The sequence below is a fragment of the Natator depressus genome, chromosome 26 (genome assembly GCF_965152275.1).
Source record: "Natator depressus isolate rNatDep1 chromosome 26, rNatDep2.hap1, whole genome shotgun sequence".
Taxonomy (NCBI): domain Eukaryota; kingdom Metazoa; phylum Chordata; order Testudines; family Cheloniidae; genus Natator; species Natator depressus.
Window position 1 is genome coordinate 16,296,258 of NC_134259.1, and position 71,449 is coordinate 16,367,706.

Here is a 71,449-nt window from a genome sequence, read left to right on the forward strand (position 1 = left end):
AGGTGTGTGGGATGCAAATGGAGAAAAGGTTCATTTCCAAAGAAGGGGTGGTAAGAAGCAGGATTCCTGGGCGGGGGGCAGGAGGGTGTGGTTTGCACTGTTGTTGCCCAGGGTGGGAATGGGGAACTGGGCTCTGGCTTAAAGCGGTGTCGGGCTTCGAGGGGCTGGGTTCAGAGCTGGAGGTTGGGGTTGGGGTGAGGGTTGGGCTCCAGTTTTGGTTCAGGGGTTTCGAGTTGGGGGGCAGGTTATGGGGTCAGGGTTCCAGTTGGGTTCCGGGTAGGGGGTGGGGTTTAGATTTGGGGGGAGGGTTTGGCCAGCAGCAGCATAGAAGTGCGGGTGGCAATGGGGTGCCAGCCAATAGTGGTAAGTCGGGGGTCTTTTAGGTGGTTTTAGTGTCCGTAGCACCCTAGGGAGGGGGTAGGGTCGTGTTTACGACAGGGGGCTAAAGTGTTGGGGAAGGGGGTGGCAAGTTGAGCCATCCCACTTCGCACTTCCCACACGGACACGCACAATACGTCCAACGCGCGGACGCTCACACATCACACACACACGATGACACAAAATGGCACACAACACGACACACAAAAATAACACACGACACAGACGCACACACAACACAACACGGAAAGCATCACACACAAAACATCACACACACGACCCACAACATCTCTCACACACACACACTCAACACAAAATGACGCACATGTCACACTCAACACAACACGACCCACAACATGTCACACTCACACACTCAGCACGACCAACAACACGTCTCACACTCTACACGACCTTCAACACGTCTCACACACACTCAACGACACACAGCACATTGCACGTACGTCACACACACACAACGTCGCACACAGTTTGTCGCATGTTACACGTATTACATCACGCACATGTCACACTACGCACATGCACACGCACAACACGTTGCGCGCACGCACACACTACATGTCACAGACATACGACGCACACAACACGACACATGACACAAAATGGCACACGACACAAAATGGCACACGACATTGAGACACACACGACACTGAGACACACACAGACGACACTGACACGTTGCACTTGGAACACACAGCACGTCGCACACACAGCACGTCACACGTTACGCACAACACGTCGCACTTTACATGTCACACGCACAACACGTAGCACACAGCACGTCGAGCGTTGCTCGTGCATCGCACGTTGCAGGTTGTAGACCGCATGTTGCATGTTATACACACAACACATCGCACACAGCCTGCCGCATGTTGTAGACAGCACCTCACATGTCGCACACACAACACATTGCATGTCGCAGGCACGTTGCGCTTCGCGCGTCACACGTAAACAGCGCGTCAGGCGTACACTGCACGTCACACGCGCGCAGAACACGACACACAACCGGCCACACACACAAAAATCACACACAACACTGACACACAACACATCACGCACCAACAAAACACTCAAGACAACACACAACCATGTCTCACACATAGACGACACCACATGACAAACAACGTCTCACACACACAAACACGTCTCTCACACACGCCGACACACACGCACGCACACACACGACACATGATGGCTCTCACACACGCCGACACACACACGCATGCCAACACACAACGTCTCTCACATGCCGACACACAACGTCACTCACACGCCGACACACACACGCATGCCGACACACGACGTCTCTCACATGCCGACACACGACGTCTCTCACACGCCAACACACACACACGCCGACACACACACACAGGCCGACACATGACGTCTCTCACACATATGCCAACACATACAGACCACACACTCGCCGACACACGACGTCTCTCACACATGATGTCACACACACACACGCCGACACACAAAGACCACACACACACGCCAACACACAACACTAACACATACGACACCGACACACACAACACACACGACACTGACACACACGACACCGACTCACACACACGACGTCTCACACACGACACCAACTCACACGACACACGACACCGACACGCACGACACACTATGTCTCACACACATGACACTGACACACACGACATACTACATCTCACACACATGACACTGACACACACGACACCGTCACACACGACGTCTCACACACACACACAACACACGACGTCTCACACAGATGACACTGACACACGACATGGACACTCACCACACACGACGACTGAGACACACACACACACGACACACGACGTCTCACACACGACGTCTCTCACAGACGCCCAGACACCACATGCCCACACACGCTCACACACCACACATGCACAACACACGCCCACGCACAACACACGTACAACACACACCCACACACACGACACACGCACATGCCCACACACACACGACACACACACCACAAGCCCACACCCACACCCGCCGACACCCGCCGACACACACACCCGCTGACTCACGACGTCTCACACATGCCGGCACACGACGTCTCACACACAGAAAAACGACACACACACTGACACACACGATGTCTCTCACACACGACACTGACACACACGACGTCTCACACACCCACGACACCGACAGCGAGACACACAACGTCTCACATACACAAACACAACGTCTCACACGCCCACGACACAACATATGACACGTCACACGACACACAAGACGGCAGAGGACACGACACCGAAATCACAACCCTCGAGACGACCCCCAGCAGGTGCGAGAGCGGAGCGGGGACGGGCGGGGTGAACTCGGTCTCTGGGCGGCGCGTGGGGACGGGAGGGAAGAGGGCGGCAGGGCCGAGGGCGAGATTCCCAGCCACCGTCGAGCGCTGGGGAGCGAGGGCTCCGGCTCGGCTCTCGCAGCGGCTCTGGCGAGGGATGGTGCCGGAGCTCTCGCCGGAGGGGAACACGGCAGGAGGGGCCTGAGCCGCTTGGGCCTCTTTCCAAGGAGGCGGAACCAGGCCTCCACTCTCTGCCCTCTGCAGACCTGGCTGCGAGGTCAGTGCTTCCAGTTCCTCGTCCGCACTCGCTGTCTTCCTCCTCACCGGCCGTGGGCGTCCTCGCCGGGGACGGGGCTCGGAGGGGTTAAGCCTGGGGAGGGGCCAGAGTCTCCTGAGCAGAGTGACTCTGTGGGGTGCCGTTAGAAAAGGGGCTTTTTGGTTGTGATGCTCAAGGTGTAACGGGAGGAGAGTGGAGGGCGGATCCCCGCCGTGTGGGAGAGGCAAACAGAGGAGCCTCCGAGACGTTGCCGACTGAGATAGTAACTTACTTGTTTTTTCACCCTGTGCTGGGTTTAGTACCAAGGAAAAAGAAGTCAAGCCTCAGAGTCTACTGCCCTCATGTGACAGAAAGTGAGTGAGAGCAGCGAGCCTGTGACCGTTGGTGATGCCAGGCAAGAGGCCTCCATCTGGGAGCCGAGCAATCGCCAGTCTCGATGAGGTAAGTGTCTGGTTTGGTGAGGACTCTGCTCACGCCCCACCTAAGTCCGGGTAGGGAAGCCCCGTAAATTAGGGTTCGGTTTGTAAGAAAAGGTTCCTGATCAGCTGTGGTTATGAGGGAGAAAAGGTCCCCATTTTCAGAGGCTGCTCGTTTATCTGGTCAGGAATGGTGTCTCCTCCGCAGCAGAAGGTTGGATCCAAGAGGATGACTCCAGGTGGTGAGTGGCTTGCCCTGCTCTCATGTTTCTCTGTCTTCTCTCGTGTGTTCGCTAACTCTCTCTCTCCTCTCCTCTTCTCTCCTCGTGCCGTGTCCCTTCACAGGACACGGGTAGGTGTGCATTCCCACAGGTGAGGTCTCGGGAGCCATGGAGAAGTCGGAGTGGACGAAAATCTTGCAGGGCAGTAGAAAGGCTGCTGAAAGTACCTGAAGAGACAAAGGAAATGAGAAGAGGGAAGTCCAGACTAAGACAGGAGTCTAGTCTGTAAAGAGAAACAACGGGAAGTCTAAGCTACAGAAACTCTTCAAGATGCCGAAAGACATTTAGGATGGGAAATTACTTCTTGAATCCAGTCTCTTTAAGATCTTAGGCTTAGTATGCGTGTGTATTTGTATTTGCTTAGCAATCTGCCTTCTTCTGTTTGCTATCCCTTATAATCACTGAAAATCTACCTTTTCTAGTGAAACTATTTTTTGTTTATTATTATTATTAAACTCAGTTTGTGCAACTGGTGCTCCGTGAGGGAAATACTTTGTGTATTACTCCAAGGGGCCGCCCGGTTTCACTCTTGCTCCATGAGGGAAATGATTTGAGCATGACCTGAATTGGCCACCCGGTGTCACTGTTGGTCCAGGAGGGAAATGCTTTGTGAAATCCCTGGATTAGCCACCCAGTGTCACTGTTGCTCCATGAGGGAAATTGTTGGTGCATTACCCTGAGTGGTGGAAGGAAAAGTTAGCATATGTGACTCCATTTTGGTTTGAGGCCCACCATTGTCTGAAAGCAAGCACATCATGCACCAGGAGGAGTGTTTCTTAGATACTGAATTCCTGTGAAAATCCTCCGCCCCCCCGCCCTTGTCTCCAGCCTGTTTTATCTCCCGGTTTCTGTTCTTTGTCTGTTCCTAACTCCCTGCCTCCTGGCCTTGATGTGGGCCTCCCATCCTGATCAGAAAAGTTACTGGTGCATTGCTTTAGGACCATGCAATGTAGTTGAAGTCATGGTTTAGCGTGGGGAATGTATCTAGCAGGGATAGGTGGTAGATAAGGGAAGGGTTTGTCTATTGGCTAAGGTTTCCGATGCACGAGGGCAACGTGCTTTGCTAAAAGGTCTATAATCTTTGTATAACCTGCATGTGGGGTCCCCTCCTGATGAGCAGGGGGGCACCACACTCGAGCGTAATAAACTTAGTCTTTTTGGGAACCCTGCCGTTGTGGACTTCGTTCGTGTGCCTCAGCCTAGACTCGACCTGTGAGTGACCAATCGGGTATAATTCGCAGCAGCTTGTGTGCGTGACATGTCAGGTATAATTCGTAACAGTGGCCACCCACTCTCACTGTTGCTCTGTGAGGGAAATGGTTTGTGCATTATCTGGATTGGCCACCTGGTGTCACTGTTGCTCCGTGACGGAAGTGCTTTGTGCATTACCCTGTGTGGCCACCCAAGACAACACACACATCACACACAAAACATCACACACACAAAACAAGACAGACGACACTGACACACACACACCATGACACCGACACACACACACAGAACACGTCACACATACAGAAACACCTCTCTCACACACACACACAACACAGGACACCGACACACACAAATAAAATGACACACAAAACAGCACACAACACGACACACAAAAATCACACACAACACCGACACACACATATACAGACACACACACGAGACGAGGCACAAAACGGCAGACAACGTGACACAGAAATCACACACGACACCGACACACACACACACACGAAGACGCACAAAACAGAAGACAACGTGACACAGAAATCACACACAACACCGACACCCACACACAATATGACACACAACACCTCACATGACACACAAAATGGCACACAACGTGACACACACACACAACACGATGCACAAAACATCGCACACAAAATATCACACACACACAACACGACACACACACAGATAACACGACACACGACACCGACACACACACACAGACAACATGACACATGACACCGACACACAAAAAGGCACACGACACGAGACACAAAAATCTCACACAACACATGACACCGACGCACACAACATGCACACAAAACGGCACACAACACGGCACATGCACACAACATGGCATACAACATGGCACACACACACTCAACATGGACCACAACACGCACACATAAACACGTCTCACACACACAAAACGACACACAAGTCACACACACAACACGTCACACGACACATGCAACACGACACACACAACACGTCACACAGCAGAAGGTTTCATCTAGGAGGAGGATGTCCCGGGGTCCCCGGGCGATGCTCTGGAACTGCTCCCCTGGAAGCCAGGCAGGACTCTGGGGAAGTCTCCTCTCGGGGAGCAGCCTGTCTGCAGGACACACAGCTCCCCCGGCTCCACCTTCCTGGCTCTGACCTCGGAGCCTTCAGCCTCCTCTGCCCCTCCCTGCGCTTCCCACAGCCAGTCCGCCCAGGCGGGGTCCTGGGGGAGCCAGAGGGTCCTGCCCCCCAACCCCGCAGTCAGATGGGACTCTCAGCCAGCCAGGAAAACAGAGGTTTATTAGACGACAGGGACATGGTCTAACACAGAGCTTGTAGGTGCAGAGAACAGGACCCCTCAGCCGGGTCCATTTTGGGGGACAGTGAGCCAGACAACCCCGTCTGCCCTTCACTCCATGTCTCCAGCCAGCCCCCAACTGAAACTCCCCCCAGCCCCTCCTCCTCTGGGCTTTGTCCCTTTCCCCGGCCAGGAGGGCACCGGATTCCTTTGTTCTCCAACCCTTTAGCTCTCACCTTGCAGGGGGGAAGGGCCCAGGGCATCAGGTGCCAGGAAAGAGGGTGTCGGCCATTCTGTGTGTCCAGACCCCTGCACACACCTGCCCTCCAGAGCTCTGCAACGATCATACACCCTTACCCCACCACCTAGATCCTTAAGAACTGCATAGGGGAAACTGAGGCACCCCCACACGATTCAGAGGAAACATGAAGTCCCGCTTCATCACAGATGACTCCAGGAGATGAGTTGCTTGCTATCCTACCATGTTTTTCTCTGTCTTTCCTCTAGTATGTTGTCCATCACACACACTCTGTCTCTGTCTCTGTCTCTGTGTCTGTCTCTCTCTCTCTCTGTCCTTGCCTTTCCCTGTGCTGTCTCCCTTCACAGGACACGGGCAGGCACGCTATGTGTGCATCCCCGCAGGCTGTCTCGGAAGCCAAGAAGCAGTAGGAGGGGACGAAAATCATGCAGGGCAGTGGCTGCGAGAGTGGAGCGGTGACTGTCGGTGTTAACTCCGTCTCTGTTCCTCGAGTGGGGCCGATGTGGATGGGATGAAAGAGTGAGGCAGGGCTGAGGGCAAGATTTCCAGCACCCATCGAGCTTTGTGTAGTGATGGCTCATGCTTGGCTTTTGCAGCTGCTTTTGCAGAGGAATTGTCCAGGAGCCCTAGCCGGAGGAGAATATGGCAGGAGTGGACCTGAGCAGCTTGGACATCCTTCTAAGCAGACATGAAGAGTCGTCAGCTTTCTGCCTCCCGCATAACTGGCTGTGAGTAAGCGGTCAGTGCTTTCAATTCCTCATCTGTACTCCCTGTAGTACTCTTCACAGGCCGTGGGCTTCCTTGTTGAGTACGAGGCTCTGGGATTAAGGCTGAGGAAGGGACCAGAGTCTCCTGAGCAAAGTGACGATTTTGGGTGCCGTTACAATGGGCGCCTTCTAGTTGCAGTTGTAAAGTAGTAACGGGAGATGGGTTGAGGGCGGAGCCGTGGATACGGGAGATGTGAAATGAAGAAACTACACGACATTGCAGACGGAGATGGTAATTTTTTTTGTTTTTCCCCCACTCTGCTGGCTTTAGTACGAAGGAAAAAGAAGTCAAGCCTCAGAGTCTACTGCCCTCATGCGATGGAAAGTGAGTGAGAGCAGTGAGCCTGTGACCGTTGGTGATGCCAGGCAAGAGCCCTCCATCTGGGAGCCGAGCAAGCACCAGTCTTGGTGAGATAAGTGTCTGGTTTGGTGAGGGCTCTCTTCACGCCCCACCTGAGTCCAGGTAGAAAAGCCCTGTAAATTAGTGTTCGGTTTGTAAGAAAAGGTTCCTGATCAGTTGTGGTTACGAGGGAGAAAACATCCCCATTTTCAGAAGCTGCTCATTTCTCTGGTCAAGAACGGTGTCTCCTCCACAGCAGAAGGTTGGATCCAAGAGGATGACTCCAGGTGGTGAGTGGCTTGCCTTGCTCTCATGTTTCTCTGTCTTCTCTTGTGTGTTCGCCAACTCTCTCTCTCTCCTCTCCTCTCCTCTCCTCTCCTCTCCTCTCCTCTCCTCTCCTCTCCTCTCCTGGTGCCGACGATGGCCAGGCCCCGGTTGCCTGGGCCCCAGTGCCCTGCCTGTGCTCCATCGCTTCCTGTATCTGCCTCGCCCCTTCTCCCAGCCCACACTGCCCACCGCTGCCTGGATGAGTTCCCCCTCTCCTCCACTGCACCCCCCTCTATGGGGTCCCTGCCACTCACCGTCTGCCTCCTCTCCTCCACCCCCTCCCCCGCTTCCCCACGGGTCACTCCTGGGGCCGGTTTTCTTCACCATCTTCGTGCATGATCTGGCGGATGGGATGGATTGCACCCGCAGCAAGTTCGCAGATGACACTAAGCTGGGGGGAGAGGGAGATACGCTGGAGGGTTGGGATAGGGTTCAGAGTGACCCAGACAAATTAGAGGATTGGGCCAAAAGAAATCTGATGAGGTTCAGCAAGGACAAGTGCTGAGCCCTGCACTTAGGAGAGAAGAATCCCATGCACTGCCCCAAGTATGCCATGTCCCCGCCCCTAACCGACCCTCCCGGAGCATCCTCAATTCCATGAAACAGCTGTTCTGGGGTGGGCAGGAAGTGCTGGGAAGGAGAGTGGGGAGTTGCTCAGTGGGGCCGCAGGCGGGCGAGACGCACTGCGGGGAGGGCAGAGCTTGGCTGCCACTGGGTGCTAAGCACCCACTAATATTTCCTCCTGGGTGATCCAGGCCCGGAGCACCCATGCAGTCGGCTCCTATGATCCCCCTCCCCCAAATCAAAATGCCTAGAGATTTGGGGGAGTCTCTCAGTCTTGTTCACGTTACTAATTTTTCTGGGGGGGTGTCTCTCTGGGTGGGAGTCTGTGTGTGTTTATTCACAAGCTGATTGTGATGTCACGGATGCCAACAGCAAAGAGTGTTCGGCGTCAGCATTCTTGCCCTGCCCTCAGTCTGCCAACTGGCTTGGCTGACAACGGCTGGTGAGCCAAGGAGCTGCTGAGAGACGCGGACCATCCCTCTGTCAACAACTTCTTGAATCAGCTATTTTCACAGGTGTTTGAGGAACAAAAGGATGAGTTTTTACAGAAGGTAATTCCCAGATTCTTTCCCTGCTCATTAGATCGCACACGACAGGTCGGTGCCTCCTTCTCCTGGGGACGGGTGGGGGCTGGTGTGGCAACAGGCAGGTCTCAGCGTTCCGTTTTGATTTGAATGTGGCCATCTCTCAGGTCTCCTCCTGCTTCAGCCTGTCAGGTTCTTTGGAGGCAGATTTAGATGATTTTATCTTTCAGCAGACTAGTCGGGGGGAATTTCCATGGATAGAACCAAAAGGGAAGATAACAAAACTCGTGTAGAAGTTAGATTGATATCTCCATCAATAGTATTTCCCTTGGAGTTGCCCCTAATGCACTCCTTGCCTTCAAGTTGTGAATAGAAACCCTTTGTCTCCTGTCATGACTGCCAAAGAAATGTGTATTGAGAGAATATCGATCTCAGAATTTACATGATTGAAATGCACATAAATGAGCTCAAATAATGCAGAAGAAATGAATCTTAAGATATTGAAAGTGATACAGCTCCACTCCCATCCCCTGGCTGTCATCTTGGTAGTTCTCTCAGAAAGAATCTCATGGCGATAGATCTCAAAACTCTCTACAAATTCTACTCTACCCCCTTGGGCTATAGAAAAGAGATGTGTCGATTCCCCCCCCGCAATTCCTTTCCAGGAAAGGGGTTTCAATCAACTGTCGCCTACATTTGTCATGGGTCTCGCTGTGATTTCTTTGTCCTTGTTTTGGAGGCCTAACTTCTGACTGGATGTTGGAAATAATATGGGTCATTCTTCATTTCAAGTTGACTGATTCTTTCCCCCATGCTAATACATTCCAGATTTTCAAATAGTTGAGAAGAAGTCAACATATTTGCAGCTGCTAATTCATCCTCCCAGACCCTCAAACCCTCGAGATGACAATCTTTTCTTCCTTTTCCTGGCTTCTCTGGGAACAGAGCTTTCTTGGTTTTCAGCTTGGCCCGATCTGTTCCCAGAGTCCCAACATTCTGTGCACAAAGGAGTGGGGTTAAGAAGGAAGCATTTTTGCAACTAGGCCCAGGCAGTGACCAAAGAACATAGAAACTGACCTTTTGCTCTTTCTATCCCTAGCCTCTGTTTGCCAGGTGCCAGGAATGAGCAACAGGAATGGATCGCTTGATGATTCCCTGTTCATTCCTTCTGGGGCACTCAGCACTGGCTACTGTCAGAAGACAGAGTACTGGGCTAAATGGACCTTTGGTTTGACCCAGTCTGGGCGGTCTTGTGTTGCTTATCTTCTTGGTTGCAGCAACCAGTCCTGGCTATTAGAGGAGCAGATGGCTTCAAAAGACCACTCTCGTGGATCTGGGAATCCTGGGCAAACTAATTCCCTTCCTTTCGAGAAGGACAGAAAAACCCATTTCCTCCTTCTTTCTATTCCAGGCTTCGTTCCTTTTTCCAAAGACTCGCCTCTCGGGAGCACAGAGAGATCCATGTGCACAAAGTGCTTGTCCAACCTGCAGCCATTGAGGCATGCTCTGGCCTCAGCCCCCAAGAACAGGCCTTGCCAGAGAAGCCCCAGAGAAGAAAATGCTCATGGACCATCCTGTCAGGCATGAAAAGACTCTGTGTCTGTTGCCAATCCCACAACTCGATGGCAGAGAGCAGTGAGGAGAGAACAACTTCCTCTCCAAGAAGGTGGACGCCACACCCTGAGTACCCTTTGAAATCGGACAGGACTACGTGGTACATACTCAACAGATATTATAAATATTTGCAGCAGCTTGAAAATCTCATGTTGGGTTCTGCATTCGACTAGGGAACCGGGACCGACACCGAAGAGCTCTTTGTCCTGCTATGGTAAATACAACAGGCGCTTCTCAACTTTTTGGTGTCCCTAGACTCTGTTTGCCAGAAGCTGGTAATGGGGGACAGGGGACTGATCACTAGATGATTGCCTGTCCCTTCATTCCCTCTGGCATTGGCCACTGTCGGAAGACAGGATACTGGGCTAGATGGACCTTTGCTGTGGCCTTTCTTATGTCCTTATGTTTGGAACCGGGGCTGAACAACAAGTTGGATATCAGCAGATGACCCAAAATTATGTCGATTAGTCAGGCCTAGAGAAGACTTGGAAGAAGTTCAAAGGGATCTAAGAAAGCCATGTCACTGGGCAGCACCATGGCAGATGAAAACCAGCGCTGACCAAGGCAGGGCCATACACATGAAAGCAGTGAGGTGAACGACTCCTCCATATCGCTGGTGTCAGAAGCCAAAGCACGGCTGGTTGGGCCCAGTGGTTGGAGCAGTGGCGCTGGGGCCTCGTGCTCAGAGTGGTGGAGGCCTCCGGCCGTTGGGCCACACAGCATTGAGGGAGAGAGTAACCATATTGTCCGTTGCCATCGGGCCACACGGGCGTAAGAGACAGGATAGACATATGGACTCTGAGCGTTGAGCCACACAGCCCCGACGGAGAGGGCAGCCGCACGGACCCTGGTCGCTGGGCCACACAGCCCTGGACAGAGAGGGCAGCCGCACGGACTCTGGTCGCTGGGCCACACAGCCCCGACGGAGAGGACGGCCGCACGGACTCTGGTCGCTGGGCCACACAGCCCTGGACAGAGAGGGCAGCCGCACGGACCCTGGTCGCTGGGCCACACAGCCCCAACGGAGAGGGCGGCCGCACGGACTCTGGTCGCTGGGCCACACAGCCCCAACGGAAAGGGCGGCCGCACGGACTCTGGTCGCTGGGCCACACAGGCCCGACGGAGAGAGCATTTTACACACCGGGTAATGAACCCCTCCTCCCTGCTGTTGTTTTGCCTCTCGGCACTGGGTGCCGGCAACACTGTCCAACATTAAACAGGTGAAACAAGGCTGGCAGTTTGGGCTGCTGGACAGAACAAGCCTTCAGGCCGAAAAGCCAACAACCTTTCTCTCCATTTCAGCAAAAAACAACATTCAACAAACCCCCACAAAAACAGGCACCTGAAAATGGCCTGCCCCCGACTTCACCTTTCCAAGGTCTTCTCCGCACTCTCTCCCGCCCCGAGTGAGAATCCCACACCTTGACCAACACACCACAGTCAGACCCGAATGCAGCTCTCCCTCTGCAGGCAGGATGGTGGAGAAAAACACAGGTGAAAAAACCCTCCAGGCTCAGCTGCGCACGGAGCCTTGGCAAGGACGTGGTGGAAAAGTGACGCCGGGATCTCTCGCACGGTAAAGGAGACTCGTGCCCGAGTCCAACAAACCCTTTGGGAACTCGAAGGAAGCCGCATCCCACAGGAGTTTCCACAGACCAGCCACCAGCCACACACCCAGGCCGGAGGGGCCGGGACACGGGAAGGGGCAGCAGCAAACGCCCCCGGGGGGAGGGCTGGGGCGGGAGCTGCAGCCAGGCCCCTGGACCCGCAGGGAGACGCAGACCCTGACAGCAACCAGCCACGTTTGCCCACGTGTGTGTGTGAGACACGTTTGTGTGTGTGATGTCTTGTGTGTGTGCTGTGTGTCGTGCAGAGTCTTGTGTTCAGTGTGTGTGTGCTGTGTTGTGTTTCGTGTTGTGTGTGTGTGTGTGGTGTGGTGTGTGTGTGTAGTGTTGTGTGACATGTGTTGTGTTCTGTGTTTTGAGTTGTGTGCCGTTTTGTGTGTCATGTTGAGTGTGTGTTGTGTGGTTGTGGTGTCGTGAGACGTGTTGTGTGTGATGTGGTGTGTGTCGCACGCACAGACACAACACATTGTACGCCGCACGCTCAACATGTCACGTGCAGCACGTCACACACACGTCACACATCACACGCACAGCATGCTGCGTGTAGCACGCACACACACAAAACATTGCACGTCGCACGCACACACACAACACATCACCTGTTGCACGATGCACATCGCACATAGCACGGACACACACAACACGTTGCGTGTCGCAAGCACAGCACCTCGCACCTCACACTCACAAACACGTCTCACACACACACAACACGACACACACCACATCACACAGACAGAAAAAACTACACACATGTCACACATACAGAAACACACACAACACGACACACAACACGTCACATACACAGCACAACACACAAAACGGCACACAACATAACACAGGCACACAACCTGACAGACAACACATCACAGACACACACGCACAACACGACACATAACACGTCACACACACTCAACACAACACTCTAGACGAGACACAACACACACAGAATGCGACACACAACACGTCACACACACACAACACGTCACACAACGCGTCTCACACACACACAACACGTCACACAAGACGTCACACACACACAAACACACAAGACGACACACAACATGACACACGCTTCACACAAAACACGTAACATGACACCACACACAGAACACCATACACACAGTGTACACGACACAAAATGGCCCACAATACAACACAAACACAAATCACACACAACACATCACACACACACCACACCACAAAGACACACACACAGTACATCACACACACACAACACTACACAAAACACGTCTCACACAGCCACACCCACACACCACGTCACATGTCACCACAACACACAACCACACACAATCCATACAACACTCTAGACCACACAACACACACACACAACACACTACCCGTCACACACGCACACACATAACACGACACACACAACATGAGACAAATACACACAAAAACATTTCCCACACACAACACGACACACAACCCCGTCTCACACACACACACAACACAACATGACACACACAACACAACACACACAGAAACAAATTGCATGTCCCACACAACACGTCGCACGTTGCACGGATACACAGAACACATCGCATGCACACATGTATGCAAGTCGCACGACACACACACAGAAACGCGTCACAGACAAACACACAACATGACACACAACATGACACACAACACATCACCCACACAAACACCTCTCTCACACACACACAAGACGACACAGAACCCGTCTCACACAGACACACACAACACAACATGTAACACACAACATGACACACAACACGTCATACATACAACACATTGCACGTCGCACATCGTACGGACACAACACAACACATCGCACGTCACATGTTGCACGTCACACCTGCACACACAACACATCGCGCATCGCACATCACACACACAACACGTCGAATGTAGGACACACAACACGTCGCGTGTCGCACGTTACACACAAAAACGTTGCATGTCGCACACACATGTTGCACGTCGCACATCGCACACACAACACGTCGCACATCGCACAAACACACAATGCGTCACAAACACAACACATCACACTCACACAAACAGGTCTCTCACATACGCACAACATGAAACACAACACATCACACACACACAACACGTCACACAGACACAAACGCACACAACATGACATACATGTCACACACACACCCCCAAATGCCACAGGACACCACAAACACACCACACACACACAACACATCACACACACACAAACACACAACACGACACACAACACATCACACAGATAGGCACAAACACATACAACATGACACACAACACGACACACCCAAGACTACGCAAAACACATCTCACACACACACACACTATGTCACATGACACCACAAACACAACATCACACACACACTCAACACGGCAAACAAGAAGACATGCACATGTGATGTGTGAGGTGCGATGTCTTCTGTTTGCATGTGCGACGTGCAACATGCAACGTGCAACGTGAGGCGTGTTGTGTGTGTGCGACGTGCAATGTTTTGTGTGTGTGATGTGCGACGCAGGACGTGTTGTGTGAGTGACGTGCGATGTGCTCTGGGTGGGGTCTGTGTGTGTTTCTGCACAAGCTGATTGCGATGTCCCGGAGGCCAACAGCAAAGAGGGTTCGGCGTCAGCTTTCTTGCCCTGCTGTCAGTCTGCCACCTGGATGGGGTGACAGCGGCTGGGGACCCCAGGAGCTGCTGAGAGACGCGGAGGATCCCTCGGAAGGGAGAAGACGACGTGAGAATCAGACTCTTCCAGCAACGAGCCACATTTGCCCAGTGCTGACGCTGTCAGGCCTCTGAATTTTGGGCCAGAAACCAACAGCCAAATCGAGCTGGAAAATTGAACCACTTGCAAATGGCCCTTCTAGCGTGTCACCAGACCGTAAGCGACCGTCTGGGGGTGAGCTGTGGGCTCCCGAGAGGTAGAATCCAGGGCCTGCCTCTTCGCTTCCCACGGCCAGGTATTTTCAGCCCCCAACAATTAGGGGAAGAACAGGGAGATGAAAAGCCAAAGAAAGTTTCAAGAGTTCTCCTTCCTGGCTGAGCTGGCTGCGCTGCCCAGGTCACGGATGGTCATTCTGGGGAGGGATGTGGGTCTGGTCCACTTTGAAGGGGCTTGATCTGGGGAAGGATGTGGGTCTCAGATATCTGGAGGATTGGCCCAGAGCCCAGTCTTGTGGGGGCACAGCTGGTGGTCCTCATCCTCCTCTGTCTGCCTCTCTTCTGCCAGAGAAGGCAAGCCAGGCGAGTACCAATAATGATGCTGTCAATAAAATGGAATCAAGTTGTGGATGTTTTTTCTTTTCAAAAATATTTTCACACTTTTCAATCTGCCCCAATTTCATCAGGCCCTGGTAGTTCCTAGGAGAAATGTGAAGGAGGAGATATTGTAACTCTTCCCTCTTCGTGGGAGCAACAGTTGGCTGGGGTTTGGCTGCTCAGGCTTTTGTTCCTGGTTTTACCCACTGGGGTTTCTTTTGCATGGATTTCATGTACCTGTGTGTAAGTTTTTGCCCAAAGGCACACAGCTGTACAGGTTTTATCTACAATCTTTACAAGTTGAAGTTGCAGATGGAGGGGGCTCCCAGCAATGGCAGCCTTAAGGGGGTGGGCGGCTAGAAGCTGGGGACTGGATCGGGACCCCCCAACACTTACTGGTCTCTCTGCCCTGCAGTTTTAGTCCCCCTGGATTAGCCTGATTATCACAACAAAAGTTTTGTTTCTCCTGCTGCTAACAGCCCACCTTCATCGATTGGTCTCGTTAAGAGTTGCTATGGCAACCCCCATTTTCTCGTCTTCTCTGTATTGATATATCTATATCTATATCTTCCTGCTGTATTTTCCCCTGCATGCATCTGATGAAGTGGGCTTTAGCCCATGAAAGCTTATGCTCAGATAAATTGGTTCGTCTCTAAGGTGCCACAAGTCCTCCTCATTCGCTTTTCCTGACTGATTGTGCTGGGCGCTCTGCTTGGCTCCAGCGCTTCGGTCTCTCAGCTACCAAGGCCACCTGGAACACTGATCGATTCCAGCTTCAAGGAGTGCTGAGATCCATCTGTCTCTTTCTGTGCCTCTGTCTCTCCCTAGGAATAGCCTCCTGACCCTGCCTCCTGTGATCAGTTATAGTTTGCTAGCCCCCCACCCCACCTCCATGGGTGTTTTTGGCTTCTTTATGCACTCTGCAGCAACGCTCCTTGTACCCAAGCTAAAGATCCCTGCAGCCCCAAAAATCCTCAGGGGTTTGCTCAGCAAGTGGGTTACGAGCAGAATGATTGTGGGGTGAAGGTGGGGATAGGGAGGTGCTGAACCTGGGGGTAGAGGAGGGTGGCAGATTAAGGTGTTGCTCAGCCCAGCCCGCTGAGTCCAAGGACATATGAGGGGACCAGCATTAAATTGCTGTTCGATCCAGCCCACTGAGTCCCGGGACACATCAGGGGTCAGCTTGCGAGTGCTGATGACCCAGTCCTCTCTGACATGCTATGTTCATGTGTGTGTGCCTGTGTGTCTGTTCATGCTCATCACATTTGGGGGCTGGAAGACCCCAGCCCTGGGGAACCGAGGTCCTGCAGGGTAGCTCCATTGGGAGGGAACTTGCAGAAGGAAGGAGTAGCGCTCCATAGGAAAACACAAGTGACAAAAGCAGCACATTGAAAGAATTGCAGAATCTCCCCCCACCAGAAGAGTAATCCTAACAAATGGGCGTACCCCAAGGTAAAGGGCTATTCTGGTAACAGCTCATTTGGGGCTTGTTTGGAAGGGGGATGGACGTCATTCTTGCGACAAGGCACCTGCTATGGCCAAAAACAATTTAGCCCTGTGCGCCCTTCCAGACAAGTCTTATGTCCCAAATACTTTGGGTCTTCCGAGATAAGTCCCCGAATAATCAAGGATCTTGACCAAAAAGGTCGTCACGTCTAAAAAGGAAGAAAGATTGTCGTTGTGGAGACCATGAAACAAGCCCTGCAACTTTTGGACACGTATCCCGACAGTCCACAGGGTGCACATCAAGGAATGTTCAAAGCGAGAAGGGCGTTCTTTTTGGGGAGACTAACCCCCATTGCGCTGACCAGGAGAAGGGGGAAGTGGGAGCCTGCAGCGCCATCTAGTGGCCAAAGGAGAAATCACCGGCTTCAGGACCTGTGTACGCCCTTGTTTCGGTTCACATGCAAAGCTGTGTCACGCCAGGTTGGGAAAAGGGGTTCTGCTGCACGACATCATCCTCTGGAATGACTCAACCCGATAGGACACCTCCTACGATACACTGCTACGAGTGACACTCTCAAACAGGTCCCCACAGCTCCCCAGCCTCCCCGCACCGAGAGGCAGGTGTGAGAGGATTGTTCTCCCCAACTGACAGAGGGAGAAACGAAGGCTGAGAAAGGCGAAGGGTCTTGTCTTCCATCACACAACCTGTCGGGATAGAGTTGGGAACAGGACCCGGGTGTCCTGACTTTCAAACGAACCATCAGTCTGGAGTTTCACACACTGAATGATCAGAATAAAGGGACCTGCAATGAGCTACAGACCAACAACCATTCACACTGATTCTTCAGCAAGTGTTTTAGAAGCACGAGAAGACCAGCGAGAACCAGGAACGGCTCAGAGACAATCATAAGCGAGAAGGAGAACAACTCACCAAGCAGATGATTGGTTCTGGCTTATTTGCTGGGCCTTAAACGAGAACAACAAAGTCCTGAGTCTCCTCCCTGCCACGAGATCCCCTGCTCAGCCAATCAGCGTGGAGACTCTGGCGGTGGGCTGAGGGTTCCCCAGATGGCCCAGGGATGGCTCAGGTCACCGGTGAGGATCACTCTCAGAGCACGCTTCCTGTCCCATCTCTTTGGGAGGCCTCTCACCATGAGGGCTACAGAGCAGCCCCTCCTCGCCAGTGGAGGGAGGGAAGCAGGAAAAGGGAAACCAAAAAAGTCAAACCCCAAAGACTCGAAGGGACAAAGGCCTAGCTGGGGGAAAATTGTCCCACCTTAACCTCCTGTTTTCCGTGCCGAGAGTTTGGCCAGCACCGGGCGGATCAGGCTGCCTCGGTACCAAACCTCTCTGGGGCTCTTACCTTCTCCACAGGGACGTCTTTCTTCTCGCTCAATGAGCAGTGGGAAAGGAGAAAACTCCAGAGAGGCTCCACCTCGCGCTCACATACGAGACCCTGAATTCTCTCTGCGTCCTCAAGGAGACACCTCAAGAAGGAGACTCCCTGCAGCAAAGCCCCGGGGGTCTCTGACATCCCCCTGCTCTGCAGCCTGTCCTCCCTGGCCGTTGTCTTGGACTCTCTGTGAGGTCATCGCCTCCCAACCTCCTTTCACCAATCAGATGAGTGCTGCAAAAGGCCCTTGTGATGTCACTGCCAGCCCCACCCCTGCCCTGCAGGGCTCATGTCCTGCCCCGAGCCGGCTCCTCTGAATGTTTGAGCTGCTCCCCCGGGTCACCCCCACACACTCAGTGGTCGTGCAAGGGTACACGCAGGCCACACGTGGAACCATCAGAGGATGCTCAATGTGCCGCACTCGGTTTTGCAGAGATTTGGAGACTTGAAGGCCAGAAGAGACTGTTAGATCATCTCATCTGGCCCCCCTACACATCACAGGCCTCCTGTATGGCGAGTAGCGAGTTTTGGACCAAAGCAGACTCGAGAAAGGCATCTCATCAAGGGATGGAGGAAGCACCACTTCCCTTGGTAGCCTGGAGGAAATTGATGCTGTGGGGGGCAGAGAATTGACCCCAAGGCCAGAGTCTGTATCATAACACACATGCATAACAGCACTGCGCGAAGTATGTACACGTCACCTTAACTCTGATGTTTCCTAACATTTAAAGGCCTGGTCTCTAGGGTGTTCTTTGTGCTTCTAGATCTATTGTAGGGAGAGATGCAATCATTTAGTTCAGAGTGGGAGCCGTGTTAGTCTGTATCAGCAAAAAACAAAAACAAAACGAGGAGTAGTTCTGGCACCTTAGAGACTAACAAATGTATTTGGGTACATTTGATGGTGTGGCTGATGTGATTAGGTCCTAGGATGGTGTCCCTAGACTAGATATGTGGACAGAGTTGGCAATGGGTTTGTTGCAAGGATAGGTTCCTGGGTTAGTGTTTTTTGTTGTGTGGTTGCTGGTGAGTATTTGCTTCAGGTTGGGGGGCTGTCTGTAAGCGAGGACTGGCCTGTCTCCCAAGATCTGTGAGAGTGCGGGATCATCCTTCAGAATAGATTGTAGATCCTTGATCCTGCCCTGGAGATCTTTTAGTTGGGGACCGAAGCTGATGGCTGGTGGCGTTCTGTTCCTTTCTTTGTTGGGCCTGTCCTGGAGTAGGTGACTTCTGGGTATTCTTCCTTTCAGCAGGTGGGGATTGTAGTTTGAAGAATGCTTGATAGAGATCCTGGAGATCTTTGTCACTGTCTGAGGGATTGGAGCAAATGCGGTTGTATCTTAGAGCTTGGCTGTAGACAACGGATCATGTGATGTGGTCTGGATGAAAGCCGGAGGCATGTAGGTAAGTATAGCGGTCCAGGATAGGGTGGTGTTTATGTGACCATCGGTTATTAACACTGTAGTGTCCAGGAAGTGGGTGTCTTGTGTGGCCTCTCCTTCTGCCCCTCCACCCCCGCCAACATGATACAGTTCTGCGGTGACCTGGAATGCAACTTTCCATGTCTCCGACGGAAGGAATATTTCCAACACACCTCTGAACAACACACTAATCCACAGAGACCTTCCTACCAACACGACAAAAAGAAGGATTCTGCCTGAAGGTCGAAACAGCAGACTGGACTTCAACTCGAGTGCTTCAGCCGACAAGCACGGGCTGAAGTGGTCGAAAAGCAGCATCACTTGGCCCATAACCTCAGCCGTGCAGAACACAACACCGTCCACAGCCTCAGGAACAACTCTGACATCCGAATCAAAAAGGCTGACAAAGGAGGTGCTGTCGTCATCCTGAATAGGTTGGAATATGAACAAGAGACTGCTCGGCAGCTCTCCAGCTCCACATCCTCCAGCCCATTCCCCTCTGATCCCACTCAGGGTTGCCAAGAGAAACTGCACCATCTGCTCAAGAAACTCCCTGAAAAAGCACAAGAACAAACCTGCACAGACATGCCCCTGGAACTCCGAACATGGGTCTTCTATCTGCTACTCAAGATCCATAAACCTGGAAATCCTGGACGCCCCGTCATCTCAGGCATCTCTGGCTAGGGGTGCTGGTCGTGTAGGGCCTGAGGAGAGAGTCGACACAGCCAGATACTCCTGCTGTCTGGATGCCAATGCCTGAGATGATTTCATCGCTGTCTCTGACGAGGGGGTTCAGGCTCCAGAACTCTGCTCTGTTTTCCCAGCCCTGTGCAGGGGGTTGTTTCCAGTTTCAGAAATGGGGCAATGTTGACACACTCTCAATGGGTCTTTGCATAAATCAGGCCCTAAGCCAGGGGCAGGCAAACTTTGGCCTGATGCCGGATCGGGTTTCAGAAATTGTATGGAGGGACAGTTAGGGGAGGCTGTGCCTCCTCAAACAGCAAGGCATGGCCCGGCCCCCGCCCCCATCCGACCCCCGCTTCTCGCCCCCTGACGGCCGCCCCGGGCCTCCGGCCCTATCTAACCCCTCTGTTCCCTGAGGGGCCCCCCAGGACCCTTGCCCCATCAACCCCCCCGCTCTCTGTCCCCTGACTGCCCCCAGATCCCCCCGCCCCTATCAGACCCCCACCGCCCCATCCAACCCCCCTCTCCTTTCTGCCTGCCGCCCGGACCCTCTGCCCCATCTAACCACCCCTTCTCCCTGACCGCCCCGGGACCTCCTGCCCCCATTCAACCCCCTGTTCCCCGCCTCTCACCGCCCCGACCCCATCCGCCCCCCAGCCCCTGACCACCCCCCGAACTCCCCTGCCCTCTACCCCACCCCTCCCCTGCTCCCTGCCCCCTGCCTGCGTTGCCCGGAGCATGGGCCGGCAGCGCCGGGAGTGGAGGCTGTTGGGGGGGGACAGCAGGGGCGGGGCCGGGGGCTCTCCAGAGCTCGGGGCCGGGCGGAGCGGCTCAGAGCCCCCGGCCCCCCTTCTGCTTCCTCCCCCCGCTCCCCACGTGTCGCTGCCCCCCAAACCCGGGGAGCTGCCGCAGCTTCCCTCTGCCCAGGGCAGGGACTCGCAGCTCCCCGCTGGGAGCAGCCTGGGCCCCCCTGCCCCGCAAAGGCTGCCCCGGGAGCAGCTCCCTGGGGGCAGGTCTCCCCTTCTCTCCTCGGGGGCACTGCCAGACCCCCTGTCCCCTGCTGGGGCCCCCCACCTGAGATGCCCCAAGAGCGAACCACAGCCATGGCCGGCTGCCACCCCACTGCCCCTCCCCACAGCCCCGTGGGGCCGCCTCCCCACAAGTCCCCCGGCCCCAGTGTGGCCGAGCCCCTCCACAGTCCCCCCCCCGACTGTCCTCCTCGCCCCAAGCCAGGCTGCAGCCGCCCCACCCCACAGACCCCTCCCCTCCCTACAGCCCCCCACAGCCATGCTGTGTCCCCTGGGGGCGGCCATGGTGCTGCCCCTCCCAACCCAACCCAACAGCCACAGCCATGCCATTGACCCAAGTCCCCGATCCAAGTCCCCTATAGCCTCTCCCTCCCCCACATCCCTCCCAGACCCAGTCCCCATCCCTACAACCCAATCGCCCCCTGTCCACAACCCCCCTCTCCTCCTCCCACAGCACCAATCCATCCCCTACCCTCCCACAGCTCGCACCACACAGACCCCTCCACCTCCCAGCTGGGCCCCCTCCCCGCCCCCCGCCTCCCCACCCACCCCGTCAGACACCCGCCCCCGCTGGTGCACCAGGGTTTCCCCAAGACCCACCAACAGCTGTGAATGGTGCGGAGGAGAAGGTGTTGGTATTCGGTTGTGTATTGGTATTATGTGTATGTGTCGAGGCTTGTGGGGGCTTTGTGCTGGGGGAGAAGCTGAGCCCTGATTCGGGGCCGGGGCTTCTCTGACTCAGGGTCCTATGAAGGGAGCCAGCCTGTCAGGCCGTGGCACAGGAGCCAGCAATCAGGGCTGTAAACAGGGGGGTCTGAGGGGGAGTTTGTCTTGTGGTGCTTGTTGGGGGTTTGTTGTTGCTGTGGGGGGTGGGGTTTGGGTGTTTCCCAGATGAACAGGATTTAGGTGGGAAGGGGATGACAGACACAGAGGCAGCAGTGGGAGTTACTCAGGTCGTGGAAGACACCATGCAGATGACTGGCTGTGGAAGCTGCCGTATGTCCATGATCCTGGAGGGGGGACCTGGTAAGAGTTTTGTCTGCATGAAATGCCGTCTGCTCGAGCTGATGGAGGAGAAGGTCTGAGGTTTGGAGATGCAGGTGTAAAGTCTGGTTGAGTTTAGAAAGGGGTTTGAGCAGATGATGGAGCAAAGACATGAGGTATCTGAAGGGAAAAGCTCAGACTTGCAGATGGAAGCAGGACTGAGGAATTCTGAGGGGAGACTGCTGGGTGAGGGAAGTGGTCGGTGGAAGCATGTGACTACAAAAAACCAGGCAGAGGAAAAGACGGGCTAGTGAAGGAGAAATAGAGCTCAGGAATAGGTTTTGAGAGTTGGAAAATGAATAAGGGGCTCAGCAGGTAGTCACTGAAGGTGGAGGGGCAAGGAAGAAGAGAAGAGCAGCTAGTCCTATAAGAAAAGGGGAAGAGTCAATGGAGACTACACCAAATATGAGCCCCAGGAGGATACAGGATGGGTTGAAGAGGATTACAAGGGAGAATAGGAATGGAAAGAACTTGCAGCCAGAGGGAAGAGGGGATAGACTGGAGAATAGCATCGTCACCAGGGAAAGGCAGGGCTACGTGATCGGGGACTCTTTACTGAGAAGACTAGACAGGCCTGTAACCAGAGCTGATCCAGAGAATAGAAGGGTGTGCTGTATTCCAGGTGCTAAGATACGGGATATAGATGTGAGGTTGAAAAGGATCCTAAAGGGAGAGGGAAAGAACCCCCTAATTATCCTTCATGTGGGAACAAATGATACGGCTAGATTCTCGCTGGAAAGGATTAAGGGAGACAGTGCTAGGCTGGGGAAAACGCTTAAGGAAATCGAGGCTCAGGTGATCTGTAGTGGGATTTTGCCTGTTCCTGGAGAAGGGCAACAAAGGCGTGACAAGATTATGACTGTCAACAGATGGCTCAGGCAGTGGTGCTAGAAGGAGGGCTTTGGGATGTCTGGCCACTGGGAGGCATTTCTGGACAGAGGACAGTTCTCTCGGGATGGACTTCATCTGAGTAGGGAAAGAAATAGACTTCTAGGATACAGGCTGGCACAACTGATTAAGAGAGCTTTGAACTAGGAATCTGGGGGAGATAGTTGGTTGGGGGATGTCCAGGTAATGTCCACGCCGGATTTTAGCCTTGAGAGGGAAGAAAACAAAGTAAGGAAGGATACAGCCGTGGGTAGGAGAATGGCTATAAGGAGGAAGGGCAGTGTTGGCACCAGTCTAATATTTTCTACTGGCTGTAGAATGACCGTGCCTCATTGGGTAAAGAACGTGAGCGAGGCCAAACAGCAAAAAGGAAGATGTTTGTACCTTAGTGCACATCTATCCACTAATCCTTTCCACTAATGCGAGGAGCCTAGGTAACAAAATGGAGGAACTAGAGCTACTGGTGCAGGAAGTGAAACCAGATATTCTAGGGATAACAGAAACAGGGTGGAATAGTCGTCATGACTGGACTACAGGTATTGAAGGGTATGTGCTGTTTAGAAAAGACTGAAATAAAGGTAAAGGTGGTGGAGTAGCATTGTCTATCAATGAGGAGGTAGAATGTAAAGAAATCAGCGATGGAATGGATAAGACAGAGTCCGTCTGGGCAAAAATGACATTGGGGAAGAAAACTACTCGAGCCTCCCCTGGGATAGTGCTTGGAGTGTGCTAGAGACCGCCGGAATCTAATGTGGATATGGATCGAGCCCTCTTTAATGTTTTTAATGAAGTAAATACGAATGGAAACTGCGTGATCATGGGAGACGTTAACTTCCCAGATATAGACTGGAGGACGAGTGCTAGTAATAATAATCGGGCTCAGATGTTCCTAGATGCTGTTAGATGGATTCCTTCATCAAGTAGTTGCTGAACCGACAAGAGGGGGTTTTGGTGAGAAGTGAGGACCTCCTAGAAGAAATGGTTGTAGGGGACAATCTTGGTTCGAGCGATCATGAGCTAATTCAGTTCAAACTGAACAGAAGGATCAACAAAAAATAAATCTGCAACTAGGGTTTTTGATTTCAAAAGGGCTGACTTTGAAAAATGAAGGAAATGAGTTAGGCAAGTGGATTGGACTGAAGATCTTTAGGGATCTAAAGGCAGAGGAGGCCTGGGATTACTTTAAATCAAAGCTGCAGAAGCTATCAGAAGCGTGCATCCCAAGAAAGGGGGAAAAATTCATAGGCAGGAGTTGTAGACCAAGCTGGATGAGCAAGCATCTCGGAGAGGTGATTAAGAAAAAGGAGAAAGCATACAGGGAGTGGAAGATGGGAGGGATCAGCAAGGAAAGCTACCTTCTTGAGGTCAGAACATGAAGGGATAAAGTGAGAATGACCTTGCAAAGAGAATTAAAACCAATCGTAAAAGGTTCTATAGCCATGTCAATAAAAAGAAAACCAAGAAAAAAGAAGTGGGACCGGTAAGCACTGAGGATGGAGTGGAGGTCAAGGATAATCTAGTCATGGCCCAATATCAAAACAAATACTTTGCCTCAGTCTTTAATAAGGCTAATGAGGATCTTAGGGATAATGGTAGCATGACAAATGGGAAGGAGGAGATGGAGGTAGACATCACCATATCTGAGGTAGAAGCGAAACTCGAACAGCTTAATGGGACTAAATCGGGAGGCCCAGATAATCTTCATCCAAGAATATTAAAGGAACTGGCACATGACATTGCAAGCCCATTAGCAAGAATTTGTAATGAATCTGTCAACTCAGGAGTTGTACCGTTTGATAGGAGAATTGCAAACATAGTTGCTATTTTTAAGAAAGGGGGGAAAAAAAGTGATCCGGGTAACTACAGGCCTGTTAGTTCGACATCTGTAGTATGCAAGGTCTCGGAAAAAATTTTGAAGGAGAAAGTAGTTAAGGACATTGAGGTCAATGGTAAATGGGACAAAATACAAGATGGTTTTACAAAAGGTAGATCATGCCAAACCAACATGATCTCCTTCTTTGAGAATGTAACAGATTTTTTAGACAAAGGAAACGCAGTGGATCTAATTGACCAAGATTTCAGGAAGGCCTTTGATATGGTGCCACATGGGGAATTATTAGTTAAACTGGCAAAGATGGGGATCAATATGAAAATTGAAAGATGGATAGGGAAATGGTTAACAGGGAGATTATAGCGGGTCCTGCTGAAAGGTGAACTGTCAGGCTGGAGGGAGGTTACAAGTGGAGTTCCTCAGGGATCAGTCTTTGGGACCAATCTTATTTCATCTCCCTCCCTCAGCTCAGTGATGGCCTGAATTGCCCCTTCTCCCGGCAGAGCCAGAGGATTGGAAGCAGCAACATCAAACCCCTGTGTGGCTCGCAGGAATGAACACAAACACGCCCTTGTAGCTGGACAGATGGTTAGTTTTACCCCTGGGATACTACAAGGCTAAAGAGAAAGGTGGTGGCACCACATCTAAGGAATGAAACACAAAGTCATCATCGTTCTGCCCGTCCTTCCCCTTTATACTTCTACTGTCTCGCTCCCACCTCCCTCGCCCTCTGTTGGTTCAGTGAGAGTGCCACCCTCAGTGCTTCCTACACACACAGACTCACACAGTGAGGACAATTAGGGGTGGAGGAATCCAGGGGTGGTCAGGCACTCAGACCCAGACACTCCCCTTGGGCACTCTGCTCTGTCCTGCCACGAAGGCAAGCCTGCCTTTGGGCTCCATCTGTGGCTCAGGGAGGCATGAGCATGAGCTGGTGCTGCCAGCATCACCCCCCCACTGTCTGCAAGGGAGGAAGGATTGAACCAGGGTCCCCATGTTTCAGGTCAGTGTGTGAAGCACAGTGCTGTGGTGGGGCTCTCTCCCGCGCTCCTGTGGAAGTTGGTTCCCTGCGGCTAAATAATGAAAGAGCTCGGGCTGGGGGATTGGATCACCAGGGTTTCCTAATTCCGACCTCTCCGGTGGGTTACTGCTCCACTGGACAGTGTCATCCGAAGAACATTGTTAGGGAATCAATCATGAAAAGATGCGGACCGACAGCAAGCCAGGGGGCTTCAGGACAGGGAGACCAATTCAGGCAATCAGAACAGCAGATATGACACATTTGGAGCTCCTATGAGGCTCCAAGCAGACATGTTATAGGGACCGAAACTGGCCAGGAATTCTTGGAAACTGGGTTAACACTTATCAAAGTATCCATTTGCGTTATTCTGAGGGGCTTTGGGGGTGGGTGTAAACTATTTCCCTGAATCAAGATTCCACTGGCAGCTCAGTCCACCATGTCAGCAAGAGAAGAGCTGCGGTCCCTGGGCAATGGGCCCCCCCGGGGCCTTTAACACCACAGCCCTGGGGAGGGGATGCTGAGAGGGACCATCCAGTGAGGAACACAAGTCCTTCTACCATCCAGCACATCCTCTTTTGGAACGGCTGCTGATGGCTCACCCCATCTGTGGGAACTGTTATCCCCTCTAGCACCCTCTATCTGGGGGTTTTCTCTTCTGCGCCTATCTGGCAGGGCAGTCCCCCTGTGTGAACCCCTGATCTGCTCCCAGTTTTGTCCCTCTGCCCAGCCCTCCCCTCCAGTTTCCCCCCTTCAGGGGGATTTTCCCTGCCTTTGGTTGCAGGGAGCAGATGCTGGTGGTGAGTGAGGGCAGAACTTGCAGATGTCACTGAGCAGGTGATAAGAACAGAAGAGCAAAGAATGGCCAGACGGAGTCAGACCAAAGGTCCATCTAGCCCAGTGTCCGTCTACCGACAGTGGCCAGTGCCAGGTGCCCCAGAGGGAATGAACAGACAGGAATCATGCCGGGATCCATCCCTTGTCGCCCCATCCCCAGCTTCTGACAAACAGAGGTTAGGGACACCATCCCTGCCCATCCTGGCTAATCGCCATCGATGGACCGAGCCGCCAGGAATCTCTCTACTTCCCTGTCGAACCTTTGCATCCCAGGACCCTGCTCAGGAACGTAGAAAGTTGTAATAAAGAAGCAGCTTCTGATACCAGGGGACTCCTCTTCCTCCTCCCCTCCCATGGGGATGAGCAGCCCCCCCCAGCTGTCTCTCTGCCCCGGCCCCCTATATCTCATCACCCCTTCAGCCTCCCTCCAAATGTTCCCTTCCCCCCATCACCTCTTCAGCCCCCCCTTCAGCCTCCCTCAAGTGCCCCGGTCCCCTTCCCCTCATCGCCTCCCTCAACCTTCCCCCCCTCCTAGGCTCCTCCCCAGCTGCCCTTTCAGTCTTTCCCCCCTACAGCCAACTGCCCTCCTTCAGCCTTACCTCCAAAGCCCTCACCTAGCTGTCCCACATACCCCCTTTAGCCTCCCTCCCCCGCAATTGCCCCTTCACCTGATCGAGCTGTAAAATGATCTTCCCACCAGCTGGATGATTTGGTTTCATCACCAATTCTTTTTAACACCTTTCTGATTTGACCCACAGAATGATGCACCGTGAGGAAAGTGTGAGCTCCATGCTGTTGAAGCTGTTTTAGGTGGTCAACCATCTCCTTATGGTGCATTAAATGTTTCAGTGCTTGGAGGTCTGCTCCGATATGAAGAGGTGGAAGATGGTCATATGTAGTGTAAGATGCTATTATGCTCCTCACTTCCACCTCTGACAGATTCATGTCTGTAGCGCAGCCCCTCACAGAAAAAACTGCACGTAAACATCTCGTATCTCCTGCATCATGTTCAATATGATAAAAACCATTAATTAACACATTTACATAAAGTTCTTCTACACAAACAATGACTATCAATAACCACTATCGCTGAATTTTGAAAATGCATAGGATGGTGAAGCCGGTAGTTACATTTCCCTTCATGGGGATCTAAACAAAGGTGGGGCTCCTCCCATACCCCAGTGGTACAGGTGAATCCCACTTTCACTTCCTCCACACAAACTTGTAAATGTAAAGAATAATATTGCTCTTCTCTTACATGCACCCATTTGGTATTTTCCGTAGGCAGCATTAGGAAATTGTTTACAAACATTCCCAAAGGAATCAGGGGGGTGAATTGTTTCCTCTATGGCATCCCTTAAAGGAAGTATGGATGCCACAATAGTCTCATTAGCATGGTCATAGGTGAAATTCACCATTTTCCACCATTGCTGTTTTTCTTTCTCGAATTTGGTGGCATTAGACCAGAAAACGTGCTGAATTTCCTGCGGCACGTTCCCATTCTCACCAGCCCTGGTTCCAGCCTTTGCAATATCGAGAAGCAGCTGCTGCGCTTGCACCCATGCGAGTGCTTCTGTTCGACCAGGCTGCAGTGTCTCCCGTGCTCCTGTCACCTGCAGGTGATCCATTTCCTGCACTTCTAACCACGCTGGTCACGTGTTAGCAACACGAAAACCTAATTCACCCAAATCATTCAATGCTGCAGAGAGGGGATTGGCTAGTGAGGAGATATCATGTCCCACTTCACCTATACGTAATGCCAGGAACTGCTGATCCACCGTATTTAGCACTCCTAGTCCAGTCCCCACCCCTCCTAGGACCTTAGCAGCTAGATCTCTCTTAGTTCTGTGGGGAGATGGTTGTTGCAAGTCTTAAGGAAAAGTAAGCACATGTGACTCCATTTTGGTCTGGGACCCACCATTGTTTAAATGCCAGCACATCATACACCAGGAGGAGTAATCCTTAGATACTGAATCCATGTGAAAATCCTCCTCCTTGTCTTCAGCCTGCCTTGATTTGCAGTATCTGGTTTTTGTCAGTCTCTAACTCCCTGTCTCTTGGCCTTGATGTGAGGCCTCCCATCGTGATAATAAAAGTTACTGATGCATGGCTTTAGGACCATGCTGTGTAATTAACATACTGGTATAGCACGAGGAATGCACCAAGCAGGGATAGGTGGTAGATAAGACAAGGGTTTGTTTATTGGCTAAGGTTTCCGATGCACGAGGGCAACATGCTTTGCTAAAAAGTATATAACCTTTGTATAATTTGCATTCAGGGTCCCCTCCTGGCTAGCAGGGGGGCACCACGCTCGAGCGTAATAAACTTAGTGTCTTTTGGGAACTCTGCAGTTGTGCACTTTATTTCTGTGCCTCAGCCTAGATTCGAACTGTGCGTGTCCTACCAGGTGTAATTCGTAGCACTTGTGTGCGTGTCCTACCAGGTATAATTCGCAGCAGTTGTGTGCGTGTCCTACAAGGTGTAATTCGTAACACAAGTCATTACCTTGCACCCATGCCATCCACCCCATTAGCAAAGGGGTTACATACCGGGCACATTCTGCATGGGACCTCAGGAGGTCATCTAGTCCAACCCTCTGCTCAAAGCAGGACCAATCGCCAACTAAATCATCCCAGCCAGGGCTTTGTCAAGCCTGACCTTAAAAACTTCTATGGAAGGAGATTCCACCACCTCCCTAGGTAACGCATTCCAGTGTTTCACCACCCTCCTCGTGAAAAAGTTTTTTTCCTAATATCCAACCTAAACCGCCCCCACTGCAACTTGAGACCATTACTCCTTGTTCTGTCATCAGCTACCACTGAGAACAGTCTAGATCCATCCTCTTTGGAACCCCCTTTCAGGTAGTTGAAAGCAGCTATCAAATCCCCCCTCAGTCTTCTCTTCTGCAGACGAAACAATCCCAGTTCCCTCAGCCTCTCCTCATAAGTCATATGCAATCATTTTTGTTGCCATCCGCTGGACGTTTTCCAATTTTTCCACATCCTTCTTGTAGTGTGGGGCCCAAAACTGGACACAGTACTCCAGATGAGGCCTCACCAACGTCGAATAGCGGGGAATGAACACGTCCCTCGATCTGCTGGCAATGCCCCTACTTATACATCCCAAAATGCCATTGGCCTTCTTGGCAACAAGGGCACACTGTTGACTGATATCCAGCTTCTTGTCCACTGTAACCCCTAGGTCTTTTTCTGCAGAAATGCTGCCGAGCCATTCGGTCCCTAGTCTGTAGCGGTGCATGGGATTCTACCATCTTAAGTGCAGGAATCTGCACTTGTCCTTGTTGAGCCTCATCAGATTTATTTTGGCCCAATCCTCTAATTTGTCTAGGGCCCTCTGTATCCTATCCCTACCCTCCAGCGTATCCACCTCTCCTCCCAGTTTAGTGTCATATGCAAACTTGCTGAGGGTGCAATCCACACCATCCTCCAGATCATTTATGAAGATATTGAACAAAACCGGCCCGAGGACCGACCCTTGGGGCACTCCACTTGATACCGGCTGCCAACTGGACATGGAGCCATTGATCACTACCGTTGAGCCCGACGATCTAGCCAACTTTCTATCCACCTTATCGTCCATTCATCCAGCCCATACTTCCTTAAGTTGCTGGCAAGAATACTGTGGGAGACTGTGTCAAAAGCTTTCCTAAAGTCAAGGAACAACACGTCCACTGCTTTCCCCGCATCCACAGAGCCAGTTATCTTGTCACAGAAGGCAATTAGATTAGTCAGGCATGACTTGCCCTTGGTGAATCCATGCTGACTGTTCCTGATCACTTTCCTCTCCTCTGAGTGCTTCAGAATTGATTCCTTGAGGACCTGCTCCATGATTTTTCCAGGGACTGAGGTGAGGCTGACTGGCCTGTAGTTTCCAGGATCCTTCTTCTTCCCTTTTTTAAAGATGGGCACTACATTAGCCTTTTTCCAGTCGTCCGGGACTTCCCCCCATCGCCATGAGTTTTCAAAGATACTGGCCAATGGCTTTGCAATCACATCCGCCAACTCCCCTCGCACTCTCGGATGCAGCGCATCCGGTCCCATGGACTTGTGCACGTCCAGCTTTTCTAAATAGTCCCGAACCAATTCTTTCTCCACAGAGGGCTGGTCACCTCCTCCCCATGCTGTGCCGCCTAGAGAGGTAGTCTGGGAGCTGACCTTGTTCGTGAAGACAGAGGCAAAAAAAGCATTGAGTACATTAGCTTTCTCCACATTCTCTCTCACTAGGTTGCCTCCCTCATTCAGTAAGGGGCCCACACGCTCCTTGACTTTCTTCTTGTCGCTAACATACATGAAGAAACCCTTCTTGTTACTCTTAACATCTCTTGCTAGCTGCAACTCCAGGTGTGATTTGGCCCTCCTGATTTCACTTCTGCATCCCCGAGCAATATTTTTATACTCTTCCCTGGTCCTTTTTCCAATCTTCCACTTCTTGTAAGCTTCTTTTTTGTATATAGATCAGCAAGGATTTCACTGTTAAGCCAAGCTGGTCACCTGCCATACTTACTATTCTTTCTGCACATCGGGATGATTTGTCCCTGTAACCTCAATAAGGATTCTTTAAAATATAGCCAACTCTCCTGGACTCCTTTCCCCCTCATGTTATTCTCCCAGGGGATCCTGCCCATCAGTTCCCTGAGGGAGTCAAAGTCTGCTTTGCTGAAGTCCAGGGTCCGTATTCTGCTTCTCTCCTTTCTTCCCTGTGTCAGGATCCTGAACTCGACCATCTCATGGTCGCTGCCTCCCAGGTTCCCATCCACCTTTGCTTCCCCTACTAATTCTTCCCGGTTTGTGAGCCGCAGGTCAAGAAGAGCTCTGCCCATAGTTGGTTCCTCCAGCACTTGCACCAGGAAATTGTCCCCTACACTTTCCAAAAACTTCCTGGATTGTCTGTGCACCGCTGTATTGCTCTCCCAGCAGATATCAGGGTGGTTGAAGTCTCCCATGAGAACCAGGGCCTGCGATCTAGTAACTTCCGTGAGTTGCCGGACAAAAGCCTCATCCACCTCATCCCCCTGGTCCGATGGTCTATAGCAGACTCCCACCACCACATCACCCTTGTTGCTCACACTTCTAAACTTAATCCAGAGACTCTCAGGTTTTTCTGCAGTTTCATACTGGAGCTCTGAGCAGTCATACTGCTCCCTTACATACAGTGCAACTCCCCCACCTTTTCTGCCCTGCCTGTCCTTCCTGAACAGTTTATATCCATCCATGACAGTACTCCAGTCATGTGAGTTATCCCACCAAGTCTCTGTTATTCCAATCACATCCTAATTCCTTGACGGTGCCAGGACTTCCAGTTCTCCCTGCTTCTTTCCCAGGCTTCTTGCATTTGTGTATAGGCACTTGAGATAACTCGCTGATCGTCCCTCTTTCTCAGTATGAGGCAGGAGCCCTCCCCTCTCGCGCTCTCCTGCTCCTGCTTCCTCCCAGTATCCCACTTCCCCACTTACCTCAGGGCTTTGGTCTCCTTCCCCTGGTGAACCTAGTTTAAAGCCCTCCTCACTAGGTTAGCCAGCCTGCTTGCAAAGATGCTCTTCCCTCATCTGGCTCTTAATCTGAAGGCTGAAGTTACATTTCCCTGTTCGGGTGCTTGGGGCTCCTCTTCAACAGTACAGCACACAATCCGCTTAAGCCCCCACCCAGTAATCTGGGGAAACTAACCAGGGCCACTGGGTGCCTCTAAGAGGCCATACTTTCCTCACTCACCAGCACTGAGTGGAGAAAAGAAACTTTAATAAAAAGGAGGAAAATCACCTTGTCTTAGCTTTGGAGAACACCACAATCAGGATTCATAACACGACACTATGAGCAAAACACCTGCCCACAGTACGCTGGGCGGTGTCCTTTTGCCTCGGGCTCTGAAATCCAGAGACCAAAAGCTCTTTGGAAGTGCCCCTCCCTTCACTGCACCTCACTCCCAGCTGCTGTCCTGGGTCAATGAAAACCCAGAGATCACCTCTCACCTCCTGGGGGGAAAGCCCCTTTCTCCCTCCCCTGTCTGCCCACATTGCCGGTCACTTGCCGTTCCACCCTGTCACTGCTCTGCTGGCCACCCTCTCTCCTCTGGGATGTCTTGCGGTCCCACTAAGAGCGGTGCCGGCTCCCTAAAAGTAGCGGCCACCAGAGCCCGAACAGTAGCCCCATCCCTTCCTCTTGAGGCCACGCACCTGCATCACCCCTTCTCCCCGAGGCCCCACTCCTGCGCTGACTAGTAGGTAAGGCGGGTCATACCCCCAGGATCATTTGGATCCCACCTGGGGTCTGCTCGGGGGCTTGTGCATCCGGGTCAGGGACATTAATACGATCCCGGTCGTACTGTTTCTGCGCCTCCTCCCTTGCCTTGGACATAACCTGTTGTCTTTCAACCTCAGACAATAGGGTTCGCAGGAGGATGTTACAATCATCCCAGTCCGGCTTGAGTGCCGTGCAGCCCAGTCCAGACTTCCCCAGGCTGGATGAGGGATGCTGGTGTGACCTCGCCTGGCAGCCCCCAAGGGAGGAACTGGGTGGACTGAATGGACAGTGCCCCTCTCTGTCTGAAGCCTAGCAAGGGGGGGTCTCTGGATCCCACAAGAAGTTAAAATGAAAAGTAAGGGAGGGGAGGCTCTACTCGAGGACCTGGGCAGCTGTAGATAGAGTACCAGGCCCGTAGGAGGATTTCCATTCTGAGCCAGGGAAGCAGAAATTGGCTTTTCCTTTCTTGATTTATCCAATATTCAGAAAGGGAATCGAGCACCTGCCTTCCACATTTGAACACTCTCAAAACTCAGGAGTGCTCAAGCTCAATTTGGGCTGCTTGTTACTTCATTTCTCCCCAATCAAATATGCTGATCCACTGAAACATGCTGTGGAAAAAGTAGGATAAAATTGAGCAACAAATGCTGGCATCTACCCAGTGATAACTCGGACTGGAATTGCTATTTTCAACAGCCATTCTCATTTGTTTTAGTTTTGATTGTTGAAAGGGAAGACAGTAATATTGCACTGGCAAATTCCCCACAGAAACAAAGAGTGGAATAAAAGAATAACAAAAGCACCTCACCTTTTCCTCATTTATGTAGGATAGTCTTATCATATGGATCCAGATATCCTCCAATCACACAAGCTGAAAATTGTTCCACTTTACCGCAGTTCTGTAACCGTGCAGGGACCAGTCCTGTCTGTGTTCTGTGCACATCGAAAATTCCTCCTGAATTCAGAAGGGCCTTGCTTTTGTGACCACACTACCAGATATTTTCAGCCCTTGTAAGCGAAGCAGGTTTACGTTTCGTAATTGGGCACGAGGTCTCTCAGAAAAAGTTAGGTGTTGTAGGAGGTGTTGCTTATTCACTGGGGAATGTGAGACCTTCCTGTTACCATAGTAAACCAGTGCAGCACAGAATGCGCTTTGCTCCCAGAGTCGAGAATGGGGTCCTTTGATTCTGTACGCAGCCCATTAAAGATAATGAAAAGACTCCCACTCACTTCAACAAGCTTTGGACTGAACTGGTTATACACAGGGTAACTCCACTGTCTTCCCAGGGTCCTGGGCCCACAGCGGAGGGGGGCCATGTGATCTTGTTGCAGAGCTGCTGCTCAGGGATGGGAATTTCCTGGTACCCCAGCCTCCTAAATCATCCAGGCTGCACTTTCTGCATGACTACATGCCAGCTGAGGGGTACGTGGGAATTGGTGGCCTCTGCTGCAGGTGATGGGCATCTCAGCTACTTAAAGCCATGGCCTGGAGGAGGAAAGCCCTTAACTGCAGTGTCTGCAGCTGCCTAGGGCCAGTGCTGAGGATTTAGAGGCCCTAGTGCCGCCGTTGTTAGATTCAAGCATGCTCAGCCTTGGAATTGCCACCCCTCCCTTGACTAGTAGCTGCGGCTACCTCAGGCTGGCCTCTGGCAATTGGCCCCATGGCTATAGTCAGAGAAGCTGCAGGTAGTTCTGTGACTACTGGGGGCCACTAAGCTAGGAGCGGATAAAGAAACTGGAATTAACCTCAAGGAACAGAGGTCACCCATAGGAAAGGAATGTCAAGGGGATCAGGGAAAGAGGAAGCAGGTGAGGCTTCCAGTGGGAGAATAGTCCCAGCTGGCTGGGGAGCATGTCCAAAGTAGAAAGGAAACAAGCATGGGGAGAGGTGGTGGTGACCAGGCAGTAGACTAGCCTGTAGATGGGAGCAGAGGGAGAAAGGCTGGTGTCTTCAGATTCCCAAGGGCTAAGTCCTCACTTTGGGGAAATGGTGTTTGCAAGGGGCTTGCTCGAATGGGAGGATGGGCGCTGGGGAGGGGATTTGTCAGAACTGACCAGGTATCTGCTGGCTTTGGATCTTTGAGCTGAGAGTGGGACCACACACAGTGACTGGTGACATGGGGTGGCACTGGAGACGTGGCTATTGAAGGTCTGAATGAGGAAGGAGACAAATCTGTGGGGAGCTTCCCTGATCTCTCTGAAAGTTCTGCTCACTGTGGACACTGGTAAACCCACATGGGTAGAGCTCAATGAGAAGAACTGGGGGCTGAGGGAGCTGTGTATGGCAATGCAGCTAGTCATGTAGAGGTGTGTGATCAAAATGAAAAATGTCTCTGAGATTCAGTACCGGGGACACTAGGGCACCAATGGCCCTGACACACCAGGCCCATGCTCGGAGCCCACAATGACGACATAGGGGCCCACAAATATGTTTGGTACCAGGGCCCACAAAAGGTTAATCTGCCCCTAAATCCAGATGCTGGGGGCTGTGGTTGAAGGCACAGCAGAGTGGTGCAGTGGCAGCGTGCTGGGCCCATAACCCAGAGGTCGGTGGATCGAAACCATCCTCTGCTAGGGATGCACTTGTTTCTTTTTGCTCTGGGCCTTCACGCGAGGCAACAACCAGCAGAGCGCCAAGAGCCTAGCCCATGAGGCTAGAGGTGGCTGAGGCGGGGGCCTGCCAGGGAGCTCCCCAGCACCTCTGGCTGCATGGGCTGAAGGCAAGAGGCCTGCGTGTGGAGAGGGCTCCTGTCCCAGCTGGAGGCAGCCGTGCTTCCTCGTCCCCTTCTCCCACCCGCACCGGCAGGCGGCTTCTGCGTAGAACAGGAGGGAGGCTCTCAGGACACTACACAGCTCTGTGTGGCTGTCAGGGGAAAGAGCCAAGGCTCCCGACTCGACCTGCCATTGACTCGCGGGGCTCTGCACTCCGTCAGTTGGGGCGGGCCAGGCTGCGGCCGGGACTCAGGCTGGGGCAGCATGGCCGTGCTTCCCTGAGGAGGCATGAGGCAGGCCAAGGGCTGTGTGCTGCCAACAGGGAAGTGGGAGGGAGGTGTCTTCGGGCCAGCGCGTCTCATCCGTTTCTCCCTTGCCACTTGAGTGGAGGCGGGAAGGGAGCGAAACATACCAGGTTCAAGGTTTTGCACCCTGCCATGAGGATTGAGCCCAAGCCCCTGGCATGGCTGCGGGGAGATGGGTTTCTGAGTCGCATCCAGTGCACTCTGAGGGCCACCAGCTGAAACCACTGAGGCCAAGAGGGACAGTTTTCAGGTGGCAAAAGGGAAACTTTGAGGCTCCCAGCAGGTCTTGAGGAGCAAAGAAGTAGCACAGGGTTACCACCGTCCCTGGGTGGGCTCGAACCACCAGCCTTTCGGTTAACAGCCGAACGCGCTGACCCATTGCGCCACAGAGACACCTAGAGACTGATGTGCTGTTACCAAAGCTGCTGCCTAGCAGCCTGCGCGTGTGGGGCAGAGTGTTGGGGTGCGGGAGGCAGTGAGGGGTGCAGGCTCTGGGAGGGAGCTTGGTGCAAGAGGGGGCTCCGGGCTCTGCAGGGTGTTGGGGTATAGGAGGAGCTGTGGGGTGTAGGCTCTGGGGGGGGGAATTTGGGTGCAGGAGGGGTTCTGGGCCGGGGCAGAGTGTTGGGGTGCGGGGTCTGGAGGGAGCGCCGGGCTGGGGGTTGGGGTGCAGGCTCCGGCTGGGAGGTGCTTACCACAGGGGCTCCCAGTCAGGAGCTGGCTGCTGGCACGTCTGTGCGTGCGGCCCCTGGGAGGGAGGGGGGCAGCGGGTCTCCGTGCACTGACCACACCTGCAAGCGCCGCCCCTACAGCTGCCATTGGCCAGTTCCAAGCCAATGGGAGCTGCGGGGACAGTTCTGGGGGTGGGGGCAGGGCATGGAGCTGCCTCACCCCCCACTTTCCCCGTGGGCCCCAGAGATGTGCCAGCAGCCAGCCGGGTCTGGGAGGGGCCCGGGGCCAGGGCAGGCAGGCAGCCTCTGAGCCCCGCTGCGCTGCTGGACTTTTAGCGGCCCAGAGATTGGGATCGACTGGCCGAGGCTGCAGGATCGACCAGTTGATCGCAATCAACGGGTGGTGATCACTGTTATGAGGAGTAAACTGAAATGGCCACGTGATGGTGCCAGAGGCTAAGAAATGAAAAGCCCCAAGATCCCTCACTCCTCATTGACTCTGAACAGGGGTTTAATTCAAATCCCTTTAGTTCTGTGGCTGGTAAAATATAAGGTTCAAGCTATTTGAAGAGTTGTGACACTGGGGTTATGGATGCTGTAACCATATCTCAGACTGAATAATGATTTTAGATCTGATTCCTGGCAGCTTCCCAAAAGCAAACCCAATTGGTTCTTCCCTACAATTGGTGATCCTGGGCAGCAGGGGATCCCCTTTATCTGCTGGGGAACCTCTCTGGGTCCCACTGTCAAATCTCCTCTATTTTCCGCACTTCAGGTGCTTCTGACTCCTTGGGGAGGTTTTCCTTGCAAGGTCTCTGTGTCAATCTTTGTGTGTAGGAAGCAAAGAGTGTGGGGCTGTCACTGAGCTGAAGGCGGGAAATGGTTAATTGAGAGAGATGGCTGAAGAATAAAATAGTCCCAGAAGCAGAGGTGCTGGAATGCGGGGGAGGGAGTGGGGCCTGGCCCCCAACTTTTAAAGGTGGGGAGACTATGCCCTCCAACTCTTCACTCTCTGCCCTCCAACTCTCCAAGTCTTTCTCAAAACACTCAGCCCCGGGTCTGAGTGTTATGAGAGAGAAAGATTCCAGCGTCTTAAACAATCCTTTAGCAAGACAAAGAACCTCACGTCTATCGATTCGCAAAACACTCCCAAGAAATTGTAACAATAGTTTGTCATAAAGAAAGTAAAGCACTAGAAGGTTCCAATTTTTTCCAGCCCCTTGAAGAAATCTGCTCTAAAGAAGCCTTGTCACAGTAAAACTCTTTCCGCTTTTCTAACCAGAAGATTCTCCCCAAAAGGAGCTGCACCATTCCTGGAGACACTGCAATACCAGGCCGATGCATGGGGTGGACAGAGCAAGCTCCTAGTCCGTCCCCCTGTTTCAAAAATCAATTTAATAGACAGTCCTCAAATAAAGGACATATCAGCTATTAAACTGATAAGAACAGATTTAATAATTTTATTAAGATAATGTTGAAATAAAAAGAAAACGGTACAGAGTTCAAGCATAGAAGTTTCTGGTTATGAGGGGATAAGGTACAGATTATCAAGGGGTGCGAAATTCGGTTTAGAAGCTGGTGGCATAAGGAATACATAATCTGCAATCTCTCTGATTGGGGGTAAAAGTTTAACCGGTCGAAGTACAGACATTGAGATATGGGGGTATGTTGTCCATATAATGGCTATGTTCAGGTGTGGAGTATGATGAGTGGATACGATGATGGGGATGGTTCTACCCTCTTTTGGTGGGATTTAATGTTCAGGGAGTTTATGATTCCAGTTCATACGGTCCAATGGAAAAAGCCTCTCAGTCCCTTTCCCATAGTGGATGCACGATGTCGAACCGGCTCACACCTCCTGGTACTGTCGGTGGCCGGTGATGTGTTCGATGTAGATGTCCCTGGACCATCGGATGGTGTCCGAGACCATGAGGCGCCGCATGAGCCGTGCGTAGCATCGACCGATCCCACAGGTCCGCAGCACACGCTCGTTGCAGGGGTCCCAAGCGCCCGGACTCCGACGATCAGGGCATCCATCTGCACCTTGTAGCCCTTCGCTCTCAGGGTGTCGGCCAGGGGGGTATAAATTTCCAGCTTACGAGCTCGGGCTTCTCGGAGGGCCGGGGTCCTGTTCTCGAAGGGGACCGTGATGTTGATGAGGATGATCTTTTTCTGGGCCTCGTCGGTGACGACCACGTCGGGTCGCAGCGGGCTGTCAGTGCCGGGGATGCCGCAGTCCACGGCGACCGCCCCCAGGTGCGGTGCGATGGCTTTCACCAGGCGGTTCTGGATGGCATTGCAGCGCAGCTGCCCGGCTCTGGAGTGGGGCTTGCAGCTGCACAGAACGTGGGGCAGGGTCTCGCTGGAGTAGCTGCACTTCCTTCAACGCTTGTCTCGGTTCCCGTGGCGGACGGCTCCGTTGAGCGGGACGCAGTTGAGCCGGGCGCGGAGGATGAACCGCCAGTCAGCGAAATGGGTGAAGCCACCCCCGGCGAGGAAGTGGCTGCTGGCGTCCCACTTGCTGGTCAGTTCGAAGGCTTTACCCTGGTCCGGTTTACGCTTCAGAGCTTCCATGTACAGCGAGTGGATCACTGCCTTCAGGGTCCTCTCCAGCAGGCCCCTGGCGCTCGGGGTGACGATGGTGTTGTCCTCAGACCTGATCTGCGGCACCAGGACTCCCAGCTCCTGGCGCTCCTCGCACCACTCCCAGCGGCAGCCGATGCGCTTCCCCAGGTGACGCGTGGCACTGTGAGCGCGGGAGCACAGTGAAGCGATGTCGCGCCCGTCCCCTCCGAATTCGCCATCCAGGGAACCGCTCAGGAAGCTGGCGGTGTCTTGGTTGGAGGGGGCTCTGCCAATCCGCTTCTTTGTTGCATCACGGAGGGCGTTTGCTGCGATGTTCCTTAACATGGCGTCGGGACATGTCAGCAGGCGGAAGGCGTGGGTGATCACCGCGATGTCACACAGATCACCCATGCGGGGGACATTAGCACCACCATGCCTGAGGGTGATATACACCAGCTCGCTGCTGGCTCTCTGGGGAAGGAACAGCCACTTCTTCACCAGCTGCCGGACGATCTTGTCTGCCTTGTTGAGGGGTGCCTTCACGACGGCAGATCCCCTTAGGACGAATGAGATGCGGGGGATCAGGAAGGTGTTCAGGGCATTTATCTTTTGCCACGGTGCTAGCAGTGAGGCGTCGATCTTGGCGGCATCCTGCAAGATCTCCTGGATGGTGTCCTCGGGTGTCTGCCAGACACGGAAACCTGTCGGTGTGCCGAGGTGCCGGTAGGCCTGCCCCTCTGCCAGGGGGATGACGGGCTCACCCTGGATCTGGAACCCTGTTGTCTGCACCGAGTCCCTTTTGCTGCCGTCGATGTGGAGAGATACGCACTTCTTTGCACTGAAGCGGAGCCCCATCCAGTCGGCAGCTTGACTGGTGGCATCTAGAATACATGGAGGTTCTCTGGGTCATCTGCGGTCAGGACCAGGTCATCCGCATAAGCCAGGATGCTCACCCTCTCACCGTGGAGGTTGAAGCCATCTGTGCCATTGGAGATCGCTCACAGCAACGGCTCCATGGTGAGGTTAAAGATGATGGGGCTGAGGGGACAGCCCTGCTTAACTCCACTCCGGATCGGGATCTCGGCGGTCTCCCCTTCGACCGAGCCAATGGTGGTGCTGCATCCCTCGTACACCTCTCGGATCACACGGAGGAAGTTCTCTGGCATGCCAAACTCCTGGAGCATGGCAAAGATGTGGTGGTGGGTCATGGACCCAAAGGCGTTAGCCAGGTCGAGCCATGCTACCGTGCACTGCCTCCGCGCCCTTCCAGCTGTTTCGATGGTGGTTTGGAGGACAAAGTGGTCTTCATAGCAGCCCTCGCAGGACATGAAGCCTTTCTGGGTGGAGCTGATGGCTCCCCCGCTCACCGACCGCTCTGTGATCCTCGACGCTAGGCAGCTGGCTTAGAGCTTGGAGGTCGTAGAGCAGAAGGAGATGGGCCTCCAGTTGCTGGGGTCATCCCGCTCACCCTTCTTGTACACCAGTACCGTCATGGCCTTCTTCCAGGAGCTGGGAGTCTGGCAGAATCACTTGCACTGGTTGAAGAGCGTGGCTAGGACCAGGCAGCCGGGATCTCGCTTTTTCAGGAGGCTGTAGTGGATGCCGTCTTTCCCGGGAGCTGTGTTTTTTGTTTTTGAGAGTCTGGCCATCACTTCCCCTGGTGTAAAGTCAGTTTCCAGGACACCTGCTTCGTCGACACGGGGCAGGGGGCGGAGGCACTCTGGGAGCTGAGCGTCATTCTGGGCTGTGCGCTCGAATACATCCTTGAAGTAGCTGTAGAGACGTTCAGATGGGATCGTGCAGTAGGGCGAGGGCCCATCGAGGACCTCCCTCATGGCTTTGGAGCGCTTTGCCCGGTACAGCTTTTGGATCCTTGAAGCTGCTGCTGGATCGTAGCGGCGGCTGGCGTCTCTACTTCTGGCTCCCCTGGTGGTGGTGTTGAGGTTTGGAGCAGGCGTTCTGTGAGCAGGCGGGGCATTCTCCTGGTTGGAACTTCTCCTACGAGTGGTTTCCGCAGACATTTCTTGTGTCAGCCTGTCTACAAGGAGGTCGAAGTCATCAAAGGAAGCTGCCGCTTGTAGCTCCTCGGTCCAGGCAGTCTGCCACGGAGTGGCAGCCCTCACCATCGGCTGCTGGCCCTCATGGTCCTCGACCTCGTCTGGTGCAGGCTCAAAGCCCACATGGTCGGCCTGCCTTCTATCTCGTGAGTCAGGATTCCCTTCGGTTGGGTGCTGGGGCAGGATCTCTGGCGGGATGCTGGCGTTGCTTGTGCTCGGAGAGACGCGGTCCGGCTCGGGGGTTGCTGGGACACCGCTGGTCCTTCTAGGAGTGGCTGCTGCCTGGGCGGTTGCTGCTGGAGCGTGAGATCTCCCGTAGGCAGCGTCCCTCAGAATGGACTCGGGGGCCGTGCTGGACCGTCTGGCGATGAGGGCCTGGTGCTTTCCTGTGGCTGCGGGGCTGGTTCCTCCAGTAATGTCTGGAGCTCGCAGGGCGGTCTGAGGCTTGGCACTGGCTCCTCCGGCAGTTGGAGTTCGCAGGGTGGTCTGAGGGGCGGCGCTGGCTCCCCTGGCTGCTGGAGTTCGCCGGGCGGTCTGAGGTGTGGCTCTGGCTCCTCCGGCAGCTGGAGTTCGCGGGTGGTCTGAGGGGCGGCGCTGGCTCTTCCGGCGACAGTATCTCAAGCAGCTATGCGCGATGGGGCGCTGATCCTTCTGGGGATGGGGATGTGCTGGGCAGGGGGCAGGGTAGTACTGAGTCATCTCAGTATGGAGATTTGCTTGGCGATGTGAGGGGGTGAGACGGGCCTCCTGCTGGCGAGGACCTGGGTGATGTTCCCCGAGGCAGCAGGTACCTTCTTGATCGCAGCACCCCGTTGCGCTGGTCTGGCGACGGGGGCAGGCTTCTTGGCAGCAGCTTGCACAATCGCTGTTCTTTGTTGAGGCTCAGGAGCAGTGGGCCGGCGCACAGCAGGAGGGCTGGGAGCCGGGGCAGGAGATTGTGTTGTTCCCTTGAGGCGTTTCCTGCAGGTGACTCGGTGCATCTTGCATTGCTTCTGCGTCTCGAAGGGCAGGCTGCAGAGGGCACAGCTGAAGGCGACCCTCTTGCTGTGGCATCTCTTCAGGTGCCTGGCGACGCCACCGAGGAGGTGGAAGCTTCGGGGCGGAGAGCAGATGGGGCAGATGAGCACGTCCGCAGGGAGGGGGTACTGCAGGTAGATGGTGTCCTCATTGCAGCGGGGGGGTTCCAGCAGCATCAGTGGTATCGCTGGCTGGTTCATCCTGGTGTGGGCGGGTGGGGTCGAGAGGTCCGGCTGGGCGGGCATCCGGCAGGGACCTGGGGTCCCTCTGGGTGGTTTCAGAGGCTGGGCAGGCATCCGGCGAGGCGCTGGTGACCCTCTGGGTGGCCTCTGGAGAGGTGCTGGTCCGTCTATGGAGATTCCTCTCTTGATGGTGTCTAGAGCAGTGAGAGTACCACCAGCTTCGGGGACCTGGGCAGCTGCGGGGCGTGGGAGGTGCTCGCCTCAGAGCATCTTGCAGCATGCTATCAGTTCTGGAAGGGTTCTAAGGAGAGCGGTTTAGGAACCTAAATAGAATAGAGTAAGAAACTATTAAACTGGTTACTAACCTGCAAACAATGACAAAGGAAAATCTGCAAGAGCAGCCTTTCAACTGAGAGGTCTAATAATAAGATGTTACTAATAACTAACCAAAGGGTTAGAAATGACTCAAACCATACTCTTCGTACAAACCAAATGTTGACATGGACAACACCACATTTTTTTGCTGCTCTTCAACCTTGATATTCTCCCCATACGGAGGTCCACCGGTCCTGGAGGTTCAGTACTGCAATAACAGGGTGATGTGTGCAGTGGATGGAGCCAGTTGCTATTCCATCTCCCGATTCCAAAAATCAGTTGAATAGATAGACCTCAGATAGAGGAAGTCTCAGTTATTAAAGTGATAGGAACAGATTTAACATTTGTATTCAAGCTAGTCCTCTGCATATAATGCTTAAATTATCCAAAAATAGCACATTTGGTTTAAAAGGTCAAAAAAGGCACATCGCCCATAATCTGAAGTGGGACTGTTCTTAATGTTTCCTTTGAATAGTGTGGGGGTGCCTCAGTTTCCCCCATGCAGTTCTTAAGGATCTAGGTGGTGGGGTAAGGGGGTATGATCATTGCAGAGCCCTAGAGGGCAGGTGTGTGCAGGGGTCTGGACACAGACAATGGCCGACACCCTGTTTCCTGGCAACTGATGGCCTGGGCCCTTCCCCCTGCAAGGTGAGAGCGAAAGGGTTGGAGAACAAAGGAATCAGGTGACCTCCTGGCCCGGGAAAGGAACAAAGCCCAGAGGAGGAGGGGCTGGAGGGAGTTTCAGTTTGGGGCTGGCTGGGACATGGAGTGAAGTGCAGACGGGGTTGTCTGGCTCACTGCCCCTGCAAAATGGACCCAGCTGAGGGGTCCTGTTCTCTGCACCTACAAACTCTGTGTTAGACCATGTTCCTGTCGTCTAATAAACCTTCTATTTTACTGGCTGGCTGAGAGTCACGTCTGACTGCGAAGTTGGGGTGCAGGACCCTCTGGTCCCCTCAGGACCCCGCCTGAGCGGACTCGCTGTGGGAAGTGCACGGAGGGGCAGAGGATGCTGAATGTTCCGAGGTCAGAGCCAGGAAGGTGGAGCCGGGTGAGCTGTGTGTCCTGCAGACAGGCTGCTCCCCGAGAGGAGACTTCCCCAGAGTTCTGCATGGCTTCCTGGGGAGCAGTTCCAGAGCATCACCCAGGGACTCCGTGACACTGATACTTGGTGAAATCTAAGTATAGAACACCCAAGCAATTTGGGGATTGTGACCTGCTCCTTAACAGTCTCCCCTGAGGTTGGCACTCACAGTTACGAGCTGCTCCAGATGGCTCCAGACCTCTCATGGATCAGTCACTGGTTAGCAGATAGGAAACAAAGGGTAGGAATAAATAGTCAGTTTTTACAATGGAAAGGGGTAAATAGCAGCTCTAGGCAGCACTTTATACCACCTGGCAGATGCTCTGCAATTACCCAGCACTGCCATCCCCAAACCCTCGCCCTCTCCCCCATGCTTTGACAGTAGATTGGATTTCTTTTGCACTGCCCCCAAGTGGCCCGGAGCTGGGTGAGGCGGGTATCCTTGTTATGGGGATTGCAGTAGCACAACTGGGTCCCACACAGGGATCAGGGCCCTGTTCTGCGGGTGCTGGATGCACGACACACCTGCGGGGCAGCTGCCTTGTAGGAGCTATTGGGGGAAGATGGGAGCTGGGAGCCGCTCCCCCCACTGATCACATCAAAAGTGGGGCCTTAGGCGCCGACTCCATGGGTGCGCCAGGGCTGGAGCACCCACGAGGAAAATTTGGTGGGTGCAGAGCACCCACCAGCAGCTCCCCGCCACACCCCCAGCTCACCTCCGCTCCGCCTCCGCCCCTGAACACACCGTCCCGCTCTGCTTCTCTGTCCCCACCCCCGGCTCCCCGTGAATCAGCGGTTCAGCAGGAATTCGGGGAGGGCTGAGAAGCAGGCCGCGGCTTCACACTCAGGCCCAGGGAGGCGGAGGTGAGCTGGGGCGAGGAGCGGTTCCTCTGCGCACCCCCCCCCCCGTGTTACCTGCTGTGGTGCGGGCGGCCCTCCTTGCGCCCCCGCACCCCAGCTCACCTCCGCCTCCCTGGGCCTGAGCGTGAAGCTGCTGCCCGCTTCTCAGCCCCCCGGCTTCCCACGCAAACAGCTGATTCGAGGGAAGCCGGGGTGGGGGGTCGGAGAAGCAGAGCGGGGCAGCGCGTTCAGGGGAGGAGGCAGAGGCGGAGGTGAGCTGGGGCCAGGGATGGGGCGGGGAGCTGCCAGTGACTTTTACGAAAAATACCTGTGATTAAATCGTCACCTTACTCATTGTCAGTGAAATAAATTGAAAGGCTTCCGACTGCAAGTGGATTTAGCCCAGGACCCTCAGAGTCAGCCGCTGTTACACCCCCACTGAGCTCTCTGTCAGGTGTCCCAGTGCTGGAAGCCTCCTGTTTACATCCTAAGATAGCGTTTTTGCACCGGGGGGCTGATATTTTGGACTGGACACTGTATCAGGGAAAGGTGCTGCTGTGCTCCAGAAAACAAGCCACCTCTGCACCAAAGAGGGAGAAAAGGACCTGCCAAAGCCCGGGATTGAACCAAGGACATTTAGATCTTCAGTCTAACGCTCTCCCAACTGAGCTACTTCGGCAGCTGCATGGCTCCCCTTTGGCCTGCTGCTTCTCTGTCAGGGGTGTTTTGTCAGCCTTGGCACACAGAAAGGACGTCATTGTGAGAGGCCCAGGAAGGCAAGGCTTGCTTTTGCCTGCCTTGCTCAGCTTGACTTGCTGCCTCACCCCGTTCCTGCCTTACTTCCCAGGTTGACCTGGTGGCAGAAGTGGACTGAGGGCCAGTGGCGCAGGGAGGAAGTTGAGCTGGACCCTGAGCTAGACTAGACCCTGGTGGCAAGAGTCTGGCCACCACTTGCCACCCCACCCTGTTGTCCTGGCTTCCCCTGTCTCCTGTTGGGGCTTCCCCCCGTAAACCACCCTGCCCCAACCAGCCCTAGGCTAGCTGGGCTCCCTTGGTCACCTGATGGCTGGTCACCCCAGTCGGTGCTGAGCACCCCTCTTCTTCCCCCTGGTGCTCCAGCCCCAGAGCACCCACAGAGATGGGGCCTCTGGCCAGATTAGGATCAGCTGCTTCGGGGTGAATCTGGAGTCAACCCCTGAGTGTGGGGCCAGCCTGAGTCCTGCGGAGCCGCCAACCGGGAGCTACCTGAGCCAAGCACCGCCCGGCTGGACCCCGAACCTCCAACTGCCCCGCCCTCCCACCCCAATCCCTCCTACCCCAAAACCCCTCCTGGAGCCTGCGCCCCACAATCCCCCTACCCACAAACCCCTCCCCGTCCTCAGTGCCCTGCCCCGACCTCCTCCCTCCTCCCCCATTCTCAACACCCCGCCTCCGACCTCCTCCTCCCCCCGTCCTCAGCACCCCGCCCCAACCTCCTCCTCCCCGCTGTCCTCAGCGTCCCTCCCCCGACCGCCTCCTCCCCCGCCCTCAGCACCCATCCCCCAACCTCCTCCTACCCCCGGCATACTCAGCACCCCTCCCCCAACTTCCTCCTCCTCTCCCCACCATCCTCAGCACCCCGCCCCCAACCTCCTCCTCCCCCGAACTTTAAAGACTGGGTAGGGAGAGATGTAATTGAATAGAGCTTTGAAATGAAGTCTGCATTGTTAGTGGTAGAAGAGTAGATGTTTGCTCAGGTCTTGTGATGTACGCAAACAAGTCTTGTCTAGGGCCAGAGCTTTGATTCAAAGATCAAAAAAGGAATATTAACATTTAGGAAGACTCTTGAGTGACATAGTATTATTGTCTATGTCTCTTTGAAGGTTGCGATCACCTGCATCTGAACTGTTTAATGGATAAATTATCCTGTGCTAATTGCCATGATCTTTGGAAGAAGGAAAGTTAAGCCAATTGTTTTCTCAGACAGGAAATGTATAAAAACCTTGGGACATGATCCTTCTTCATCTCAGACCTGCTTTGGGTTTCAAGAGGGGGAAACCCTGAGCCATAAGGATTGAGATCCCCAGTCATTGACTGGAGTCACCCTGAATATGGACATCGGACTGTAACCTGTGGACTATTTCTAAAAGGACTTTTGGCGACTACAAGCTCGTCTCTGCTGTGTGTCTGAACCTCAAGAATTGAACTCAAGTCTGTCTGTATATTGATCTTTTAACCAATTCTCCCTCTTTTCTTTTTTAATAAATTTTAGTTAGTTAATAAGAATTGTCTGTAAGCGTGTATTTGGGGAAAGATCTGAGTTCTCATTTGACCTGGGTCTGGGGCTTGGTCCTTTGGGGTCAGGAGAATCTTTTCTTTTGTGTGATCAAAGAAGATTTTCAGAATTGACCATCATATGCTTGACATGCGTGTCTAGATGGAGGCCTGAGGCTGGGCACCTTAAGGGAACTGCATTATTTGGATGTCTGAGTAACCAGGGAGGTGCTATAGCAGCTGTTTTGGGCTGGCTGGGTAAATCTAACTATTGGAATATCCACCAGTGTTTGGGGTTTGTCTGCCCTGGTCTGTTTGCAGTTCACCGTGATTAAGCGACCTCAGCTGGCTCTCACGGGCAGCACCGTCACAGCTGGGTGTGGGTGTTAATCTTTTCCTGTCTGGTGTGTGCTGGGCTCACAAAGGCTTTTTGCTCCCTTGGGGTGGGGCCTGGTGTCCTGGTTTGGGAGCCCTGTGGATGCGATGGGGTGTCTGGAATGGGGCGTGTGTGATCCCACGGTGCCCCTTCCCCTCTGCCTGCGGAGCTGAGGACAGACGGGTCTGAGGAGCAGAGCAGGAGCTCTGGGACAGAGAAGAGCAATATGAAGATGGCGTCTAAGATGAGGCCAGGTGACTTCTGTGGAGGGAGACATGCTGGACAATGCCAAGGATTCGGGAGACACCCAGGTGTGAGCCCAGGGCGCAGGGAGAGCTGCGGGAGGGTGTCTGTGTTATACTAATAAAATAAGACCAACAGGATCTTGTAAAAGGGACAAGGCAAAATGCCACATTTATTGTAAATATAATAAAAATATAGAAAACACACACAGTGAGCTGTAACTCACGAAAGCTTATGCTCAAATAAATTGGTTAGTCTCTAAGGTGCCACAAGTACTCCTTTTCTTTTCACACACAGCTATGTCACTTCTTATTCCTTACTTATCTACAGATACATTCATACTTTGAGTCATACAAGTTCTGCATAGGGGTTATAGTGACCAGCCTAAACGTTGCCCGTGACAGAGCACTGGCCAGGTGGCCTGGAGACAAGAATGGAGCCAAGTCCGTGTCAGATGTGCATCCGATGCTCCTGGAGGGTGGTGGCAGAACCGGAGACTGAAAGTTCTCAGTTCTCAGATTCCATTTTTATAGGAATTTAGTCCTATGCCAGCCACGCCAGTTAAGGGCTTTCCACGGTTGTTGTTACAAAAAGTGCCAATCTCCATTACAAAGTATCAGTTTACAGAGTAGAGTCAATTGAGCAGAACCAATTGAGCAAGTCAAGTCAATTGAGCTGTTTGCGTTCATAAGCATTGTCATAAATATAAAGGGAAGGGTAAACACCTTTAAAATCCCTCCTGGCCAGAGGAAAAACCCTTTCATCTGTGAAGGGTTAAGAAGCTAGGATAACCTCGCTGGCACCTGACCAAAATGACCAATGAGAAGACAAGATACTTTCAAAGCTGGAGGGGGGGAGAAACAAAGGGTCTGGGTCTGCCTGTGTGATGTTTTTGCCAGGGACAGAACAGGAATGGAGTCTTAGAACTTAGTAAGTAATCTAGCTAGATGTGCATTAGATTCTGATTTCTTTAAATGGCTGAGAAAATAAGCTGTGCTGAATGGAATGGATATTCCTGTTTTTGTGTCTTTTTGTAACTTAAGGTTTTGCCTAGAGGGATTCTCTATGTTTTGAATCTAATTACCCTGTAAGGTATTTACCATCCTGATTTTACAGAGGTGATTCTTTTTACTTTCTCTTCTATTAAAATTCTTCTTTTAAGAAACTGAATGCTTTTTCATTGTTCTTAAGATTCAAGGGTTTAGGTCTGTGGTCACCTATGCAAATTGGTGAGGATTTTTATCAAACCTTCCCCAGAAAAAAGGGGGTAAGATTTGGGAGGAGTTTTGATGGAAAGAGGTTTCCAAACGAGCTCTTTCCCAATAACTGGTGTTAGACGTTTGGTGGTGGCAGCAAAAGTCCAAGGGCAAAAGGTAAAATAGTTTGTACCTTGGGGAAGTTTTATCCTAAGCTGGTAAAAGTAAGCTTAGGAGGTTTTCATGCAGGTCCCCACATCTGTACCCTAGCATTCAGAGTGGGGATGGAACCTTGACAAGCGTCAATCTCAATTACAAGCAAGCAAAAGTGGAGGACTTGTGGCACCCTAGAAACTAACCAATTTATTTGAGCATAAGCTTTAGTGAGCTACAGCTCACTGCATCGGATGAAGTGAGCTGTAGCTCACGAAAGCTTATGCTTAAATAAATTTGTTAGTCTGTAAGGTGCCACAGGTCCTCCTTTTCTTTTTTCAGAGAGAGTAGTGTCAATTGAGTGGTTTGTATGTAAGGTGTCCATGTCAATTACAAAGCATCGCTTAGAGTTAATTAATGGCTCAAAACATACGAAGAACAAATCCACACCAAAAAACACAGAAAAGGCACACAACAAGAAAACACAAAATCCACATACCAAAAGAATACTAAACAAAAAAGAATATGCATGCAAAAAGCATACACACATGCACACAAAACTGGGCAAGGCATTCACAAAAATCACCCAGGACCCACATGCACATCAACACAACAGACACAAAACATACCAACATACAGAAGTCAGGCAGGGTTTGAGTCTCACAGCCAGGAGGGTGTGCACACAGGTGATCTGGGGAGCAAAGATTGAAGGAGAGTCAGGAGGTGAAGAATCATAGGATGGGCAGCACTCTGGGCTCTACTTGACCCCTCCTGACACAGGCGGCTGGTGGAGAGTGGAGCCTTGTAGATGTGTGAATCTGCCCTGCACTCGGTAAAGGAAGGGACCTCGGTGTCTGCTGGGCTGGAATTGTATTTTCTGCAGGGCAAAATGATTGGCAGAAGCCATCTGCTTACAGAAAACCAGTACTCTAGCTGGGGTTTGAACTCACAACTGCAGCATTGCTCTATAAGTCCTGTGCACTAAGCCATTGCACCACTGGAGCCCACATTTAGGGGCTTGTCTCTTTAGTTCATAGATGGATGGGTTGGCGGGGGTTGCATTACTAAAACAAATCCATAGGAAAGGCTGCAGGACAGCAGCAACAAAGGTGGGGAGCCTCATTCCGTGTGATCGAACTGGTTCCCACCTTCCGCTGCTGAGGGGAAGGTTGGTGCTTTGAGCCCACCCGGTGCTGGAACTTCTCCTGGGTGAGGTTAAGGAGACTCTGAAGAAGCGAAGGGAAGACTTTTCTATTCCGGCCGATCTTCATCTGTCTCCTGTGGCCCTTCAGGCTCTCTGCTCCCCTGTTGGGGCGATGCAGAGGCAAGTCCCGACCTGGGTGAGTCACGGAGAGGCTGTGTCCCATGGTGTGTGTGTGGGAGAGGGGTAGGACAGGGTTGGGGTGGGCTCCAGGGGAAAAGGTTGGGTATGACAGTGTGTGGGGGAGGGGGAAGGGTGTGTTTCTTAGGATATAAATGAGGGCAAACACGGGGTAGTGACAGTGAAGCCCCGGATCTGAGTGTTATGACCCTGTGCAGTGCTGCCATTCACCTTCCCCTCCTGTGGTCTCAGCTGTCATTGAATCCAGCATTTTTTCACCTGTCATCGTCCCAGAGGTGTCGCACATGCCCCAAATACAGTGTGCCCCTCTTGGAGACGCGAGGACTGGAGTGGTTTTCAGCTGCTGGGTTTTCTACATTGGCAAGGGGAACTGTTGAGTGTTTACATTCATTTCAAGCATCCCCATTCAGCGGACTCCTGAACACACTGGAGATGGGTCTGGAAATCGATTTTCATTTGAAAAAGTTTTTAAAGGGAGTCATTTGGATTTGAACTAGGAACCCATTGCCCTCCAGGCAAATATTCACCTACTGAGCTACACTCTCAGCAAAGACTGCCCTGTGTGGCCAGAGCAGGAACAGCTTTGAACCTGCGGGTTAGTAAACTTTATCTGTATACAAACCCCAAGGCTTACAAGACCCCCACACCCACTCTGTGTCACCAGAGCAAAACAACTTTCCTTGGAGCACACACTGCTCCCCAGCTCCGTGCCCTTCAATCTCCCCAGCATTGCTCCAATGCCTTAAAGGAACAGGGCACAGGTAACTCGAACCCCTTCATCCTGATAGATTTAATGCCCAAATAATTCCATGTAGACCAGAAGCGCAGAGCTCCTCTGAGTGTCAGCCCTATCCCGGTGTAGGTCCCCAGCAGTGAGTGTGGCCTACAATGCAGAGGTCACTTTTTTATAGTTTGAACATTTGTGGTTCTCCAGTGGAGTTATTGTCTCTCATACGGCAGACCACTAAATCTCACTGGGGATCTGGACTGTGGCTCTGCCATTCAATCTGTAGCTGGAGCAGGATATCACTGTGAGGGGTGAGCCGCCCCAATGTGATGTTCAAGAGACAGTGACTCCGGAAAGGACTTCGGTGGAACATGGTGGAACTGAACATCAGCTCCCATTGCGCGGTGGTGGCGAATGTGATCTCTGGACACCTCCTTTCCATGTGTCAGTGCTTTGCTGGCTGGGTTGGATCCAGAACCCTGAGTCTGTCATGCTGAGTCATGTCTCTGAACACATTCCTTCCCCAGCCCCAGACCTCATATGGCCAGTGAAGAGCTGAGTATTATTGTCCAATGTAGAAGTTACAGAATTTAAACTAGGAAGAACGGTCAATTTTCCCATCATTTCACATCTTTACATCCAAACAAGATGATTTTCTGAATGACCCATCCTCGTTCAACCAGAAGATATTGGGGGTGGGATGTAGGAGTCACTGGGGAAAACACAGAGACACAATTTCCTTTGCACAGATCCATGAACAGCAAAACCTCCTTATGTGTTTTGTCTGAGCCAGGGCATTCAACTTCAGTGAACCCTTCTCTCCTGCAATGGCAATGGTCAGACAGATGGGATGTGGCCACCTGCATCCCTGACAGGGAGATATTGGCTCGGCTCTTTCTTTATGCTGCTCTTGTTAGTCCATGAAACATCAAGGATGGAATGCAAGGCTGAGTTCATGCACCAACCCCCTGAAAAATGTCCATGCCCCAGAGAAATCCTGACCCCTGCTATTGGAATGATGTGCTGGAGATTTAACTAGGAAAGGGACTGTCTGAATTGTCATTTTGGGGCATGAACAATGATCTACAGCAATGTCGTTAACACAAACACACTCTCATCATGCTCCAGCCGGAAGGGAAATGGGCAGGAATTCTTGCTGTTCAGCCATGGACACACTTACACTAATGCACAGCCTTGAGTGTGCTGGGGAAGTGGATCTGAGCAATTTGAAGTGACAATTCTGTGAGAACTGAATCATAGTGTAGTGAAATAGCCATCCATCACGTAGTTGTGGCCAAGTGGTTAAGGCGATAGACTTGAATTCCATTGGGGTCACCCCCCGCAGGTTCAAATCCTGCCAACGATGGAAGCACAAGAATGTTATGACTACTGCAATCTTAGTGCCACAGCATGTGAACTGGAGCCAGATCTGGTCTCACTCTGAGGTTGTCTACACTTAAAACACTGCTGTGACACTGCGATAGTGCTTTGGAGTAGACAGTTGCTACAGCGAGTGGAGGGGTTTTCCCATCGCTGTAATAGTTACATTGACGGAACAATTTTTCCTTCTATTTAGCTCTATCTAACCAGGGCTTAGGTCAGCTTAACTATATTGGTTTGGGGGCTGTGGATTTTTCACAGCCTGAGAGACGTAGCTCTGCCAGTTAAGTGTCCAGCATACACCAGCCCTTAGATCCCTCTTAGGATTTCCATGCAAGCATTGACCTGTGAGAGGAAAACATCAGCTCACAAACACAGAGACTGAATTCCCCACAGTTAATCTCTCTGTGCTTTCCAGAATATCACAAAATTCAATTCATTCCTGCTAGGACAGAGAAAAAATAAGTGATGCAAAGTTTTTGGCTTGATTAAATAAAGTTAAGCGTTTAATTACTACAGTAAAAATATGTACCGATTCCTCTGAATAACACCATAACATGAGATAAGAACAGAGACAAATCTTGTCAGTGACGACTAATTTAACAAATGATCTTCCCATTATTAATTTCCACTGTGCCCCCACTGCAGGTCTGGGCCCCTCCAGTGTAACTGTTCTGCATTCGCCTTCCCCTTAGAATTGGTTCTGGACATTCCCAACTTTGGAAAACTGTGCAATTCAGAATTTGAATAGTGACCCCGGCTCCTTCCTGCAGCTGCTCTACATCGCTACACAGCACCTTCTCCACCTGCAGAGTCACCCGCAGGGTTCAGCGGGGACTCCTGGAAAGGACAGTGGGTGCAGCTAACAGCCCAGTGTGCCTGTCAGTGAGGCAGGGGCAGCCCGAGGCTGGAAGCTCTGAGTCAGCTGTGGAGAAGCAACCCCCCCACACACAAGTACAGCGATTGAATTCCCCAACTTTAGCATCATGACGCCCTGTAGAAAGCCCGACGTGTCCGTTGTTTTTTCACAGGGCGATGCAAAAATCAGGTGACACCAATTTTGAAGTTTAAGTAAATAAAGTTTCGGAGATAGTTATTACGCTCCCAAAAATATTCCAAAGATCCCTCTGCATGACACCGGAAGGTGAAATAGGAACAGAGACAAACCTTGTCAGCAAAGGCTGATTTCCCAAAGATCCTTGTTAGAATAGAGATATTCAGGCCTGCCTGTAAAGCCTATGCTTTAAGAGTACAGGCTTTTTTTTATCACAGTGTATTTTTACTGTGTGTTTTCATCACTTAGCTCGTTACGGGGTACAAAACAAAGAATCAAAATCACAGTCTGCCTGTGTGCGGGCCTTCTCTCCCCAGGAGAGTCTGAGGCTGGGTTCTTAGGCTAAGGCCTTTGGCTAAGCTGCAGGGGCAGCCATAATCTGGGAAGCGAATGGTCACATCCTCACATCCCCAACCCTTCCTACTGAAATACGATGGTATTGGTCAGTTAGGAAGACGATCCTGCGCTGATAGTGCCCATCACCACCAGATACAGAAACAGATCTTAAGAGAGCCTCCTGTCTGGCAAGAAATCTTAGTGAAATCCTAGCGGACCTTAAACATAAAAAAGAAGCTTACAAGAAGTGGAAGGTTGGACATATGACCAGGGAAGAGTATAAAAATATTGCTCAGGCATGTAGGAATGAAATCAGGAGGGCCAAATCGCACCTGGAGCTGCAGCTAGCAAGAGATGTCAAGAGTAACAAGAAGGGTTTCTTCAGGTATGTTGGCAACAAGAAGAAAGCCAAGGAAAGTGTGGGCCCCTTACTGAATGAGGGAGGCAACCTAGAGACAGAGGATGTGGAAAAAGCTAATGTGCTCAATGCTTTTTTTCCCTCTGTCTTCACGAAAAAGGTCAGCTCCCAGACTGCTGCTCTGGGCATCACAGCATGGGGAGTAGGTGGCCAGCCCTCTGTGGAGAAAGAGGTGGTTAGGGACTATTTAGAAAAGCTGGACGTGCACAAGTTCATGGGGCCGGACGCCTTGCATCCGAGAGTGCTAAAGGAATTGGCAGATGTGATTGCAGAGCCATTGGCCATTATCTTTGAAAACTCATGGCAAACGGGGGAAGTCCCGGATGACTGGAAAAAGGCTAATGTAGTGCCAATCTTTAAAAAAGGGAAGAAGGAGGATCCTGGGAACTACAGGCCAGTCAGCCTCACCTCAGTCCCTGGAAAAATCATGGAGCAGGTCCTCAAAGAATCAATCCTGAAGCACTTACATGAGAGGAAAGTGATCAGGAACAGTCAGCATGGATTCACCAAGGGAAGGTCATGCCTGACTAATCTAATCGCCTTCTACGATGAGATTACTGGTTCTGTGGATGAAGGGAAAGCAGTGGATGTATTGTTTCTTGACTTTAGCAAAGCTTTTGACACGGTCTCCCACAGTATTCTTGTCAGCAAGTTAAAGAAGTATGGGCTGGATGAATGCACTATAAGGTGGGTAGAAAGTTGGCTAGGTTGTCGGGCTCAACGGGTAGTGATCAATGGCTCCATGTCTAGTTGGCAGCCGGTGTCAAGTGGAGTGCCCCAGGGGTCGGTCCTGGGGCCGGTTTTGTTCAATATCTTCATAAATGATCTGGAAGATGGTGTGGATTGAACTCTCAGCAAATTTGTGGATGATACTAAACTAGGAGGAGTGGTAGATACGCTGGAGGGCAGGGATAGGATACAGAGGGACCTAGACAAATTGGAGGATTGGGCCAAAAGAAATCTGATGAGGTTCAATAAGGATAAGTGCAGGGTCCTGCACTTAGGACGGAAGAACCCAATGCACCGCTACAGACTAGGGACCGAATGGCTAGGCAGCAGTTCTGCGGAAAAGGATCTAGGGGTGACAGTGGACGAGAAGCTGGATATGAGTCAACAGTGTGCCCTTGTTGCCAAGAAGGCCAAATGCATTTTGGGATGTATAAGTAGGGGCATAGCCAGCAGATCGAGAGACATGATCGTTCCCCTCTATTCGACATTGGTGAGGCCTCATCTGGAGTACTGTGTCCAGTTTTGGGCCCCCCACTACAAGAAGGATGTGGATAAATTGGAGAGAGTCCAGCGAAGGGCAACAAAAATGATTAGGGGACTGGAACACATGACTTCTGAGGAGAGGCTGAGGGAACTGGGGATGTTTAGTCTGCAGAAGAGAAGAATGAGGGGGGATTTGATAGCTGCTTTCAGCTACCTGAAAGGTGGTTCCAGAGAGGATGGTTCTAGACTATTCTCAGTGGTAGAAGAGGACAGGACAAGGAGTAATGGTCTCAAGTTGCAGTGGGGGAGGTTTAGGTTGGATATTAGGAAAAAAATTTTCACTAGGAGGGTGGTGAAACACTGGAATGCGTTACCTAGGGAGGTGGTAGAATCGCCTTCCTTAGAAGTTTTTAAGGTCAGGCTTGACAAAGCCCTGGCTGGGATGATTTAATTGGGGATTGGTCCTGCTTTGAGCAGGGGGTTGGACTAGATGACCTCCTGAGGTCCCTTCCAACCCTGACATTCTGTGATTCTATGATTCTATGAAATCCCTTCTCAATGGTTGTGGTTGTGAAACCCTCATTTCAATATGTTTTAACTTTACGGCCCCCACTTTTCTGTTGTCAGTCTGTCTGGTTCTCTAATAGTTTCTGACTGCTGTATAATTAATTTTGCTATGTGTAAGTTCATTAGTGTAGTGGGATATAATTGGTTAGAGAATTATGTTACAATATATTAGGATTGGTTAATTACATTTCAGTAAAATGATTAAAAATTACATTTCAGTAAAATGGACACAAATCAGATGTCAAAAATTATAACATTCATAAGCCAGTCGGAGAACACTTCAATCTCCCTGGTCACGCAATCAGAGACATGAAGGTCGCTATCTTACAACAAAAAAACTTCAAATCCAGAGTCCAGCGAGAAACTGCTGAATTGGAATTCATTTGCAAATTGGATACTATTAATTTAGGCTTAAATAGAGACTGGGAGTGGCTAAGTCATTATGCAAGGTAGCCTATTTCCCATTGTTTTTTCCTACCCCCCACCCACCCCCGGCCTTCTGGTTAAACTTGGATTTATGCTAGAAGTGGCCCACCTTGATTGTCATGCACATTGTGGGGAGAGTGGTCAGTTTGGATGAGCTATTGCCAGCAGGAGAGTGAGTTTGTGTGGGGGGGGGGGGTGAGAAAACCTGGATGTGTGCTGGAAATGGCCCACCTTGATTTTCATGCACGTTGTAAGGAGAGAGTGGTCACTTTGGATAGGCTATTACCAGCAGGAGAGTGAGTTTGTGTGTGTATGGGGGTGGGGGGGGGTGAGAAAACCTGTATTTGTGCTGGAAATGGCCCACCTTGATTTTCATGCACGTTGTAAGGAGAGTGGTCACTTTGGATAGGCTATTACCAGCAGGAGAGTGAGTTTGTGTGTGTGGCTTTTGGAGGGGGGTGAGAGAACCTGGATTTCTGCAGGAAATGGCCCACCTTGATTATCATACACATTGTGAAGACAGTGGTCACTTTTGATGGGCTATTACCAGCAAGAGAGTGAGTTTGTCTGTGGGGGGGCGGAGGGTGAGAAAACCTGTATTTGTGCTGGAAATGGCCCATCTTGATGATCACTTTAGATAAGCTATTACCAGCAGGAGAGTGGGGTGGGAGGAGGTATTGTTTCATGGTGTCTGTGTATATAATAATGTCTTCTGCAATTTCCACAGTATGCGTCCGATGAAGTGAGCTGTAGCTCACAAAAGCTCATGCTCAAATAAATTGGTTAGTCTCTAAGGTGCCACAAGTACTCCTTTTCTTTTTAGTAAAATGATTGGTTAAGGTATAGCTGAGAATATTACCATATAATCTGGAGTCAAACAGGAAGTGGAAATTGGAATCATGTTTGCGAAGTGGGGGATGGGAACAGGGAACAGAGACACAGGCAAGGCTCTGCAGCGTCGGAGCCGGGAAGGGGGACGCGGGGTAAACGCTTTGCAGTGTCGGAGCTGGGAAGGGAACACTGGGGAACAGAGTCTATCGGTGTATAGAGATAAGCCCCAGTGGTGTGAAGGGCTTCAAAATATGCTTCCTTGGAAACTAACCCCAGGAAACATCGCATTGTCTGCACTTCAGACTTCTGGTCTTTTGCTGTTTGCTGCTTGCGTGACAAGAATTGGGGAAGAGGGCAGGGGAAGAGAAAGCCCTCTAATGGCTACCTTGCTACCTTGCTCCTCTCCCTCCCCAGGCGTCAAGGATCCGCAGGACTCGAGGCTCTGCTTGAGGGATCCTGGCACAGCGGCTGGTGGGGGAGAAAGGATTGTAGATTCTGACCTGCACTCTGGAGAGGAGGGAATAATTGAAGGGGGCATTTTTGAGTCCTCCCCCATCCTCAGTGTCCCCTGGGCTGGCATTCTACCCTCCACAGGGCCAAACAAACAAGTGGGTGAAGCCATTTGGTTAATGAAAACCAGTGCTCCAGGTGAGGCTTGAACTCACAACCTCAGCATAGCTCCTCTCAGCACTGCCCTATAAGTACTGCATGCTAACCAACTGCGCCACTGGGACACCTGGCTATGGCTGCTCTCCCAGGCCCCTAGGGTGAGAAAGGCGAGGTGTGACCCCCCAAAACTTCTCAGTGGAGCTGAGAGCGGGAGGAGACAAGTGTTGGTCCTTGGTGGGGTGGGTTCTTCTGAAGGGTTCCCAGCACCATTTGACCCTCTTTTTCTTCTCTGTGAGATACCAGAGCTGACTGAGACTCAATGGAGAGCCTTGCTGCAGATCAACAGATCTGAAATCCCCAAGATTTGGTGAGGATCTTGCTGCAGATCAACAGATCTGAAATCCCCAAGATTTGGTGAGGATTTTTACCAAACCTTCCCCAGGAAGTGGGGTGCAAGGGTTGGGAGGATTTTGGGGGGAAAGACATGTCCAAACTACGTTTCCCAGTAAACCCAGTTAGAGTTTGGTGGTGGCAGTGGAGATCCAGGGTCAAAGGATAAAATTAATTTGTACCTTGGGGAAGTTTTAACCTAAGCTGGTGAAAGTAAGCTTAGGAGGTTTTCATGCAGGTCCCCACATCTGTACCCTAGAGTTCAGAGTGGGGAAGGAACCTTGACACACCCCAGCTCTCAGTTCTGCTGACTTTGCAGGTGGACGCTGCCTTTTGGGTCCTAGTTCCTGTCGGGCTCCCCGTCTGCGTGCTGGGAGGAGCCATCCTGTTCTCTGTACAGCAGTGAGTGCGTGTGCTGGGGCAGGGTGGGGTGGGGGAGCGGGGGGGAACTAAGCCGTAGGGAAGGAAGGGGGTGGGATGAGGAGGGCTGGGGCAATAGGGAAGGAGCACGGGATGGGGATAGAGGAAGCGGGGGCAGGGGGAAGCGGGGGCCCGGCATGCAGCATCCCCTTGGCAGCAGCTGAGGCTCCCCATTAAGCAGGCCCATCAAACCCTCATCCTGACAGGCCCCCACCTCCCCTGCACCTGGACCACCCCGATAAGCCCCCCGGACACCCACCCCACAGAGCCCCAGCCTGCTGCACTTGGACCCGCACTCCAATGAGCCCTACCTCCCCTGCACCCGGACCCGTCCTGCGCTGAGCTCCCCACACCTACACACCTCCTGCTGAGCCCCAGCCACCTTCACTTGGAGCCCTCTGCAGAGTCCCACTGCGCCTGCACCTGGAGCCCCCCAACAAGCCCCTGTGCATCCAGATCCTGCAGTGAGCCACTTCACCCCGACTGCTCCACACAGAACCCTCTTACCCCACCCGGATCTCTTCACACTGAGCCCCTCCACACTTCGATCCTGCCAGGCTGAGCCTGTCTGCCCACACCTGGCACAGAGGGGCAGTGGCCAAGAGTGTTTCTGGGGCAGGTTTATCCCTTACAGTGTGTCAGGGTCGGGTGCAGCCTCACAGCCGAGTCCCTATCCTGGGAGCGGAGGGGGAAGGCTGCAGGGTGATCTCCCACCTCCACGCAGCCAGTGGCCTCTGCTCCCCACTGCGAGGCCGGAGCTTCCACATTCATTTATTGACAGATAACGTTTGCAGAATTTTAAAATAGTGCACAGAATTTTTAATTTTTTTGTGCTGAATTCCCTCAGGAATATGGGGTGCTGGGCAATTCGGGGGGGGGGGGCTGTGAAAGGGGTGCTGGGCATAGGGGTCTGTAGGCCAGATCTCTGGGTGAGGGGGCACTGGGCATGGGAGTTGCTGGGCATAAGAGGGTGGGGAGCAATGGGCAGGGGGGTGGTATGGCAGAGCACGCTGGCAGCGGAGGGCTGGGTGGGCCAGTATGTGTCTGGTGGCTGCGGGTTTGCAAACAGTGCCCCTGTGTGGGGCTGTGCAGACCGGAGCTGTGTCTCCGGCCCCCCCCCCCGTGCCTTACCCCTGGCCGGCCCCTGGCTCTGGTGATCAACCCCCGTTTCTGCCATACCCCATTTCCCCAAGGGGACCCACATATATGTTTGGTGCCGGGCTCACAGAAGGTTAATCAGGCCCTGTCCACACCTCCTTGTGCTGGGCACTGCATGGAGACCCAGAGGGCCGGCAGGATGCATGAGGAGATAGATGAGTGTGTGAGGCAGATGGGTGAAGGGCTGTATGTTGCATACAGTGGGGGCGGATGGGGGGCTTGAGGGTTGGATGGACAGTGGGACAGGTGGAGAGCTGCAGGGACGGGTGGTGACGTCACGGGCCAGAGGTGTGATGGGTTCAGCTCATGGGTGCTGGCCCTGTCATCTCCTGCCCCCATCTGCCCTGGACTCTGCCCCGTCTCTTGCAGGCAGCACTCAGCAGAGTCAGGCCCTGTAGCATTACACTGGTGCCTCCATCCTGTGCGTACACCTGTGCACAGGGTGCTGCTGAAGAGCTCAGGCCTGGACAAGCCAGCGGGCTCACGGCTGCTGAACTCCTCCAAAGACTGCCCCAGATCTCCCCCTCCTTGGGCAGCAAGACCCTGGCTGGAGGGGCTCCTTGTCCCTCCTTGCACCCAAAGCAGCCTGCTCGGCAGAGAGACTGAGGTCCCCTGCCTCCGCCCAGCCTCTAGCTGGAGCTGCTCCAGCCCCGAATTGCTGGTATCCCAGCCTGGCTGGAGTTGGTGTGATGTCCTCGCAGAGTCAGTTCTTTCTCCCTGATAGATTATGATTTTCCCCTCTGCAGTTAGTTGGTCTTTCTCTGCTTCCCCAGAACCCCTCCCCAGAGTCTGTCATTGCTTCCCCTAAAAGCTGCTTCCCCTTTGGGTCTCTGTGTTCTGGGGTCTCTGCTGTCATCGGGGACACTGCTCTGGCTATGGGCAGGTGCTCAGCAAGGTGAGGGTTGTAACTCAGAGCTTTCTTCATCAGAAATTTAAATAAAATTAGCCTTTGCCTCATTCCTTAAAGTGCTGAGTAACACACAGGCACACACCTGCTCACCGGGGGTATGTGTGGGTCGGTGTCAGGGTGCAGGGCCCCCTGGTGCCCAGGTGAGGCAGTGCATGGTGAATATCGCTCCTGTTGGGGCACTGACCCCTGCTGGCCAGGTGGGATAGTGCCCTATGTGTATCTCCCCCCCAGCACTGTGATAGTGACCCCTGCTGGCCAGGCACGGGAGTGCCCTGTAGGTGCCTTCTTGTTGGAGCAGTGACTCCTGGTGGCCAGGTGCGGCAATGCCTGGCATGTATCCCCCCTCTCATTCCTGCAGCGACCTCTGGTGGTCACTGAGGGCAACTGCCTATGTGACCCCACCACTACCATTGTGACCAGCCTGCAGAGGAAAGGTGCGGCCGAATTACCGCTGCCGCGGAAAGACGAGGGCCGCCCTGACAGCACCCGGAATGCCCCTTTCCCAGTGCCGCCGCAGCACCTGCTTGGAACGCTGGTGCCTGGAGCCGGCCCTGCTGGGCTGGAATTGAGGGGGAGTCGGGGGCAGCAAAGCAATGGCTCTTCCCCGGGGGCTGCCTGCAGGGGTTGGTCCCTACCCACTTCCAGAGTCATCAGCCCTGTAGGAGCAGGCAAGCGGTGGGAGTTCCAACCTTCCCAGGTGCGGTGGGGCTCGGGCTTCAGGCTTCTGCCCTAGGATGGGGGGTGGGGGGGCTCAGGCAAGATCCATGGAACGTGGGCTGGGGGGGGGAGGAGAAGTCTGTAACTCATGCAGTTATCGATATATGTATGACCTCAAATATTACCAATCTGCCCCCCCTCACCAAAAAACCCCCCAAACCCAACCAACCAACCATCTCCCCAACAGACTCTCCATCTGGAAAGCATTCATCCCTCACACTGATGAAAAGACTCACAGTAGAAAAAGGATCAGCTTTTAAAACAATCCTCCTGCAAGACGAAGAAACTCACATCTTTAGGCTCAGAAAACACTCCCAAGAAACGTTAATAAGATGTTGTCATGAAGAAATCAAAGGGACGGGGGACGGGGTCTGAGGCACCGGAAGTGGCTGCGGCAGCACTCTCCCGGCTGCCCTCCCCCCTGGACCTGGGGCGACGGTCCGGTTCTGACACGGGGGAGCCGGAACGGAGTGGGGGGTGGCTGTGAACAGAAGGCCGGGCCTGGCCTTTGGGGACGGGGGAAGGGGTGTGCTCCATGTGTAATTCTGGGGGATGGGGCTGAAGGGACACCCCAGGGGTGTGTGATGAGGGAGGAACTGGGGGAGGGGAGACTGGCAGTTAAGGGGGGGCTGCAGTGAAGGGGAGTATGTGGTAGCAGTTGGGGGGCTGAGGCTATTTGCGGTGGGGGGATCGGGGAGCCTGACTAAGTGGGATGCAGAGGCTGTGGTGTGGGGGGTCACAGAATTGTCGGTGGGCTTTGGGGGAGGACTCCATAGCTAGTGGGGCCCAGAGTGCCACGGCCAGTTTGTAGGTTCTGGGGGGTCAAGGTCCGGGATCCAGTGGCTCCTGTGAGGTGCCCCAGGGCTATAGTGACTGGCAGGGGGCTGGACAGCAGCACCAGGGTCCTTGAGGAGGGGCTGGGAATGAGGACACTGAAGGCTATGGTGGGGGAGGGGAGCCCGGACAGCACCATGGCCATTGCAAGGGAGGTTTTGCCGGGGGGGGGGGGCATTGGAGAGTCTGAGGGGGTTGTTGCTTAGGGAGATGCTGTGGGTGTGCGGTTGCCAAGAGGGACCCCCCACCTTCCACAGCCATTGCTGGGGAGCTTGTGGGGGGACCTCAGGGAGCAGGTTTGTGCTGAGGTGATTGGAGCCGGAAGGGGCTGGGGCTGTAGGGATTGGAGCAAGGCAGGTGGGGGCAGTGTGGTGGGGAGGGCACTGCAGCCATTGGGGGAGGAGGGACCTGGAGGGAGCTGGGTCCGTAGGGAGGGGGGTAAAGGGGTGCGGAGGTTGTAGCAAGTGTGGGCCAGGGGTTCCTTTGGTCAGTAGCGGGGACTGGGGGTGCGTGTGAGACTTGTGCCATCCCCACTGAGAAGCTGACAGGAGGGGACATATAGGAGAGGTAGGGAGGCAGAAGCATCTGCCCCAGGGGAGGTAGCAGAGAGTTTGGGTGGGGAGGGGGAGCAGCCTGGAGGTGAGGTTGGCTCTGGTGCAAAGTAGTGTGTTGGGAGGAAGAGAACACACGTTTAAACACTGATTGAAATTACACAAGTGCCACTTTCTCCTGCAGCCAACCCTAGGGGCCTCAGTGACAAGAAAAGGATTTACAAGTAGGAAAGTGAGATTGAAATGACAAAGGTTAGCAGGGGGATGCTGAGCGTAAGACCTGAAATGTATCCATGTGGTTCCCAGGATCAAATCTCAAGAAATGGTCTTACAGTCGACAACCAAAACGCACCCAGCTGAAGCTCTGGGCAGCCCTTCACAAGCTGTTCTAAAAAATACTTCAACAGAAACTCTAGACTGGAGCCTGCCCCCTGATCAGAGCAGGAGCCCCAACGCACCTCTGCTCATTGACCCCCCACCTCCCCCCAGCCCTTGCAGGACAATTTAACCGTCACAGCAGCAGCCGCGTTGAGTTTGCTGTGGCCATAAGTTCAACTAAAGCAAAAATGTGTTTGGGAATCACGGGACTGGATGATAACGGCCTAGTGGCCTTAAAATCCCTGGCTGGTTTAATGCCTTTGACCCCTCTGAAAAGAAGCTGCTCACAGGGTAAGAGGCTCCTGTGACACTTGAAAACATGCAGCAGTTCTACTGCTGGAAGGGCAGGGCCAGAGGAGAGGCCCAGCAACCTGCCCCAGGATTTGGCATTTCCTCAGGATTATGGGACCTTCCCTGAACACTGTTAGATGCATTAATTGATTTTATTGGGGGAGGGGGGGACTGTTAGACAGTCATTTACAATTTTTCCCTTTATAGACTTAAGCAACCAAATAAAATATTGTAAACTGCAGAATTCTGTAGCTCTGGTCCCTGTTGCTGCTGCCCCATTCTGTAGCCCTTGGTCCCATTTTACTCCTTTCTTGCTGTCTCCATTGGATTGGTCTGTAGGATGAGCTCATGGGCAATACGGAGCCAGCTGGGCTTGCCTGAAGAAGAAGTGGAGCTCTACAAGGTATCTGCAACCCTAGCTCCCCTCCCAGGGACTACAGCTGGCCAGGACAGCCCATTAACTGCATTGGAGGCTTGCTCCTCCTGCGTATTTCCTCTCAAGGTAGCTTTTCTTGCTAGCAGGGTACCAATGTCATGCAATGAGTGACATCTGGTCTGTGCTGCCTCTGCCCTCATCAATCTGCTGCAATGCTGTCAGTGCAATATTGTAACTGCTCACGCTGTGGCCACTGTGAAATTGCTATGACTGCATGGGCAGACAGAGCAAAAATCCATCGGAGAACTGCTCATCTAGGCACTTCTTCAATTCAGGTAATTATGGATCTAAATCCCCATGACTGCTCTGAAAGTCTCAGCCTCCGTATTGCCACCACGTGATTTTATCATGGGTCTCATGGTATTTGGGGTTTCCAAGAGCCCAGCTCCTGGCGTCCAATGGCTAGATGAGAACTTTGGCTTTCATTTAAGAAAAATAAACTTAAGTTTCTAGCCCTAGTAGATGCAGAGAATTGAAAATGTGACCTCATTCCACCCGAAAGGCTCAGGAATCAAACAGCAAAGAGTGCCCCTTACATGAAGGGGGACCCTGGGGAAGAGCAGACCCCCAGCCCAGCATTAAAACACAAGACTATTTCTATAGAAGGCTCAGTGGGGTGAGGTGAATCAACTTTCTGGTCTAGACAGGTTCTCATAACATGCTTGGTAGCTTTCCTGCCTTTTGTCTCTTCTCACACAGCCCAGTTCTCTTCACCCCAAGCCCCATTTCTGCTGGGTGGAGTGATAGTGATCCTTGCTCTTCTCCCCTCATTCCCTCCACCGATCCCCAATGTCTCCCCTCACTCCCCAGAGTGTTTCTAGGGCCTATCAGCTCAAACCCCAGGAGTCTGGCTTTGACACCCAAACAAACCCAGGACTTTGGCATCCAAAATCTGGAGGCCTGTTTGTGATGGGGTGTACCTGGCCCCTTGTGGCCTCCTCCTGATGGCTCTGCAGTCCTACTCCCTGCCCCAGGAAGGAGCAGCAGAGGGGGCTCCTCTAGGCTTGCCTAGAGAAGCCTCATGGAAGCAGCCAGTCAGAGCCCAGCAGCCTCCTATAAAAAGGAGCTGCAGGACCTCAGCTGCTCAGTTCCTTGCTGGGGGTGGAGGAGCAAAGAAGGGTGCTCAGCTCTGGCCAAAAGGCATTTGATAGGCTGCACGAGCTAAACTGGGGAGTGAGAGGAACTGAAACCGTTACGAGGTAGAGGTGGGGAGAGGCCCAGGGAATGTAGCAGGAATTAATGAAAGGAAGCAGTAGGCACTTGCTGTTGACAAGATCCCTGGGCTGGAATCTGGAGCTGTGAGTGGGCCTGGGTTCCCCCAGTGATGAAGTGGCCTGAGCCCTGGGCAGGGGACAAGACTCCTCTAGAAACCTGAGCAAAGGGCTGGATTTAAAGGGCCCTGAGATGGGGCTGAAGACCCTGGTGAGGGCAGGCAGGCAGGCAGGCAGACAGCTGGCTGAGCTCTTTGCTACCCGGGAAGGGGTTCATTTTTGACTGTGAGACCTGGCTGGAGGTGTGAGTCACTGCAGACATGCCTTGTGAGGTCAGCAACATACAGGGGGCACCAGGAGTGGGGGAAAGATTGCAGTACCACACTCAACTACTAGCAGGCACTCAAGAGACAAATACCACTCTGTTCCACTGTGGATAAGTGCTGAAATCATCATTGGGCCAGAGAACGTGAAGGACTCTGTAGTCCAGTGGTCAGGGCATCCACCTGGGAGGAGACGCTGGATCTAGTCTGCCTGCTCCAATCACTCTTTCATTATTTATCCGCAGGAGAACAGCTTCAACAGGAGAAATGGAGGGTGCCCCAGATCAGAATATCCCAGTGGTTAGAGCCCCTCCTGAGACATGGGAGACTCCTGTTCAAATCCTCTCTTTCCCTCTGGCAGACAGGAAAGAACTGAATCTGGGTCTCCCAGGTCCCAGCCGAGTGCTCTGAGCACAGAGCTAAACAGTGTGAAGTGGAGACCACACCATCCCGCAGAGTTGTTGCAAGTTTGTTACCTCGCTTCTGTTCATAGTTCTGGTCATAGTAAAGGGTTTATCTAGACACTGAGCTCCTCATCACTAATGCTACATCGACACTAGAAGATGCTCTAAGCTCCTCCCATCAGCTTAATTGCCCCACTCGCCGTGAGAGGCGTAGCTCTGTCAGCGGGAGAAGCTCTCCTGCCGACACAGCGCTCTCCTCAACAGCGCTTCGATCGGGATCACTTACGTCGCTCAGGGGGTGGATTATTCACCCCCCTGAGCGCCGTAAGTGATACCGAAGTGAGTTCTAGTGTAGACAAGGTCTAAGATACCAGAGCAACTGCTGCTGCTATTTCAACAGGAAGAGAAGGAGGCGGCTGCAGGATGGTGAAGGAGAGAAAATCAACACTGCAGGAGCAGGAGAAGGTAAAGACCAGGAGAATCCAGAAGCCAAGTCACCAGAGAGGCACAGGGAACCTCTCTGCAACCTCCCCAAACTCTCATTTGAAGAGGGGTGTGGACTGTGGAATATGTAGCTTTCTCCCAAAAAACATAAAGAAATAGCTTTGAGCTCTGATGCGCTATGTAAGGTCAGTTCTTTGATGGGGTTAGTGAGGGGTTCGATGCCATTTAACTAATCCACTTTCAAGTCATACTGTCTACTAATAAAAATTCATTTTGCTGAGTGTCCCCCTGTTGGCAAGCCCTGAATTCTCCGCGCTGACCCGTCCCTTCAAGGCCCTGGGTTTGTGGTACAGGAAGGGCTTGATCACTTTTTATAGTGGGGGAGCTGAAAGCCGGCTAGCTGGACTCCCGTGTGTTCACAAGCAGTGTGAAAAAGCACAGTTTCCGCTCACACTGCTCAGGGACAGCACAGCTCCGGGGTTCTCAAGGATCACACACTAATGCTAGCTTCAGAGATGTGCGCACGGGGTGGGCCCAGGCACACCCGAATCAGGGTCACCCCAAGCGCAAAAAAAAGGGGGGGGGCAGCTGGACTGCTGGAGATGGGGGGCGGGGGAGTTTGGGGTAGGGGGGCCCTGGCCCAGGCACTCTTCTCCGCCCCCGCTCTCTCCTGCATGGGAGAAGCTTGGTGGGGCTGCGCCCCAGGCTCAGTCCTGCTGCTCCGAGGTCGCTGGCAGCCCAGCTCCCGCCTCACCCCGCAGCTCGCTGCGGACTCCCCCCACCTCCGCCCCCTGCCCCCGGTCTGCGGTGTGCCAGGCAGAAAGAGGGGGCCGTGGAGAAGAGGCGGGGACAGGGCCTTGAGGAAGGGGGTGGAATCAGAGTATACCCCCTCCAGCCCCCTCCTGTGAACCATTCAGGACAGGGGGCTGGGAGCACCCCCACGACTCCAGCGCACCTCCCCAGCCCTGACCCCTGCAGCCCTCTCCCACACACGCAGCCCTCTGCCCTGACTCCTGCACGCTCCAGCCCTGACTCCTGCACCCCCCTCACACACCCTGCCCTGACTCCTGCACCCCCCTCACACACAACCAGTTCTGACACCTGCACCTCCCACACATCCCCACCCCCACCCTGAGCACCAAACTGGAGCTCTTGCACTCTCCCCCCCCCCCACATACCAACCTGCACCCCTGGCACCGAATGGGAGCTGCCCCAGGTAAGCGCTCCACACCCCCAACCTCCTGCCCCAACCCTGAGCCCCCTCCCTCATTCTACCTCCTGTTCAGACCCTGCACCCCAAGCCCCAGCCTTCTCCTTCACACCCAGCCCTGTGCTCAGTGCACCCCCACCCTCAGCTCAGTGCAGAGCGAGACAAAGAGAATAGGCTAGAGCCAGGGCTAAGGTATGTAACCACCCTATGTGGGCAGGAGGGGGGGGGGAGCCTGTTTACCCCCTTCCCAGCCCTGCTGTGCTTGCAGTTTACCCCTGGCCCCTCTCTTGCTCCAAGGACCAACCCTAGCTCCTGCCCCACTGTGCTTTTGCCCTCAGCCCCTGCCTTGCTCCAGTCAACAGGGACTAGTCCTCCCCTCATCCCCCACTGTGCTCATCTTGCCCCTGTCCCCTGCCTCACTCCAGCTGGGGACCAATACTTCCCCCCGAACCCATGCCCAACTTTGAGGGTGGATAAAAATCAATGACTTTTTTTAAAAAATCAAATAATCTGATTTTTTTTTAAATTGGATTTTTGAGGAAAAAATATCTAAAGACTGTTTTAATTAAGGTACATGAGAGATGCTTAGTTTTGCAGTTCTCAAACTGTGGATTTGTGTCTCCAGAGGTAACGTGCTTGTTAACAGCAAAAATGTTTTAAATAAATAAATAATATAGAGAGGTGAGAAATAACAGACCTCAACTCTATTGTCCCTCTGCAAATTTGTGGACACAGGGTCAACCCCTTACCTCTCTTTAAAAGTGAAAAGTTTCAAAGAGCTCAATGAATAGAAGATTGTTGGGGGCGGAATAGATCTGGACAAGGAAAAGAAGAACGGAGATAAACCTGAGAATGAGGGACATATGCTTTTTGTTAAACTATTATGTTTGCTGTTGAAGAAAAATATCCAGAATACCTCACGTGGTTGTTTTAGTTAAATAAAGCAATTTAAATATCTGTCTGGGGATGTTCTCTTCCTAATACAGCCTGGCAAGAAAATCCTCCAAATATTAATGATTAACCTGTTGACTTGGAGAAAGTTCACCTCCCAATAACTTCATAAATCTCTGCGTCAGTTACCTTTGGTAAATGAAATAACCCACGCATTCATGTTGTGATATAGCTGTAAAACTCATCTGAAAAGTTTTCAAAATAAATCACGGTTTAAAAATGTATAGTGTTTCCCTTCTAAAAATTAAACCTACATCGATCTCTGAGTTGTGAAGAATGTGTATTAAGGTTATAACAAGCAACAAGAATGCACTTTTATGTAGAAAACCATGATTAAATGGAGTCTTCCTGACGAGTGATTTAAATCAAATCCACCCTGCCCGCTGTACTCTTGCCCCAGCCTGTTCATTCCTCAGGGGGGCCCAGAAATATGTTTGGTGCCAGGCCCACAAAAAGTCAATTCTGCCCTGTTCCTAGAATGAACCCCCATTGAGTGGGGCGATCCCCAGGGAGCAGCTCCAACCTCCAGAGTGTCTGGCCAGCGACAGGACATGAGCACGGCAAGGGAGGGGGGTGGCAGTGACATCACACAGGCCTTTTGCAGGAGCTCAGCCGATTGGTCAAAGGTGGTGGGGAGGTGGTGACCTCACAGACAGATGCTGACATCAGCCAGGCAGGTTGGGGAGGGGTCAGTGAGTCTCCTTCTCGAGGTCTCTCCGTGAGGACTGAGAGGAGATCAGGGGTCACGTCCGTGAGCGCCAGGAGGAACCTCTGTCGACTTTTCTCCTTTCCTTTCATTGATTTGACGAGAAAACAGATGTCCCTGTTGAGAAGGTAAGAGCCTGCTCAGGGCTGAAACCTCTTCAGTTGGATCCGTCTGGTGACAGTTGAATTCTAGGTGTGGAAAACTCAAGCTTAAGGAGGCAGAATTTTATTCTGCACCTAGAATTTTGTCCCTTAGAATCACTGGGGACATGAGGGTTTGTCCATTTTAGTTCACCTTTTCCACCATCCCTCCCTCCTTTCTCTTCTTCTCTTGCATCTTTTGTCCTTTCTCCTCTTCCCCTCCCAATACCAGGAGGGGTGTGTGTGTGACGGGAGAGTGCTCTGCAGCTCATGTCGTGGGAGGTCCGCCCAAAAATGTGGGGCTGAAATAGTGCTCGGGCAGTGATCCCCACCAGTGACCTGGGCCATCCTTTGGGCTCTCAGGTGAGAACTCTCAGCCTCCAGTCCTCAGCCTCTACCCTGATTGGCTGAGCAGGGGGTTATTGACAGGGAGGAGACTCAGGTCCTTATTGTTCTCTTTTAAGACCAAGTAAGTTAGTAAGTCACAACCAGTCAAATGGTTGACGAATTTTGCTGCTTCTCTGCATTGATTGTCTCTGAGCAGTTCATGATTCTCTTGAGCATTCCAGTTCTCCTCAAATACTTGCTGAATAATTCCTGTGCACTCTTGTTGGTCTGGAGCTCATTTGAGAGCACTTTATTCAGGTCATTCAGTGTATGAAATTGAAGATCCGATGGTTAGTTTGAAAATCAGGGCACTTGGGTCCTATTCCCAACTCTGCCACTCACTGGCTGTATGACCTAAGACAAGTCAATTCTCCTTTCTCAGTCTTAACTTCTCCCTCTTCCAAGTAGGGATAATAACGGTCCACGCCTACCTACCTCACGGTGGGTGGAGGATGCAGATCCATTGAAGAGTGTCACTAGGAGTAGTGCATAATATGATGTGTCCTATCACGTTTACTCAGATCAGATTATGACATAACAGAATAGCTGAAATAGTCTATTTTATTTGTATTTTCTTATCTAATTTTTGAGATCTAAGTATCTCCTCTTTGTGTGTGTAACCCTTCTGCCCGTCAGAGTTGGCAGCAACAAGGGCCTGGTTCAATATCTAGGGGATTCATTCCAATAACACAATGCAAACCAGCTCGAGCCCCCACCCAGTGACCTGGGACAAATATATACCACCCCCGCTGGGCACCTCCAAGAGGCAACACTTCTGAGTGTAGCAAAAGCAAGGAAACTGGAATAGTTTTGCTAAGGGCAGGAATGGGAACAGGGACACAGGTGTAAGGCTCTGTGGTGTCAGAGCTGGGAAGGAGGATACTAAGGAAGGAAACTGCAATCATGCTTGCTGGAAGTTCACCCCAATAAACATCGAATTGTTTGCACCTTTGGACTTCGGGTATTGTTGCTCTCTGTTCATGCAAGAAGGACCAGGGAAGTGAGTGGGTGAAGGAATAAGCCCCCTAACAGCATTATGTTGGGGAAACACCACCAACAGGATTCGTAACACAACCCATGAACAAAAACCCACCCCAAAAAAATTGGGGCATGCTCTTTCCCTTTGGTTCTTGAGTCCAGCAACCCCAAATCACCCAAAGTCCTAAAAGTCCAATGAACCAAAAGTTTCTTTCCCTGGTCAGGGCAGCCCCAGAGTTCGAAAGTTTATCTGCAGAGCTTTACCTCCCAAGCTGGGTGGAGATGGGGGGAGGGAGAAGAGAGGTAAGGGGCACCTTACGTGATCTGAAGCTGACCACCCCACAGCTCCATAG

General features: G+C 52.6%; 1 long non-coding RNA gene, 3 other non-coding genes and 2 pseudogenes across 4 annotated transcripts; 2 read left to right on the forward strand and 4 right to left on the reverse strand.

Moving 5' to 3' along the window:
- The first annotated feature begins 2,797 nt into the window (after nucleotides 1–2,797).
- LOC141978046 (uncharacterized) lies at nucleotides 2,798–3,925 on the forward strand. Its single transcript, XR_012636327.1, has 3 exons — nucleotides 2,798–2,990; nucleotides 3,290–3,431; nucleotides 3,752–3,925. It is a non-coding gene; the product is annotated as an uncharacterized LOC141978046 (long non-coding RNA).
- A 32,740-nt stretch (nucleotides 3,926–36,665) lies between these two features.
- On the reverse strand, nucleotides 36,666–36,739 carry TRNAN-GUU (transfer RNA asparagine (anticodon GUU)). The gene has a single exon. It is a non-coding gene; the product is annotated as a tRNA-Asn (tRNA).
- A 1,572-nt stretch (nucleotides 36,740–38,311) lies between these two features.
- On the reverse strand, nucleotides 38,312–38,486 carry LOC141978338 (U2 spliceosomal RNA; annotated as a pseudogene).
- A 4,902-nt stretch (nucleotides 38,487–43,388) lies between these two features.
- On the reverse strand, nucleotides 43,389–43,595 carry LOC141978339 (U2 spliceosomal RNA; annotated as a pseudogene).
- Nucleotides 43,596–45,740: 2,145 nt separating this feature from the next.
- Nucleotides 45,741–45,813, reverse strand: TRNAF-GAA (transfer RNA phenylalanine (anticodon GAA)). The gene has a single exon. It is a non-coding gene; the product is annotated as a tRNA-Phe (tRNA).
- Nucleotides 45,814–52,708: 6,895 nt separating this feature from the next.
- Nucleotides 52,709–52,790, forward strand: TRNAS-UGA (transfer RNA serine (anticodon UGA)). The gene has a single exon. It is a non-coding gene; the product is annotated as a tRNA-Ser (tRNA).
- The last annotated feature ends 18,659 nt before the right edge of the window (nucleotides 52,791–71,449 follow it).